Raw genomic sequence first — 72,089 nt, 5'->3', positions numbered from 1 at the left:
CTTTTTACAGATAATAGTAAAAAGAAGAATTACATGTAAAATTGAGGATGGAAATGGGGAATGTGCCAAAGAGACAACAACCCGACCATAGAAAAAACAACAGCAGAAGGTCACCAACAGGTCTTCAATGTAGCGAGAAATTCCCGCACCCGGAGGCGTCCTTCAGCTGGCCCATAAACAAATATATACTAGTTCAGTGATAATGAACGCCATACTAATTTCCAAATTGTACACAAGAAACTAAAATTAAAATAATACAAGACTAACAAAGGCCAGAGGCTCCTGACTTGGGACAGGCGCAAAAATGCGGCGGGGTTAAACATGTTTATGAGATCTCAACCCTCCTCCTTTACCTCTAGCCAATGTAGAAAAGTAAACGATTAACAATACGCACATTAAAATTCAGTCGAAGAGATGTCCGAGTCTGATGTCAGAAGATGTAACCAAAGAAAATAAACAAAATGACAATAATACATAAATAACAACAGACTACTAGCAGTTAACTGACATGCCAGCTCCAGACTTCAATTAAACTGACTGAAAGATTATGATTTCATCATATGAACATCAGGCACAATCCTTCCCGATAGGGGTTTAGTATCATACCATCATAACATATATGAGAAGAACATAACCCGTGTCATGCCAACAACTGGTTTTTGAATAAATGTGTTTAGTTCCGATGCAAAGACCCTATAAGTGAATCAATATTAACGCCAAAATATGCAATCTTTAATGACCTGACAACAATATCCCTTCTTAATAAGTCTATTCAAAGGTTTTGTTAGTTTTTGAGGTGAATACTGACACCTTTGTGCTTTATAAAGAATATTTCCATAAAAAAATGGATGTGAAATACCTGAACGTATAAGAAGTCTGCATGTTGAGCTATATTTACGAATGATGTCCTTTGTCTGCATATCGTTTAAATGCCATAAGAGGTACAGAATCTGACACAAACCATCGTGCAATACGATATTTTCCTACTCTCGACAATTGAAATATTAATATTTAAAACGCTCAGCAATATGGCTTTCTTAGTAGAAAAATGTCTTATATACTTGATAAACAATAAGGCTTTATTGGTAACACACTGTCTAATAAACCTGATAAACAATATGGCTTTATTGGTAACATTATATCTAATATACCTGATAAACAATAAGGCTGTATTGGTAACATTATATCTAATATACCAGATAAACAATCAGGCTTTATTGGTAACACACTATCTAATATACCTGATAAACAAGGCTTTATTGGTAACATTATATCTTATATACCTGATAAACAATAAGGTTTTATTGATAACATTATATCTAATATATCTGATAAACAATATGGCTGTATTTGTAACAAAATATCTTATATACCTGATAAACAATATGGCTTAAGGAACTGTAATGCGTCTGATTTTCTCTGCGTTTCATGTCCAAAAATATCAACCATTCTCTCTAGCTATATTAAAAACCATTGAAAGAAAATCAATTCAACGATTATCGCATTGGTTTATATAAAGTCACTTTTTTGAAGCATATAAGTTAACTATAGATTTTTGGTGGATCTAACTATAAAATCTTTAATTTTATGTGCAGTATTTAGAGAACTGTTGTTTTTCTTTTCATATTTTAACTTTTTAAAATTCATTTTGTCGTCAGACCAACTGCAAGGAATAAACAGATGCTGCTCTACATGTGCCTATTAGGTCAACTGATCAGTTTTCCCTCTCTATTTACTATAGTTTTGAAGATAATTGGAAAACAACAATTGTGAACATGATCAGTTGATACCCCGTACAGAGAGCCAACTGATGATGTCGACTTTTTGACTTATTGTATAGGTCATGTTTTGCTTATAACTTTTTGAATACAAATGTTTGTCTACCTTCAATATTTGTTTTCAAAATGCTCAGCAAAACCAACAAAATGGTATTATTTGGAAAAAGGATTATTTTCATGTTTCCTCTGTAACACATGTCAAGCCAAATCTTGGCCATTACTTGCATTTTTGCTCATTAATTAAATATGTAGAGTTTGCGGCCATGTTTAGTTACGACATATTCATAATCTTGATGTACAGTTCTAAATATGCATATCAAGTGTACGTCTGTAAAGCTGTATATAAACTGTACAGCTGTAAAGCTGTATATACACTGTACATCTGTAAAGCTGTATATACACTGTACATCTGTAAAGCTGTATATACACTGTACATCTGTAAAACTATATAAACTGTGGATAGATATCGTATCACACAATATGTAGTGGTAGAATCTCTATGTATAGCTTATACACAGATTTAAAAATGTGCAGTTAATATAAATTTTTACAGAGTTGCAAATTATATACAGCTTTAAAAATGTACAGTTTATATACAGCTTAACAGGTGTACAGTTTATATACAGCTTTACAGATGTACATTTGATATGCATATTTAGAACTGTACATCAAGATTACTTGTACTAGGGAAGCTGTATAATCTAGATAACCCAAGAATGATTGATTTTGACAGTGTCAGAAAGGAGTTTTGTACAACTAAACGGACTACAGGTAGACTGACGACGGACACAGACGACAAATGATAAAAACAATTCCATGATCAATGCTTTTCAACTTTATTTCGTCTTTCTAACCATTTTGATTCGATCATCACTGATTAATCTTTTGTAGACGTAACGTGCGTCTGGCGCACTAAATTTTAACCCTGGTATCTATGGCGTGTTAATTTGGCCCTTTAAGCCAGGTAAGCTAAAAAATACCCAACTCCAAACAAAATACAAAATAAAACACTACAAAGCAAAAGCAATAACACGAACGATCAATTTACCATTCCACTATTGCCTATCTAGGCGACATGGCGTATGGGTTTAAACCACAATAAAGACCCTGCACAATTCAGCTATCAGGAACAGAGAACAACATTTGAAACCAAATGAAAGAAGGTATGCAAATATGAAAATGATGAAAGACAGTATGCAAATATGAAAATGATGAAAGACAGTATGCAAATATGAAAATGATGAAAGACAGTATGCAAATATGAAAATAATTGAATAAAACAAAACACAATTAAAACTGTTTGTTAATATGGAAATGATCAAACAAAATCAAACAAACCTTGTTTTCATCATTCTTAACATAATGATCAGCCCAGTACAAAAGAAATGCTTCACATGTCTGCCTTTGACCTGCTTTACACAAACTTTTAGTAATGTTATTGGTGATGTGCTTGTAGATGCTTGGGTCTGCCACCAATATATTTGCAAATTTGATCCAACGGGTAGAAATTTCATTGTCCGGTGTCAGCTGCCAAGCTAAATATTTCGCCAACGCTTTTCCTAAACAAATAATAAATGTAAACGATTTATGATCGAATAGATTTGCAAGAAGTCGTCATTATTTACTTTGACTGTTCTCTTTACCAGTAATTAAATAAGATGCTTTGCATGGTTTACGGTTTGTCTATTTCAACTTGTCTTGATCTTATCTTGATACTGAAATGAATTGCTAGTTATTTCCTGTAATTTTCTGTCTCGTGTGTTCTGATATTGATAACTTCTTTTCTAATTGATTGTTTTCTTATTCTTGTCATTTTCTATTGTATTAATCTTATTTTGACTCATTCTATTGAGTACGTATTTATCCTAGAAATTATTCTTTCGTACTAATTTTGTACTGAAACCTATGATTAACTGTTCGTGCGTCTCAATTTTGTTCTGAAACCTGTGATTAGCTGTGTTAGATCATTTTCCCTTTTGTTTTGAACTTTAATGTGTGTCTAAATATGGTAGAATATTTAGCGGTTCAACTGAAGTTCATATTTAGCAACGAATATTATTTATAAAACCGTTAAGAACAAATCAGGCGTCAGACAGGTTAATGCCTCTGCTGGTGGACTATTAGTCCCCGAGGGTATCACCAGCCCAGTAGCCAGTACTTCGGTACTGGCATGAAAATACGGATTTTTTGTGTTATTAAAATTTGCTGTTACAAAATAAAAGAAATTATTATAAATTAAGGAATGCATCTCCCTCATGCAAAGCTCTGAGCTATACTTTATGACCTTTTGGATTTTAGCTCTTAGATGGTGACAAATGGCATAGCAACAGAGATGAATGAATGACATAACTATGATGTATTCTGTATTACGTATATTTCTAAACCAAATCATGATTCGAATTTTCGGCTCAACACCTTTTATTGCTTCTAGGTCCCATAAATTTTGTGAAATTTGTTTTATTAAGCTAAAAATGATTGTATGAAAAAACATTTTCCCCTAATAATATCTAAAAGACATCAATAACATGAAAGTGTGAGTGTTTTTAACAATATTGTATATGATTCAAGCTTAGGACATACGTGATAATTTTGGTAATATTACCTGTAAAGTCAAAGGTGTAACTAAAGTATCCAATTTGTTCATCTGTTGGCTGAAGAAAATAAAAAACAAGAATGTGTCCAAAGTTCACGGATGCCCCACTCGCACTATCCTTTTCGATGTTTCATAGACCGTAAAATTGGGTAATAATCTAATTTGGCATTAGAATTAGAAAGATTATACTATAGCGAACATATGTACTAAGTTTCAATTTGATTGCAGTTCAATTTCATCAAAAACTACCTTGACCAATAAACTTTAACCTGAAACTTCCACTTTCATTTTCTATGTTTAGTAGACTGTGAAATTGGGACCAAAAGTCGAATTTGGCTGTAAAATTAGAAAGATCATATCATAAGCAACAAGTGTACTAAGTTTCAAGTTGATTGGACTTCAGCTTCATAAAACAACTTCCTTGACCAAAAACTTTAACCTGAACGGACACACAGACGACGGACGAACGAGCGAACGGAGCCACAGACCAGAAAACATAATTTCCCTCTACTATCGTAGGTGGGGCATAACAATGACAAAACACACATAGACGATCAACAACATAACCATATATTTTACACATTCAATTGTCCATGAATTTCGTCGTTGTTGTTTATATTCTGCAACCTTCTCAACGTAATACAAACCAATTAGACACTATTTCAACCAATGAAACACGTCTTTATTTATTCTGTGTAGATATTGGGTTTAATTTAACGTACACCTCTCTTATCCTCCGATAAAACACGTCGGAGAAACCTCTTGTTATGCATACATCACTCGTTATTTGAGTCCATAGCCAGCACGACATAATAAATTTAAGTGAATTGTTTTTACTGATATTTACCCTTTAATCAATCTATTTTTTGTTTGTCTCTGTATAATTTGTGTTCCCGAATAATCCGCTATAATACACTAGACAATAAAACCAAAAGCCAGATCTCAAAAGGGCAGAGTTCAGTAAGATATCTATCATTTATGCAAAAATTAGCTCGTGAACAAAAATGGAGGAAAGTCATTGTACTACATATGGAGTCTCGTTGCTACCTGCCTATAATACATATTTTTGCATGTACTTCTAAAATCTGTTGTGTTTATCATAATGTAGTTAAGTTAATGGTATTAAGGTAAGGAGTAAAGATAGTCCTTTGTTAAAAAATGCTAGTCATACCTTCGGCAAATAAATAGCCAATTTGCCTGACCTCTGAATTGATATTTTCTCAGAAATAATTTTGTACTTAAGTTGTCCTCTGTACTGATTGTCACAAGTTTGTCGTTCTGGATGTAGGACACATAGACGACCGCGATATATTGCTGTACCCAACCCAGAGTATAATGGCATTACTAAAGGTCTGTTTTCATAGCCTTCCAAGCAGAAGTTATCTAATGTAAGTTCAATGTTCTCACTATCGGCCAACCCAAATTCCTGAACTTTGGTCGGTCCATTAGTAAAGCCATCTTTCGCTAGTTCGTGTAGTACTGCTTGCAATTTTTCTGATTGTGTACAGTAAATGATAATTTCATCTGAATCATCTTTATGTTGCTTCACAACAAGGTTGACATTTGTTAAACAAATAACTTCATCCAATACTGTAGCAGCTCTGCACATATCGCTTTCAGTCATTTTGGCTGGTACAACTATTCCCACAACACTTTAAATAAAACAATGGGTTATATATTCAAACTTAAACAGTCATTTTATCTTATAATCTGAAAATTTAAATACTGAAATACTTATGGGATATTATGTTCAGTCTCATACAGCATCTACATATCAACTTTAGAAAATTCGGTACTGTTACGAAACTTTGACTGTGGTCAATATGATCTGTTCAGTATAACTACATACTGTTCAGTAGATGTTTATTATCTTCTTATTAAAAAGAAATCTATAAAAAACACGATAAACAGATGTAAAGGTTTGGACATTTCAGTTTTGCCTTTTTTATTTGACAAGAATTTATTTACTAATACAAGTAAACTGAAACGGGAAAAACATATATAGATTGAAAAAAACATGTCGTATTTTATGTAAAAGAGGGACGAAAGATACCAAAGGGACAATCAAACATATGTAAGTGTTTTTTAGTTGAAGGATTCCTGAAGAATGGTTCACAATATTAAATCAGAGGCATTCATGATTAAATCAATGCATTAAAACGAAGTTGAAATAATAGATATGCATTGGTGTCAACCAACATATATTTATCAGTGACAAAAATCGAAGTAAATGATAAAATAGAACTTTTAAGAGAGGTAAAAGATACCAAAGGGACATTCAAACTCGTAAGTAAAAATAAAACTGAAAACGCCGTGCCTAAAAAGAAAAGACAAACAGACAAACAACAGTACATAAAACACAACATAGATAGCAGAAGACTGAGCAACACGAACCCAACCACAAACTAGAGGTGATCTCAGGTGCTCCGGAAGGGTAAGCAGATTATGTTCCTCATGTGGCACCTGTTTAGTTGCCCATGTAAGAACCTGTATGAAGTAATTCTCATAAAATTAATGGAACAATTCGGCAAGAAGATGTGCACAAGTTGGTTCCCATGGGAATGCCGATTGTTTGTTGAAAAACACGTCCTCCATACGTAACAAATATGTTGTCAATCAAGAAATCAAGCATCTTGATAATATCAGTTTCAGATATTGTTTTGTTTGTAAGGACACTATTGTAGATTATGTATCCAAAACGAACGTGCTAAATTACTATATATCCAGTCTTATTTTATCTAAATACAACTCATTCACACCCGACTTGGAAAAAAAACCCCATTTCATTTTTTGAAATTTTGTAACGTTTGGAGTGTTGCATTTGTGCCTTATCCTACCTTCTGTTTTCATACCCATTAATCGTCTAACAAAATAATGCTATTGTTAAATAAACTACTAAAATAATAATGGCAATTTCATAGATTTATTTGTGCTTGCTTATCGGAAATGGTTTTATAAAAAATGTAATTTTAATACCTGTATGATGAATTGCCACCCTCTAATTTAACAGTATGTACATTGTCTATATTACTGGAGTTGCTCGGAGCCACTTTCCATGGTTGTTCTCCTAATTTAGCCATAATTTGTACGGTCTTCACTTCTATCTCAAAATCTAAAATCAAAGAAATATGCACTGAATAATAATATGATTAAAAATTGATCAATGTTTTTGTCTTTTTTGTTTTGTCTTGTTTTGCTTTTAAATACATTTGTGTCTATTGTTTTCTGTTCTCTTGTTATATTTTTGGTGATACCTCCTTTTATGTCGATAATAGCCTTTCATATTTTGGTGATATTTTGAATTTATTTAATTAGTATGGTTTTTTTTAACATTTTTTCCCCTTTCGAAAGAATCACACGCGTTTCTTACCAGGATCAAAATCACTGCTCATTTCCAACTCAGCTATAGCTATATCGTCTTGATTTCTTGTCAGAACCACCTGCTCTCTGACACTACTAAGTCTGTCCACTACCTCTGTTTGGCCAGTTTCGTCGAGTATTTTAATAAATTTATCCATGCTATTGTCTGAACAATGATGAAGTTCTGCAACTAGCATTTGGATTTTCTCGGCGCTGAGAATCTCTTTCTAAAATTAAATAATACATATTTTAGTCTAGATTATAGAAATGAAATCTATGTTTTTTATTAGATCATAAACATTCATTCTTGCATGGAAACATTTCTTCTGAAATGGTGTTGATGAGAATAAAAATGTAAATCTTTGGTATATAGATTTTTTTACCAAGATTCATAAGCAGAGCAGCTTTATGTGTAATAGTATAAGATATTTTAATGCTTAAGTTAAGTTGAAGAAATTACCAAATCAAAGATGCATAGTAAAATCACAAAATTCTGAACTCCGAGACATAATGGACGAAAACTTGAATTATATGTGGTAACAGTATATTGACTTGGCTTCTCATGAAAATACATTACTGGTTATGAATGTTTTACAAAAACCAGATAACATCGGCTTAAAACAATTTGCAGCAATGTTTAAACTCTTCAAAGATACCAAATACGTTTGAGTGTTTTTCTTTCGAGGGTAATGGCAAATAAAGGCAACAGTTGTATATAAAGGCATCCGCAGTATACCGCTGTTTATAAGTCATAAATCGATTAAAGGAAAACAAATCCGGGTTACAAACTTAAACCAAAACCGAGGGAAACATATCCGCTATAAGAGGAAAACAACGAAATAACAGAGAAGTGCAACAAAAAAAAAAACCCAAACAAACAGCAATGCAACATACATAAAAACGAACTTTGTGTTAACATCTACCATATTCCTGACATGGTACAGAAAACTTTAAGAAAAAATTGGTATGTTGAACCTGGTTGTGTGGCTAGCAAAACCTCCGCGCTTTATAGCAATGTTAAATATACCTCTAAATGACAACATTACATGATGGGAATACAGTACAAATACATGCAAGAACACAGAAGAAAGAAACATACATAAATAAATAATATAATAGTACATTTCGACATGTTAACCACAGAATAACAACTCAATTAGGACAGTACACAAAAACAGCTTCATTGAATTACGAACTGTGTGTCTGTAGCACGAATGGATAAACACCACAAAAAGTAACGTCACAGGTAAAATTCTAAAAATTGGATATAAATCAAGATTAGGTTTATAATTATGTTATTTGATGTATTTTACAACAATTACAAGAATATTGATATAGATTTGTATTAGTAATAGTGCAACTGATTGTGTCGGCCTTTCTTCCAAATCAAACTGTGTAAAACAAATAAATCCTGTGCACATAGTTGCTTAAAACTAAAATCATACAAATGAACAAATACCGCTGTTCAAAAGTCATAAATCGATTGAGAGAAAACAAATCCGGGTTACAAACTAAAACAGAGGGAAATACATCAACTATAAGAGGAAAACAACGAAATAACAAAAACACTGAAGTGCAATATTTTTAATATCTATCACAATTTTAGACTGATATTTGTCTATTTATATTATTCTTTTTTTTTGGCAGTGTCATTTTGTTCGACCAATGATTGTCCCCTCGTGTTTCTTATGCCTCTATTTGTTCTGAAGGTATTGGTAAGTAAGTAAGTAGTAAGTAAATAATTTTATTTAGAGTCGGCATATATATACATAATAACAGACAAAACATGAGCTCTGGTCCTACGAGAATATTCAATACCTAGTCAGAAAGTTAAAATGTTGACTTCCGAAGTATTCTGCTCATTGTTTTACGCTCTGTATGATTACAGCCTACAGGAAGTAGCAGTCACAGCAACATGCCATATCAATATGACTTCAAGCAGATCACCCACAAAGGCTGCAAGTTTCAAGAAAGAGCAGCCACTACCATTTCAGAATCTAAAGTACTATGGGTAATCTTATTGGTCGTACAATAAATAACGTTCCGTCATTGGTTTAAATTCAATTCGTAAGAACGTTTTTAACCAATCACAACGCTTCGGTGTACACTTTTGAAAATATTACCTAGAATGCATTATATTCTGAAACGGCCAGTCATTTGTATTATTCTTCTTCGTAAATGGCTTACCTGAATATTCTCCGTGATTGTTGCTGGAAATATTTCAAGCAGCCGGGATTCAATAAGACTTATGTTTAAATTGTTCATTAGCCATTGTTTACATCTTTGTAAGACCTCTTGTTGATCAGATATGTTCTCATCTGAAATATATGACGGTTTTATTACTTACTGCTACAAAAAACATATCCTATATACAACAGGCTTATACATGTTTGCTACTCTCAATATAACTATCTTTTAAAAAAGACTCTTAAAATTGATAATATATATATATCTGAACCAAAAAGACAAAAACAAAATCCTTTGAAAATTTGGTAGGAAAATATTCTCTTTATAATTGTCATACAATTAGAAATCATCTTTTCAGAATCAGAAGGACTATGGGTCATCTCATTGTTCGTATACCAAAATGAAAATATCTTTACGTCATTGGTTGAATTTGTATTGTTCAGAACGTTTTAAACCAATCAAAACGTGTTGGTGTACGCTTTTGATAATATTACCCAGAATGCATTTAGATTTTGAAACGGCGAATTGGTACCGTTTTTTTTCTTTCATGTGGTAAGGCTTACATAATTGATTTCGGTTCAAATATATTTCTAACAGTTCGATTTCTAACACTTGCTCATCGGGAACTACTTACACTTTTTCTGATGACGTTCGTGTCACCTATCATTTGGTATCGAATGGTGTGCTAGAGTTTGGCTTTTTGTCATATTTCATTTTTCCTGCTATTTTATGACCTATAATTTCGGAAACTTATCTTGTTTGTGATATATGTGTTACAATTTAAAAATATACCTACCATCAATTTTAAAATCGAAAAAGTTGATTTCGAATGCTGATTGTGGCGGCTGACTACACTTTATGTTAATAACAGAAGTTGTTTGTGTGATATGTTCTAGGTCCAGATACCTATCGGATGCATCTTTTAAACATGTCTTTGTTAAGATTCTGGCCTAGAAAAAGACTAATTATTTAAACTGCTATATATATATCAATGTAAGAGTGTAAATAAATTACATAATTGCATACCATATGTTTCTGTAATATTTGTTTTAAAAGATAACGGGTCGATCAGATCTAATTCAGAGACCGAAAAGTATCAATTGTAAATTGTTCAAAGATATTTCAATGACTGCTATTTTCACATTTGTTGATAAGTTCAAAGCATTGAGTACATCCAAGTACCTAAAACAGTTTTACATGAGAGGTGTTCATGTAGACCAAATGTTTTTAATATAATTTACTCGATACTTTGCATATCCTTTATATTTTAGGGTAAACAACTAATTTGTTTTCCCATCAAAAATGCATAAAAGTGCGTTTTATTGACGTAACCGCTTTGGGGTCTTGGATTATTAAGATGTAATACCACCAAATCATAGTACGTCACATCCGGTTGCATACGAAAAAGAGTTAAAAAAATATTCCCTCGAATTTGACAGTTGTAGAAAATAAATCCTACATTTCATTGCAGTCAAAAAATTCTTAGTTATTAACATTTATCTTGTGTGTTTCAAAGCACCATAATTTTTTATTTGTTTCTTTTATAGAATATTTAAGAAAGTTGAGGTTACATGGCTATTAAAGTCTGTACACTGGAAAAAAGGGATGAACATTTTATTGGTTAACTTCCAATGATGTTTATTTTCTTTTAAAAATGCAATGCAATGTTATGTGAAATTTTGTCTATAGTACTGGACAGGATAAAACTGTACTCATGTCAAGTATTTCAATATTTGAAACAAAGATATATTCTGCAAAATTTTTCGAAAATGTGCAAATTTAACAAAGACTTATAGGGGAATATTCATGATGGTATTACACCTAACTACTCGGTTTTTTTTTAAATTTAACTAGCAGTTACATCATCACAATAATATCACGATCATAAACACTTCTTGAAAACTAAGGTTTCTCAGCTTAAAATAAAATTCAACGTATCTTAGACGGTTTTTGGTTTCTATTTTTGAACCAAAAGTCTGTGCTAAACATGGTAATACATATCATAGATAAAAAAAAATCGTCTGTGATTTCCCGATCCTAAATAAAATAACATAACATCAACACACTAAAAATAACTTATTTACAGTTGCTTCATTTTTTTCTATATCTCAACGCCTTTTAATATTCGTATCACTTACACAGTCTAGACTTACGTTTACAAATTTATTTATGTCAAAACTTTTCATTTTATTTGTTTACCTTTGTAGAAACGTAAGTTTCATTTGTAAAAGCACCAGCTGGAAATCTAAGCTTTATGTTCTTGTCATTATGGAGTGTAACTGAAGATCCATTTTTGTCGATGTTGAACTCCTCAAATGGCGGCACTGCGACTGCTACACACTGGAGGGTTTGAAGCTGTGGAATTTGTATTTCCGCGCCAAGAAATGAAATTTCCTGCAAAAACGTTTTTCAGGAGACTACCTTTATTGATGGTAACATATTTTAGAATATTGATACATCCATTTCTAAAATCACCGGTATAATAGACCTAAGACATGAATATGTTGAAATATGGAACGTGCGTTAATAGCACAGTAATCCAAAGAAAAAAAAAACACCCAACAAAATACATCTAGTAGTCAACATACACTTACAACAGACAAACTATAGAAAATTAAGTTTCATTGCAATGTTTAAAATAATATGCTATTTACCCTCTCTATTGGGATTGATATATTCTGTACAACATCTTCACGACGCCAAATGCTTCCGTTTGTCAGGTATTTCAACTGAGGAACGAGTTCTGGTTTATGATTCACAACTGGTAAATAAAGATGAAATGGAAACTGAAATTCGAATAACTTTGAGGATTAGATATTAAAAAAACTACCTATTTTTACATGTTTATGGTACATATTCCGTTTACTTGAACTACGCCTGTATTCGGCTATAAAGCTAATGTAATCTAATTGTTAATATTCAAATATTAACTTTGAGAACAAAATAAAGTTCTATCTTCCGAGCACAAAGTAAATTAAAAATACAACTCGTACAATGGTTAATAATATCATTTGAAATACTAAAATACCTGTGTGTGGAGTATTAGGCCATCTTTTGATTCCAGTGTAACGAGAGAGGAAATAATTTGTTCTTCATTAGACTCCAAACATTTAGCCAGGTCCTCGTCTGTATCTGATGCATGTGCGCTTAGCGCATCCTTATTAACTGTATTTGGTTTTGTCAGTAAAACACAGCATACTTTATGGTGTAATCTATTTTTTCTTGGATTCATAAAGCTGTCAAAAGTTTTCATCATTATACAATTAAAGAAATGAAATACGTTTATATAATAATAACATTTTTTCAAAACTAAAATCTCTATAAAAAGTGCATTGTCTACGATTAAGAAAAATTATAAACGTATCATTTTTGTTTGTTTCAAACATCAATAAAGGTACAATATTGAAACACAAATTTGCTATTAACAACAAGTTTATTTCAATTTTGTTAAATAAGGTTATAACCTTCCATTCAAGTCACAATTTGTAAAAGAAGAACTATTATAGATCAAAGTACGGTCTTCTACATGGAGCCTTGGCTAACACAAAACAGTAATCTATAAAGGGCACCAAAAGAAACGAGAAACACTTAGGAAACACATCAACAAACGACAACTACTAACCATCAGGTTTATGTCCATTTAATGTCCATAATGTCCATTTAAAAACAAAAATAGCCTAAATGCGGAATTGGTTTTAATCATTGTCGAGGGCCGTATGGTGACCTATAGTTCTTCAATTTAATTCTATGTCATTTGGTCTTGGGTGGAGAGTTGTCTCATTAGCAATCATTTCCCAACGTCTTATTTTAATATATTGTTTAAAAAATAAGTTTTCGTAAGAAAGCAGAAACTTAAAAAAGTACCTTATAGTTGATTTTGACTTTTTTATTTTTTATTTCAAAGCATTAACTTGACCACAATTAAAATATTTTCATCAATCATCTTAATGTATGAATGGGAAGGTCCTCATTTTCTTGTATTCTCAAATTGTATATACCATTTTTTTAGTTTATTTTTCTTTTATTCTAGATTCTCTCTCTTCTTTTATATTGGTCATTACTTTCTTTTCTTTTATGGTAATCCGTACACCCTTACATTATAAAAATATAAAAGAATAAAAGCTAGCATACACTAAAGGAGAACCCATCCAGTCATCCTCCATCTTATCTTGTTCGTGTGTTAAAGATTCATCAGTAGTGTCGTCCACTGTGTTTGTCTCGGAAACTTGGTCCATGATTATCTCGTGTTTCAACTGAGTTAAGTGTGTGCACGTGCAATCAATTTGCTCTCTGATTCGTAAAAGTAAATTTTCTGTTTTATTGATCAGATGGTTGATATCTATTTCATCATTTATATGGATATCTGTAAGGTAATGTGAGACTAATGTGAAACTGGCAATAAAACATTTTATAAATAAAACAATCACAGGATAATATACAATAAAGAAAAAGTCACGATACAGTTGATAAACGAAAAGTTATGGTTGTTAAAGTTCGTCGTCATTTAACATCAGATCAGAATCGACAAAAAATTTGAATGGAAATTGGGTGAACATTTTTTTAACAGCAGAGAACAACAGGTCATATGTTATGTTTGAGTACATTCCTGGACATACAATCTGTTATGTTTGAGTACATATCCGGACATTCAATCTGTTATGTTTGAGTACATTCCGGGACATACAATCTGTTATGTTTTAGTACATTCCCGGACATACAATTTGTCGATACCTATATTTAAGCATTGCACAAGTTTATGTTTTGCTCTCATTATTAATGGCGTCTTTTCACTAAATCCATTGGATGCTGGATGTGTACTGACTGATATTTTAGACTTAGATTCATGTTGTTTTATTAGTATTTATTGGTTTTGAACTAGCTTTAGTCTTAGTACTATAATGTCTGTACTTTGTTTGTTTTTTTGTGCTTTCCATCGATCTAATGAGTTTTTATTTTATTGTGTTTTGGGCGTTCTGTTCAGGTTTAACACCGCAACATCCTGTAAGAGTCTGTCCCAAATCATGTGTTTGTAATTCAGCGGTATAGTAGTAGTTATACGATCATATTGTATATATCATATTTGTATTTCGTTTTCTGCTTTGTTCATAAATCACGGCATTTCATTTCTCGTATAAATTGTTCTACATTCTTCATTCCGGGGCTTTGTATACCTTATTATGCGGTATGATTTGCCTCATGGTTGAAGGACCTAAGGTGACCTATAGTTGTTATCTTCTACGTCACATGGTATCTGGTGGATAATTGTCTCATTGGCAATCTTCTCTGTATACCATCAACATGGTTGAGCCTACGATTATGATCAATAACTCATAGAAATGTAAAAGAATGAATGAATGTAAGCAATTACCCTGTTTTCCCCACTATTCTGCTGCATATATTAATGGGTCAGAAACAAACAGTGAATGAACAAGTATCTTAGCTCTACAAGTTTATTTAACGTTTTTGATTCGAGCGTCACGGGAGTGTTATTTGTAAGCCTGGTATCTTCAATACGTTATAACAAGCTTACACGTAAAGAAGCGGGGGAAGATACCACAGGAACATTAAAAAGGTCGAAATAAACTGACAATGCATGGCATGTAAGCTATATCAACTCATTATATAAACACAAAGTCGTGACTTACTATTATTGTTATTTGTTCTATCCATGTCCGGTTCTGCTTTCATGTCAAGTACCAGTTCATTTATTGACAACAGTTCATTTTGAAAACGTTCTCCACAGCACATGGTCTTTTTCAAATTCCTTTCTGCTTTCAGTAAGAATTCATTTTTCATTTTGATTCTTTGCTTTTGCAGTGTTTGAATCGTTGGACTCAACTCATTCTCAATCTTCTGCATTTTGATCTTAAAAAAAAAGATGTAATATATCATATAAATGAAAAAGAACATGGTAAGATATCTACGAATTTAAGATACTGAAATCAATAAGTTGGAAAAAAAGACAAAAAAACGTCCTCAAATAATTCACAAAATAGCATAAAGCTTTTTTAAGTCTCAATTGTGTTGTCCTGTCATGTTTTGCTTTATTTTATATTGTTTTTGCCGATAAAAGAGGGACGAAAGATACCAAAGGGACGAAAGATACCAAAGGGACGAAAGATGCCAAAGGGACACTCAAACTCATAAATCTAAAACAAACTGAAAACGCCATGGCTAAAAATGAAAAAGACAAACAAACAACACCACATACGACACAACAGAGAAAACTAAAGAATAAACAACACGAACCCCACCAAAAACTAGGGGTGATCTCAGGTGCTCCGGAAGGGTAAGCAGATCCTGCTCCACATGTGGCACCCGTCGTGTTGCTTATATGATTACAAATCCGGTAAATAAATAGTCTAATTCGGTAGGTCACATTCATGAAAGGGAAGGGGATTGTAGTTTCGACGTAAGGAACATATCCGATATCATTTGTGACACGGTTATTCCATAACGGTCAACCAACTCATGATGGCGTCCGTAAAATTTATGATTTCAACTTCATCATTTGGAGTTCTTGGTTTAATAGCTTCCATGTGAGCAGCAACCCTCTATCAAGAAAATCATGATAGGAAATGCAAGCACGGGAATATCGTATCAATTGGGAGATATATACCCCGTATGCAGGTGCTGCTGGAATGTTGCTACTTAGAAATGGAAAGTTCACAATTGGAAAGCTGACATTATCTCTTTTGTCGTAAAGTTTTGTTTTCAACCGACCCTCATTGTCAATTTCTAGATGTAAGTCAAGATATGAGGCCGACTTAACTGTATCTGTAGTATCCTTTATCTCTAGCTCGATTGGATAGATGCGTTCCACATAGTCACCAAATTTTGAATTATTTAGTGAAAGAACATCCTCTATATAGCGAAAAGTAGAGTTAAAGGATATTGCTAACTTCTTATCTTTCTTCATAAGAAGTTTCTGCATGAAGTCAGCCTCATAATAATAAAGAAACAAGTCGACAAGTAGAGGGGCACAGTTTGTTCCCATTGGAATGCTGACAGTCTGTTGAAAAACATAACAAATATGTTGTCAATCAAGAAATCAAGCATCTTGATAATATCAGTTTCAGAGAATTTTTTGTTCGAATCAGAGTGATCCTTTAGAAAGTAGGATATATCCCTCCCTAGGACAAGATACTTGTATCTACATTGGCCATTTTTTTTACGAAGCAAAGCAATACCCACTCTTTCAATTTGTCTTTTAGTTTGGAAATAAAAGTTATTCCAATGATAGTAAAGAGTTAAGTTACATTGTTGAAACTATGATCGCATTTATGACGTAAAATAAAAGATTCAGATCCAGCCAAGTCTGTTACATATCTTAAACTTCATCTAGAATAAAATTTCGAATGGAAATGGGAATGTGTCCAAGAGACAACAACTAGAGAGCAGAAAACAACAGACGGCCACAAATGGTTCTTCAACACAGCGAGAACATCATGCACCCGGAGGCGAGATTCAGGTGGCCCCTAAACAAAATGTGTACCAGTTCAATAAAAATTGACAATGCGGATTGGTTGATACCAAAATTAACGACGAACGGGAAGATTGGACTACTGTATTTCTATGAAACCACTTTCTAGTTACATCACATATATGGAGTTTATATCTTGATCCCAAGTGATTACTATATTTTTAGAGTATGTATTTCCATGATTGTCATGATTTTGGAGTGATGCCTACTAGGAGTCTCGCGTGGTCGACCTTTTTCCGCGATTTTGACATTAACGGATGAGACTTTTCAACGAATTTCTTATTAATTAGTTCGATTAAAATCAAAACAAATAAAAATGAAAATTTATATTTACTACTGTACATAAGTATTCAAAGGAGTAGGTTCAGTAAAACCCCTTTTTGGTCCCAAAATATAGCAGTTTTACAAAATTGTTCAAATTCAAACCTTTAGTTATTTATTGGACAGTAGAATGCTTCTGCTACATAAATATGGGCTGTTTTTGACAATACAATACAATGCACATATATCCGGTACTAGCACCATTAAGTCATGCTAAATTACTGAAATCCTCATAATTCTAGCATTTTAGTTAAATTTTAGACGCATTCGTGTTCATCCTTAATATTGTAATGTAAGTTGTATTTTATGATAATACATAACATATATAAAGGTTGAGGATGAACACGGATGCGGCCACTTTCATTTTTACCAAAAACCATCTGAAAAGTGACATTTTTCGGCATATTAGGTAGATTGTTCATATTTGAGCTTGAATCGGATCGTTTTTAATGACTAAATCTGTTAAAATCTTTCACATAAACTAATTAATTTAAATAAAATAGACACTTAAGTGTTTGAAAAGTGGTCAAAATCTTTCGTCAGATGAACCTGATATTTGAGGCCAAAATCAGTCCTTACCGGACCTACTCCTTTGTTCATTGCAAAGAAGAAGTTATCTCCTATTAACAGGTAATTCCATAAAATAAGCATATACAAGTTTGCATTCCGATTGCGTTGCATTAATTTTGATCGAAAAAAAAATCAATAATAAAAAAATAAAAAGATTTACATACCTTTAAATATCTGTCACAATTGTACTGATATTTTTCATTTTATTTTGTAAAAATTCATCAACAACACTTTTACATTTTTCACTAAATGTAACGCATTTTCTCTCAGCCTATCCAATATGTTTTTTAAACTTTAAAGAAATTATATATATTTTGCCATTTAACAGAAAAATAATACATTCATTGTGAAAATGTGAATTCATTAAATGTCATAGTGTGACAACGATCAAAGATCTCCACCCATACCAGGGTGAAATTTATCAAAGGGTTTAATCTCGAAAATTATATACAACAATGTGAATATTATGAATACTTGCACGAACATTAAATTACGTGTTAAAATTTATACTGCAAATATTAACAACCTTCCCCTAAAAACGTGGTTAACATGTGTGATTATGTTAGAATTATAAAAACACAAGCACTCGTTAAAAAGCTGTTTTGTGCCAAAATTATTATTTAATGATTATTAATTTCAAACACAGGGACTTTGTTTATCAAGCTAATCTTCGATATGTATGTTATGATATACTTTAATTTGGGAATGTAGAGACTTAGTATAGCTATCGATGGAATCAGTGAATTTGGAAAGTTTATTCGGCAAATAAAATATGTCTTAATTTCAGCAAATTTGAATTGTCATTATTTCCACCATAACTGTACATATATACATACCACGGATTACATCTTACGAAGTGTGTTTGAATTATTTTTGCAGAGAATTTAGCTCATGCTAGGGACCGTCTTGCGAAGTGTGATAATTTTGTGACGTGTCGAAGGTACCACTGTGACTTTGTGATAATAACAACTATATGTTTGCTTTTTGTGTGTTTATTTTACTGGGCATGTACTGATTTTGTGTCATGGCTGGATTCCCCATATCCTTTGTTTTACTATTAAACTGACAAAAGGATACGTTTTAAAAACGTTGTTGCTCCCAATATCATTTTGGAACCAATATGCACAAATTAAATTGTAACATAAAGCGACCCTCCCCCTTAAAAACACCCAAACCATGAAACTTTTTTAACAGGTACGATAATTTTCCAAATGTTTTATCAAGCTTATAATTGTTCATGCAGTCATCCCATAAACAGTTATACCATCTACCACAACTCGATTGTTTTTTAGCAAAAAGCAAAAAAAAACAACAGGGACATTCGCAGATTATTTACAAAATTAAAGTTAGATCTGCAACATTTTGATATGCTTGGCTTAATAACTTTTTTTTTTTTATCTAAGAGTATTTATATGAAATCCTGGTACATTTAATAAGTAATTATGATCCAAAAATATATACGGGTAAATAATCAAATAATAGTTTTAATCATTTGTCCAATCTTCTTCATTTAAAAACCGATTTCAAATTCTAATGTTTGTTAATTTACATTAAAGAATGATCTTTATCTATTTGGCAAATATATTCATCTATAGTACAGAAATAAGATGATAAGGTATAAATGCCGATCGCATAAATATGCACCACAAACATAGCTCACCGTAAGTCCTTTTAAAGCATCGAGCATATTTCATACACGATTACAAGCTAAAAATATTCCTCGCCATGACTAATTGTGAAAATAAGTCAATTGAGCGAGAAAACAAGGAGTCTGATTTATTCCTCTCTTCAGAGTTTATGCGCGAGAAAGTAATCATCAATCAGTTGATGTTTTTCTGTATATAAAGATAGACAACCACACGACCTTCAACAAAGTAAAAACCCATTCCATATAACTGAGTTATTTCATTTAATTCTATTGAATTAATTTTAGAAAAGGTACGATCGTTTCCCCAAAAATGTATCAATTTCATGAGGAAATTTTACAGTTTGGTTTCTTATACATTTTACTGAATCTGTGTACACAGGTAATGTGTGAAGTAAACATATTTCGTGTTCAGTAATAATTTGTTTTTTATTCAATTAATTCATGATTACACTTTTAAAAGGCGAATATTGATGTATTATTATCATCTTAGTAAGGCTTTAATCGTTTCAAATTTAAGTGGTTATGTTACTATTAGGTCATCATCATTTTCTGAATATTGAAATCTCAGAAATGAAAGTAATATGCGAGAATAACTACATCAGATGTATAAAAAAAAAAAAACCGCTGTCCGAAAGTCATAAATAGATTGAGACAAAAATGTTTCATTATAATACGTCATTTTGATTGGCTAACACCAATCTCGAGTCATTCTAAAATTAACATTCATTTCTAAATAAATTGTAACATTCATGATGACACGAGCTTCCACAATAAAGTGCACAGGTAAATGAATGATAAACTTGATTGTTATCGTGATTTCATGATCATAACGAAAAATTGTAATTATTAGTATTGAATGCTTCTTTTAGTAAATTCATAGGGTTGTAAAAGCGTTGACCATGCACACATTTCTAGAAAGAAGCGCGGAAGTGTAATACAGAATGTACTTCGTTCAACGCTTTTACACTCCAATGAATTTACAAAAAGAAGCAATCAAATCTAATATGTGTCATGTAAGGATACTTGCTGATTTGTTTTACTTTCGTTCTTTATTTTTCACTTATAAAGGTTCAGAACTTTAATTTGGAAGGTATTACTTTATTTTGGGGATTCTAATTTATTTCAATCGTATTGTGATATCAGTCCTGTAGTATAATACATAAATTATTTTTCAACATACTCTTAATGCAAGGACCACATTTTTAATGTTTGAGTAACCGATAAATATTACTTTAAACTGCTTTATTGAACGTATTCTGTTAAAAAAACTACCATTTTACTTTAGCATTGGTTTATAATAGTAGATGAATTGAACTTATAAAACGTCAATACCACACAATTGTGTTAGTATTAGCATGAATCACTTTGAATGCATGAAAATAAACAGAAATATTTTTTAAAATATCACAAGAAAATTAAAAGAAAAGGGGGAAAGTTCCAGACGCATTTGAACTACAACATAGATTTTTTAAAGTATGATTTAAATTTTAATTTCGCGCATGTGTTTCTCTCTTATGTATAAGGACGTATCACTGTCGTATATGCACGGAAACATTTCTCGTAGAAATGGTTTTATTCTCTTTAATTTGACAAGGAAGTAAGTTTGAATTATTCAAAATGTTTCCAAGATTTTCAATTAAGATATAAAATAAATACACCGGAAAATTTTACTAACGTCAATTTCACATACATCTGACATGCAATTCGCGTTCAATTTCACCTCAGATGACTTAAACATAAAACACACGTGAAAATGTTCATGTTACTGTCACGTGAATTAAGATTCGCATGATTCTCATGTGAATTTTACCAAGAGACAAATTGGTACTTTACATAATTTAATTTCAATTTGAAAAAAAGTTAATGTTAGTTGAATTACTTTATTTATATAACTCATGTAAATTTTACGTGAAATACACAAAATGCGATTTTCAAGTGACATTCACGTAAAACTCTTATGAACTGATTTCACGTGAGTTTCAATTATAAACACGTTGGGATTCACATGCATTTAAATTCAAGTGAAATTGATATGAGCAAAATTTTCCTGTGTATGATATGGTGACACAAAATTAGCATAGACATTTTCATGTTTCAATGATTAACGGTCAAGGGTTGTAGGCTATTATTTTGAAAAGGACAATTATTTCCTTTTTTGTGTAGCATTGTTTTTTAAGCTGTTTTTTTATTTTTTTATTTTTTTTTTTATTAAAAACCCATCTATAAAATAATGATGATCTATGTGATAAAATGGATAGATATAAATCAATTATTATATAATTATATGTTTTCTCAAATTTTGTGGATACATACATATGCAGTCTCGTCTAATGTAAATGCATGAGATTTTTGTTTTGTATATTTGTAATAAGTTCAAGGAATATAGCGGGTTCGAAAAGATAATCATTCCATTTGGAGAATCTGTATGTTGTAACGAAAACAGATTTTTAAGAACTCTTATCTATATTCAGGTATTTGTGTAAAGAGTATAACACAGACACTGCTATGGATGGAGGAGAGCAGAAGGAACCACACTTAGCTGAAACCAAAAAACCTGGTCGTGAGTATTGTCATTTGGAACGATACGAATTTCTCTTGAAATAGTTATTTACAAGACTATAGCTCTGATAAAACCCCCTCCCCCAAAAAAACAAATAATTAGATAAAAATAAATAAATAATAAAATAAATAAGAATGTTTTCTTGTTACCATGGTTACATAAAAATGGCCTAGTTCAATGAAACAAATTGAATGTGTATATGTATTAATGTATGGAAAATTAAATAAATATGGAAGACCTATATAGATTTTTTAAGTATAATAATTTTCTTCGAATTTGATAAATCGTACTTAAATCTAAGAAAAAAGTATTTCAACTAAATCGTATCACAACGTCATATTTGAAGTCGATCGTCCAATAAAGTCATATACACCGATTAACTTCGGGTCAATTATTGATAAAAACATACCAAAATGGATCATAGAATTTTTACAAATCATTTAAATTTCCCTTTTTATACAGAACACAGTAAAAAAGAAACACGATCCAGACATCAATTATATGACACCCAAGTTGTATTTCAATGGAATACTGAAACCTTTTCAGAAAGAGGAGACGATAATGCATTAGGTAGTATTTCTGCTATATGTAAATACCAGGAAAAGGAACCAATGATCATAGAATATGTCTAGAGTTTTATGAATGTTAACTGAAGCTATTCGATTTGATCATGAACTACAAAGAATAAAGCATTTTGCCGCTTATTCATATATTCAGCACGATTTTCTATGCTTTGAATAACATCAAACATACATTAACCAATATGCAAAAGTATTTCCTTTATCTCCTGAATTGCTTAACATTTTGTCAAAATTATGGCTAGACAATAACTGTACCGTTTTGATGTGCTGACATCAAAATCCTTCGGTTTGTGTTGGATAGTATAATCATAAGCAATTAAAAAGACATTTTGTCCACAAAACACAGAAAAAAAATAGAATAAATCAAAATGTCAAACGCATTTTGAATATTCAGCGCGGCATTTAATGAAAAAAAAGCATCAAACTTTTACATACACATAAGTTAAACTGCAATAGACCGTTTCTCAATATTAACAATACCAAAGGCTGTATGGTTTAATTCAAATCGATCTTTTTAAGTTTGTGTTGAATAATTGACTCATTAGCAATCATATATCTTTTTTCATACAGAACATGATACAAAAGAAACAAGATCCAAATGTAAAACACATGATGACCCGGAAGAAGACATATACCAACGTGAAGCTAATATCTTGCACAAAAGAGAAGACGAACATCAATCAGGTACTATTCCAGCTCAATATTCACATGAAGACACACCAATAATCATACCTTCTATTTAACGCTCTTTTAGCTAACATGTTCCTTTCATGTAAGTGAGAAAGGACGAAAAGTGCACACAGTTGACATGAGGATTGTTTAACCATATAAATAAAAAAAATCTTAGTTTTACAGTAAAGTTGGAACTAAACTATAAGATGTTTATCACGAAACACGCAGGTTTCCTTACCACACTTTCATGTATTCAGTTAGGCATTTTGTGTAATAAAAAGGTAATTTTTATCAGTTAGTTTCTTTCATTTGTTGTCCGCGTAGACCGTTTATAAATTTAAATAATGAATACTGTTTTCTATTGTTTATAAGGTTGTATGATATATCAGTGTAAACATCCATGTCATTTAATTTTAAGATAACCAATTATAGTGTGTGATAACATTGTGTGAGGGAATTCGACGTTTGATGTACCACTGTTCACTCCAGTGCAATTTATGACAATACCACTGCATCAATCAGAATTATTTTTTTTGCAGTGTTTTAAGAAATGATTTTGCTTTGTTGTCGCGTATTATTTGTGAAACATTCAATGTTTTAAAAAGGCGAATTTTTTTTATAAAGTCAATGATTATGTTGACTTTTGAAGGCCAAACTTTCTACAGCCTTAAATACGCTAATGAAAGATCCAAAAACTATACCAATACATAACGACATGATTATGAAATTATAACAAATCTATTGGTTAACAAATTTTTACTCGTTATTGCAAAATAATGAACTTAATATATCTGACATTTTCTCCCTACCCAGTTTACCCCTATACATTTTTATGATGTGGACTGGTCATTGTTATTGAATCGTAGGCAATTTGATTGGATTAAGTTGTTATTAGTTTACCTTCAAACTTGTTTATGCTTTTCATACATGACTATTGATTAATTAGAACGTGCATGAATGTGACCGGTAACTAAAATGACCTTCAAACTGGACACTGGACGAGTCAATATTATGTTTTATCAATGAAAGTTAAGGTATGAAAGGTAAGAATTGCCACTTAATCGATTTTCACAAAATTTTCGGAATATACAGTTGGAAAGGTTATTTTTTAAAAGCCTATTGTGAAGAGTAAAGAGAAAGTTTACAAATAATACGTTTTGTTCCATTAAACAAGTCATTTTCGTAAGAGAAATACCGAAATATATTTTACGCACGACTACGGCATGTAAAATTATTATTTATCATAATAAAAAAAAAGCATTTTTCAGTCTCATTGGAATATGTTGATTACAATTAATCCCAAACTTAAGAAGTAAGTAACTAAAGTCAAAATATGTCCGATCTGCCTATTTCTGCACATCAAAAGTCAATACGATCGTTTTAAAGTCAATTTCGTCTACCTCACAAAATCTTGTTAGGCACTATAGCAATAATTACATATCTTTTATTTGTATCATACAGCAGTCAGTAAAGATTAAATAAAATCCAAAATTACACATGACGATGAAGATATATATTTTTGGTTACACCTGTCTTTAAAAAAGACATTATTGTTTAATAAACTGAATGTGACTTTTTTTCCTGTGTAATACTGGGTATTTCAAACATTTTTGTCAAGTTTTGTCATAATCAGTTCAATAGTTTTAGATAAATCTAGTATAATGAAAGACGAAATCTACAGCGGTTCGAGCAAAATTTCTTCGTCCAAATCAAGCCGCATCAAGATAGAATATAGTGTGAACCAATAAATTATCAAATATTTATCTGATCTGCCTACAAATAGTAAAATATGATACACAAGATGATTTTAGGAAGATAAATACCACTAATAGACCTCTTCGTCTTCTTTATAAGTTTTCTTTTGGTCAATTTATACCTCTCATTCCCTAAAAATTTCACTTTTCAGACAAATAAAAATAATGCGGAAATTTTCACTCATTTATAATAGAAATATTATAATAAATGAGTACTTGAAGTATCCAAGAAAAATGAACAATCCATTTAAAAGTTTACTGTCTCGAAGGAGGTTTCAATAATAATTCCTCACGTAAAAATTAAATTTACGCTGCGTTCCAGAGAGGGACATAAAAGTCTTCTCTTTTAGAGAAGAATTTGTTGTTACAGCATTAAAAATAATTTGATTTACTTATAACTATATATTCATTAAAGTATTTCCTAGGAAAATGTTCTATCATAGCAGAATATAAGAAATAAGGAGAAAAAGCTCACCAAAACACTAAGTAAGGCTTGTTCTGTCAACTGAATAATCATGGTACAGTCTTATTTTAAGGAAATTTTCTCATAAAATTTGTTTTGGAGACTCAATCCACTCAAAATGTCTCATTTTCAGTAATATTTCACTTAAATATCAAAAACCTTTTAACACATGAGATTACTCACAAGGTCAAAGGTGAATGTACAGCTTCCCATATTAGTTTGACTGTCCCTTTGGTATCTTTCGTCCCTCTTTTAATTGTAATACCACCATTGATTTCCCCTATTAGTCTTTGTTAAATTTGCACTTTTCCAAAAAAATGTGCAGAATTTATCTTTGTTTCAAATAAAGAAATACTTGGCATGAGTAAAGTTTTATCCGGTCCAGAACTATAGAAAATAATTCACATAACATTTCATTGCATATAAGAAAATAACCATCACTAGAAGTTAACCAATCAAATTTCTCCCCTTATCTAACCTGTGTACAAGATTTAGGAACCATGTAACCTCAAGTTTCCAAAATAATCTGTAGAAACCCAAAATAAAAAATCAATGGTGCTTTGATATACCAAAGACATATGTTTATGACACTGAAATATTTTACTGCAATAAAATGTAGGATTAATTACCTAATTAACTTTCAAATTCAAGGGAATATTTTTTTTCGAACTATTTTCGTATACAACCGGATGTGACGTACCGTGATTTGGTGGTATTACACCTAAAACGGTTATTGAAAACAAAGTTCATAGATTTGAATAAAGGATCGCTTGCAATTTCAATAAAATTATCTGACTCTGGAAAGAAGTTGATAGTGAAGTTGATACATTATAGTTCGTTTCTGTGTGTGTTACGTTTCGGTGTTGTGTCTCAGTTGTGTCGTAGTTCTCTTATATTTGATACGTTTCCCTCAGTTTTAGTTTGTAACCCGGATTTGTTTTTTTCTCTATCACTGAATGAATTTTGAACAGCGGTATACTACTGTTGCCTTTATAGTTAACTTAGATATTTAATCTTGAATCACAACATTGGTATTTTCCGCTATTACAGTTAAACAATTGATTAAACGCAAATGTTAGGTAAGAAAAACGATTCCTATTCAACACAGATCCAATCCAATACAAAAAGTGGCTATTACTTTATCAATTATAAAGTGTTGTTTCTTTTTTTATGCCAACATACTTTGTATGTAGCTTGGCTATTTAAATAGGGTCCTAAGAGTGTATGAATATACGGTGTCACTTAACATTGATATGAGTTTAAATCCAATCCAATACAAAAAGTACAACTTAGTTTCATATCTTGTGATAAACTACGGGTTTGTCTAAATGTAAAAAGCCAAGCTTTATGGCTTATATGTATGTCACTTTGTTGTCTTTCTAAAGCGCATAGTAGACAATTACCTATTAGAATACTATATTATTAACAGAATACAGTAAAAAGGATACAAGATCTAAAAATCAAAAACATGACGCTATGGAAGAAGTTTTATACCAATGGGATGCTGACTCTGATGAAGGTAAATCCATTAAAGCGCTTCATTTGGCTATTACTTTATCAATTATAAAGTGTTGTTTCTTTTTTTATGCCAACATACTTTGTATGTAGCTTGGCTATTTAAATAGGGTCCTAAGAGTGTATGAATATACGGTGTCACTTAACATTGATATGAGTTTAAATATGTAGCTATATCTTAAAAAAATAAGACAATATTTGTGTACAAAAGTTCAAAATTTTCAAAATACGAAGGATTTTTTACCCCAGTAAGTGATAAACTTAGCTGTAAAAAAGAAGTAAGTAGAACCTGATATTCTGAGCATTTTGCTTTTGTACGATTTTCTCTATCGTATTTCTTTTCAAGATTAGGGACACAAACTTTAGGTGTTTGACCTCTTAATCTTTTTTTAACACTGGTCATTTGGGCCAGGTGACATAAAAAATATGTCTTACGGACGTATATTTTCATATTGCTATTATTGGTTTGATTATGCAAAGTTAAAAGATTCCAGGTAAAAACATGACTGCCTTCCTAAGTTGGAGAGATGATAATGAGAAGATAAGTAAAAGATAAATTTGAAACTCGGTCCTAACACTGTTGGATTCCGAAACCGTGATTGTTTTTTTAATCTTTAATCATGCATTTCACCTTTCTTTGCAGACATAGATATTAGCGGCCAGTGGAAATATCCATTGCGACATGACGTTGTATATGGCTCGATTAGACCGTTGCCAAGGGGTTTGATAAAAGAGGCATCTGAGAACATATCTGTCGTACCAGTTGTGTATACTCCGCCACCGCCTCCTCCACCTCCTAATCCACCGATATAAACAACATTTTTCCTAAAATAACAAACAATGATTTTTTTTCAAATACATTCAATCTTTAAATATTTGGTTTACATCGTCGCTGATGAAACGTTTAATCGCAGTAATTGTTTTTATAAAGTAGTCATAGATATTTCAGAATCTCATATATGTTATGATGGTATGATACTAAACCCCTTACGGGAAGGATTGTGCCTGATATTCATATGATGAAGACATAATCTTTCAATCAGTTTAATTGAAGTCTGGAGCTGGCATGTCAGTTAACAACTAGTAGTCTGTTGTTATTTATGTATTATTGTCATTTTGTTTTTTTTCTTTGATTACATTTTCTGACATCAGACTCAAACTGCTTTTGAACTGAATTTTAATGTGCGCATTGTTATGAGTTTACTTTTCTACATTGGCTAGAGGTATAGGGGGAGGGTTGAGATCTCATAAACATGTTTAACCCCGCCGCATTTTTGTGCCGGTCCCTAGTCAGGAACCTCTGGCCTTTGTTGTTCTTGTGTGATTTTTAATTTTGGTTTCTTATGTTCAATTTGGAGTTTAGTATGGCGTTCACTATCACTGAACTGGTATGTATTTGGTAAGGGGCCAGCTGAAGGACGCCGCCGGGTGCGGGAATTTCACGCTGCATTGATGACCTGTTGGTGACCTTCTGCTGCAGTCTGATTCTATGGTCGGGTTGTTGTCTCTTTGACACATTACCCATTTCCATTCTCAATTTTATTTGTTCTTTTGTGTATATTACAAAAAAGGAAGAGCATGCACAAAATTACGAGTTGGTTGACCGTTATGGAATAACCGTTTCACAGATGATATCGGATATGTTCCGTATGTCGTTACTACAATACCCTTCCCCTTTTCACGAATGTGACCTACCGAATTAGACTTTTTACCGGATTTGTAATAACATAAGCAACACGACGGGTTCCACATGTGGAGCAGGATCTGCTTACCCTTCCGGAGCACCTGAGATCACCCCAAGTTTTTGGTGGGTTTCATGTTGCTAGGTCTTTAGTTTTCTATGTTGTGTCTTCTGTACTATTATTTGTCTGTTTGTCTTTTTATTTCTAGCCATGGCGTTGTCAGTTTATTTTTTATCCATGAGTTTGACTCTCCTTCTGTTATATTTCGTCCCTCTTTTGAATGCTTATAGAAAATACAAAATATTGGGTACGAGTTGGTTAAACTGTGAGTTGGTAGAAGGACGAATTGACATTGATCAACAGCTGAACTTGAGTATTAACTTTTGTTTGCCATGAAATTATATCCACTGGACACTATTTCACAGTAAAATATGTCCACGGACTTAATGTCATTTGAAATATTGACTGAACGATATTTACCTATAAAATTCTGCCCACAGTTGTGAATAAAAGTTTCCTTCAAAGAAAGGATAATATTTTATGAGCCCTTTCAATACCTACTAAATGTATAAGTAGCTTCAGTTATTTATCTAAATTGAAGTTTAAAAATAAGAATATAGCATTAATAGGTTTGTCTCTATCAAAACATGGCAAATAAACTGGAGTAGGGAATGACTATCATCGTGTGTAATTAGACATAAATTAAACAATAAAACATGAACTAATAACCACATAAACAGCATTATCATTTAGTAATTCTAAATATGGACAAATTATGTTGGTAATAATACATGTAATTCATTTCAATTTACAAAATCATGTAATATTAGGGAGTACTCATAAATATACAATATATGTATGTTGTCAGAAAATATAAAATTTATCTGTATGAGCTTTTCTACTGTTTCGTAGCGAATAAAATAAATTCAATATTTTACGACAATGTTCATATATTGTGTTATTCTGAAATTACTCATAAGTAACACTTGAAAATTTAGTAATTAAATCTCTTATTTCTCAAAAATTAGACATAGCTGAAACGCGGACCACGAATAGGACCCCACAATGAACTGGTTTGGAAATAACAATACCCATATTACCGCTTGCTCAACATGGAAGTTTGGTAACAGAAGACTTTATTTGTAAGTACAAATAAAGCAAATATTTATTGGTGTAACTGTTATTTGTACAAAAGTTGGCTAATTGCAGGATAAATAATGTCCTTCCTTCATTTAGCATTTCTTGTACTTTTTATAAGGGCTGTGACAGTTGAGGATGGTTTATACTTTTTATCGACATCTTTATAGCTAAGATGATTGAAATTCAACACTTTTTATTTTGTGTTTTTGTCAAATTATAATTACATTAGATGTATGTTTCATCGCGCGTCTGGCGTACTAAGTTATAATTCTGGTACCTTTGATAACTATCATTATAATACGTTATTCTGATTGGCTACATTGCAATCTCGCGTTACTCCCTACTCAACTTCATTACACAATAAAATTATCATTCATGTTGATTCGATGTCTCACAATAAAGTGCACAGGTAAATGAAATAAAAACTTGATAAAAATCGTGTTTTCATTTTCCTAGCTAAATTAAAAGTATTGAATATTGATTCACTTATAGGGTCTTTGCATCGGAACTAAACACATTTATTCAAAAACCAGTTGTTGGCATGACACGGGTTATGTTCCTCTCATATATGTTATGATAGTATGATACTAAACCCCTAACGGGAAGGATTGTGCCTGATGTTCATATGATGAAATCATAATCTTTCAGTCAGTTTAATTGAAATCTGGAACTTGCATGTCAGTTAACTGCTAGTAGTCTGTTGTTATTTATGTATTATTGTCATTTTGTTTATTTTCTTTGGTTACATCTTCTGACATCAGACTCGGACTTCTCTTCAACTGAATTTTAATGTGCGTATTGTTATGCGTTTACTTTTCTACATTGGCTAGAGGTATAGGGGGAGGGTTGAGATATCACAAACATGTTTAACCCCGCCGCATTTTTGCGCCTGTCCCAAGTCAGGAGCCTCTGGCCTTTGTTAGTCTTGTCTTATTTTAATTTTAGTTTCATGTGTACAATTCGGAAATTAGTATGGCGTTCATTATCACTGAACTAGTATATATTTGTTTAGGCGCCAGCTTAAGGACGCCTCCGGGTGCGGGAATTTCTCGCTACATTGAAGACCTGTTGGCGACCTTCTGCTGTTGTTTTTTTCTATGGTCGGGTTGTTGTCTCTTTGGCACATTCCCCATTTCCATTCTCAATTTTATTGTAATGCTTCTTTTTGTAACTTCCTAGGGTTGTAAAAGAGTTGACAGTGCGCACATTTTTAGAATGAAGCGCTTCCGCGTAAACTTGCAGTGAGGTGAGAATTGTTTTGCGTCGTTTTAAAGGCATAACTGTTTCTTTGCGATGAAGAACACATGTTACCATTTAAATCGTACATTTTGATTCCGAACATTTTTGGAAAGGGGGAGGGGAAATGTTTTTAAATGTCATCTTTTAGTCAGTCTAAAAGAAATACAAACAATATAGGGTATTTAGCCATGACACAAAATCAGTACATGCAAAGCAAATAAACACACAAAAATTAAGGAACAGCGCTTTTATGATGTTCCTTATCGCCAAGAAAAATATTTATCTATTAGACAAATATACGCATCTTAACTTAAATAAAAAGATGTGGTATGAGTGCCAATAGCATAAATATCCGACATACACCAACAAACATAGCTCACCGTAAGGAATTAAATATTGAGCACAGTTCATACATCATAGCAAGCTAAACGAATGCCTCGACAAGACAATTGTAAAACAAGTTAAACAAGAAAACATGCGGTCTAATTTATTTGTCTGTAGCACAATCCTTCCTGCAACGATTTTGTAAAATGATCGCAAAGAAGTATTTCTGTAAGTATAGCCATTAATCAGTGTGTTATTCCTGCATTTTCATAAATTTTAAATAAAATGACAATTACTAAGAATACTATACACACGATCACTATGCAGATGATAATTCTACCATTTGACCTTTTCAATAAGAATGATATAAGAATTATCATCATAAAAAATGATTATTAAATGTGGTATGATTACTAAGATTGATTAATTTCGATCAGATTTCAAACGAAGTGAATGGAAGCAATTATAGGTCACCGTAGATCATCAACAGGAAGAAAACCCCGTATCGTATGACTTTCATGTCCTATTAATTATTCAAAAAGTAGCACAATATTGAATTATGAGTGTTGTCAATTATAGAGGAAAACATGACAGTTTTTCCTAGAAGGTATCACTTTCATGAGAACATTTAAATTAACAGTTATTTGTTACTACATTTTACTGAATCTTCGTTCACAGGTAAGGAAAGGAGTAAAAATTATTAAAGTATTTCGTAATCTGTAATACTTGTTTTGCTATTATATTAAATTATGATACCATTTAAAAATATAGTTTTGATGTATTTATTTTAACCCCGCATCATTTTTGCGCCTGTCCCAAGTCAGGAGCCTCTGGCCTTTGTTAGTCTTGTATAATTTAAATTTTAGTTTCTTGTGTACAATTTGGAGTTTAGTATGGCGTTCATTATCACTGAACTAGTATATATTTGTTTAGGGGCCAGCTGAAGGACGCCTCTCGCTACATTGAAGACCTGTTGGTGACCTTCTGCTGTTGTCTTTTCTATGGTCGGGTTGTTGTCTCTTTGACACATTCCCCATTTCCATTCTCAATTGTATATATCATAATCTTAGTAAAAGAGGGGCGAAAGATACCAGATGGACATTCAAAGTCTTAGATTGAAAATAAACTGACAACGATATGGTAAGGCTACAGTCGATTTAAATTGTATTTGGCTATGTTACGATCATGCCGTCGTCATCATCATCAGAATATTGAAACCTTATATATACGATGTAAAACTGTAAGGAATAAAATGTGGCATACATGCAGAATAACCACTAAATGCGACTAGGAATAAGTGCTGAAAACAGATGATGCAACTGCTTGCATATAACGTTATAAAGATACACACTTTAGAACGGTTAAAAGTTACGCCAATTTTTACATTTCATTAAGGTGCAGTGGTAATAAACATTGTGATAAATTTCATAACATCTTGTTCAGTCAAACTACAGTTATACCGGCGTCACGCATCAGCGTATAGCTCCGACGTACGCCGGGCGTGGTAAAAAAAAAGGTTCGCTGCCAATACGCTAGTAATTTTGGATGCATTTAACCTGTAAATCATATCTGTATCGTGTGCATAACGCGCTTTAAGATGAGAAGCGTACCTAAGCGTTTATCCGGCGTTCAAGTAACGTAGGTTGGCGTATGCCTGGCGTTTGTCTAACGTAGATGGAATGCACGTTGCGAAGGAAAAAGGCTCTTGAACGTATTTGAGAAGCTTCCCGGTCGTATCTGGGACGATAATCCGTGCTTTCGGCTTGTTTGGACGTTTAATTATGGGGTGTTTGTTACGAGCATATCCGCATACGTTTTAGGTAAAGTCGAACGATCTTGAAGCGTATAAAACGTGCCCTAAACGTGTCTCAAACTTATCTGTAGCGTTTCCAACGTGCTTGTAGCGTATGTATTGCGTGCGTGTAGCGTACAGGTATACGCTTAACAAACGCTTGAGCTGGACGAAAATTTTAAAGCTGCATAAAAAATTCCTGGAGTTATAGCGTTCACCAAGTGTATATCTTTGCATTTCGACGTACTTCAAATTTATGCAACGCGCGTATAACGATTGCCTCTGGCGTGTAACTAACGTATACCGACTTTGTAAATTTTCTTTGTACTTCTGGTGCACGCCGGTCTATACGACAATGTGTAACACCGGTAAAATTTAGAGAACGGACACTCGATTCGGGACGGAACGTAGGTACGGTCGTACAGATGGACATGCTTAAATTTACAATACCAGAAGTAGTCTAACAACAAAGAGAATGGAAATGGGGAATTCAAAGAGACAACAACCCGACCAAAGAGCAGATACACAGTAACAGCCGAAGGTAACCTATGAGTTTGCAATACAGCAAGAAAATCCTGCACCCGGAGTTGGGCCTTATCTCGTCCCTTAACAACAATGGGTAATAGTTCAGTGAAAAATCCCATAAAAACATGTTCCAGACATGGCGAAAGCACGGATAATCGTTCAAGGTACGACTGGGACTCGTCTCACATACGTTTAAGGGACCTTTTTACTTCGTAGCGAACATTCCATCTACGTTAGACAAACGCATGACATACGCCAACAAACGTTACTTGAACGACCGATAAACGGGTATGTACGCTTCTCGTACGCCATAAACAGCTTAAAAGCTCGTTGTGCAGACGATACTGATATGATTGACAAGTTGATTGCGTCTAAAATTACTAACGTATTCGAAGTGTACATGTTTTTTACCACGCCAGGCGTATGTCGGTGCTATACGCTGGTGTGTGACGCCTGTATAACAGTTTATATCGCGTCTATTACGTTGGGGGCATGAAAACAGACAATTGAATATTCTGAATTGAATTTGAGCAAACTTGAAAAACTGTCAAAAAAAAAAACAATTTACACCCTTGCATCGTTACTATATCCACTCATGTGGCACTTTTTTAGTTAACATCATTGCAAAAAAAAAATTGAAATACTACAAGAACGAGGGCTCACATTAATATAAAATGACTACAATAAAACATACGAAAAATCTTGAACAACCGAAACTTCCAACACTTAAAAAATCTGACTGACAAGAACCATGGCATTTAAAATCCTAGAAAATTGTGAGAAAATCAAGACTTGAGTTCTTGAAAAAAAAAATTTAATTGTTTTAAAAGATAATTCGTAATATATAAAGTCACAGCTGATTTACCACGACACCGACCAAGAATTACAAGGTTTGGCAAATCAAGCTCTGCATAGCTAATTTTTACTATGTTAGTTTGTACATATCATATCCGACTCGAAATAACATTTACTTCCATACTAACTTCTATATATGGTTCAGAATTCTGATGTGAGAGGTATTACAAATCATATTGTTATATTACTTCAATAAGTATATAATAATATTACTTTAATAAGGTATATTATAATATTCCTTCTGTTGTATAATATAGAACCCCATGCTTTTTAATTTTCGAATTGCTTTTTTTAACGTGTTCGTGTTAAGAAAAACGACATGTTACAATAGTTTCTGGAGGTCTATGCCAGCAATGTTACAAGTTACAACAAGTGGGATAAGGGATAAACTGGACGAATGCATATCTGTGTGAGGCATAACTCTAAGCAAAACGAATTTTAATTTTGCGTGTGTGTCATTCTCTTATAAAGATGTATCATTGTTGCATATAATATACACGGAAACATTAAATGTGGTTGTATTCTCGTTTATTTAATGAAGAAATGGACTTTTAATTATTAGAAATCTTTCCACAGTTTTCAGTTTCGATGTAATATACATGATAACACAAAATTAGCATTAATATAATCATATATCAATAAATACCGGCCAAGGGTAATACTATGACTCAAATTACACTATTTCATTACAAAAGATTCCTTTTATACGAAGAATGATATTTAAATTTGTGAACAAAATATCCTTACAAACTGTAATGCTATGACAATATATATGGACCAAAAACAGTTTCATTTGGTATGTATACAGACGCAGCCTCGTCTATTTTTAATACTGGATTTAAGTGAACTTTGAGATTTTAGAACTCTACAGACGTTGTTCGGTTTTAATTGATATCTTTTATAAGTTATACGGATGTTAAGTTGATTCAATATCCAGTATTGAACCAATTTGACATCCGTTTAAATTATATTTTATCAACCCAAACACCAACATACAACGCTTTTTGTACATCATTAAACGCGGGCGCCTTTTGGAGCAAGCGGTATATAGTGAGTAGAATTTCAGTCCGACTGCCCTGAACCTTTTGACAGAATATTGTGAAACTTGAGCAATTCCTTAAACATCTACTGGTCTTTTGCACCTTATTCAGTTTGATATGTTGTATCTTGTGTACTAATATTTATCTGTTTGTGTTTTTCTTTCTTAGCCATGGCGTTATCCGTTTATTTTCGATCTATGAGTTTGACTGTCCCTCTGGTATCTTTCGCCCCATTTTTATTTGTATTTTTTTTATCAGTGCCAAAGTTTGGTTTTATTTTTGCCTTGCCGGTACTTAAGCATACTTGTATACCCGATTCTCTAAATCAATTTTGCACCTGCCTTGTGTACTGATCCGAATTGGTATTTTCCTAAATCAAATAAATTGGTGAAACAATTAACTGTTTTCCGATGATTTTGTAGTAAAAAAACTAGAACAGGTTATGTTAAATCGAACTAGTCAATTCACAGAACGAGTCCACACACATCTCGAAATAAGAGAAAAACGTTCAACAAAATTTATAAATTCATCTTTTCTTCTATTCGTTTACCCAGTTCTAAAATAAGAAAATATTGAGAAAATATAGCATAACACCATGAAATAAGACTGTTACATTTATGACTTACAATAGGTGCTTTTGTGAAAATGAAATAAGTAATGTTAACGTTGTACCGAAAGTGTCGTGTTTACCTTCCGCATGTATGTTAGCATTTCAAGGAATCGTTTGTAAACAAAGAAATATGAACGAAAAAAACAAACAAAAAAAGCATATCAAAGGTATGACAGAAATACGGGAAATATTGAATATTGAATCTTTAATTTTATAGTTAACATAAGAGAATAACTCTTCTTTTGTAGACTATGTATACAAACAAAGTCTCTAGTGTTCTGAGTAGTGTTTTTGTAGATATTTTGTTAGTGTTCTTGTCAATTTTCCATTTGTAATTTGTATCGTTTAGTTTAATTGAATTTGGTTGATTTTGATTCCCATTTTAAAAGCTATAGGCTAAAAAAGAGACTCTGAACCCGAAACAAAATATTTTTTTTTAAATTAGAGTTGGATAGTAGACTATTTGGTAAAAGAAATAAGACACTTTCTAGAATTGTTACCAACGTCGATTCTCTTTTTTAGTGTAGAGACCGAAAACTGCCGTGGACAAAAAAGAGAAGAAAGATGCAATCTCAAATAAAACACAAAAACCTACACGTGAGTTTTGTTATTACAGGACTGAATTATTTTTTTTCTAAAAAATGGTATTTAATTGAAGTGTTTTTGACATACGTACGTTGATCCCACATCTTTTATTTGTATTAAATGGCCTGGAGAGTTGTATCATTGACATTTATTCCACTTCTTTTCATATATATATGTAGGACTCTAAAGTGTGATGGGGACGCTAAAGTACGATGGTCACGCTAAATTGCAATGTATACGCTAAAATGCGATGCCTCCATACGCTAAAGTCCGATGGTCCGCGAAAGTATATAGACGTTAAAAGTATAATTGGATTATGACGTTAATTAACATTCGTTTATACAAACTAAAAATGAACGCTCCGGAACATGAATTACAAACATTGATTCACAACTTTAAAAAAAACAGGGTATTCAATGACTTAATTATCTAAAACCTAACCGTGATTTGTCGTCTGAAGCAAATGTGTTTGTTTTATACAAGAAAGAGGACTTGTATCATGTAGTCAACCATGTAACTATTTAGATACAAAATAGTATTAATTTTGCGTAAATATCCTGCATCTTGCTTTTATTGGAAGCGAACGATTGCATTTAAAACATTGTTTGTGTTACAATTTACTTTGCGGTACCCGATAAAATATTGTCGCTTTTATTGAAATGAAAAGTTGGTTAAAAAGGTGCATTTTTTCAAGCGTAAATTATAAATTGCGGACTAAAACATCAGTCTGTTCATCGTAGGAAATTTTAACATGTATTCCTACTCGCTACGAAAAAGAGTAGAGATTGGCGAACACCGCCGTTTCTCGAACGTAAAATAAAGTTTAAAATATTGCATATTTTGGCTTTAATATTGATTCACTTATAGGGTCTTTGCATCGGAATTAAACACATTTATTCTAAAACCAGTTGTTGGCATGATACGGGTTATGTTCTTCTCCTATATTTTATGATGGTTTAATATTAAACCCCTAACGTGAGGGATTGTGCTTGATATTCATATGATGAAGACATAATCTTTCATTTAGTTTAATTGAGGTCTGGAGCTGGCATGTCATTAACTGCTAGTAGTCCTTTATTTATTTATGAATTATTGTCATTTTGTTTAGTTTTTTTGTTACCTGTTCTGACATCGGTCTCGGACTTCTCATGCACAGAGTTTTACGGGGCATAATGTTTTGTGTTGTTTTGCTAGAGGTATAGGGGAGGGTTGAGATATCAAAAAGTATGTTTAACCCTGTCGCCTCTGGCCTTTGTTTGTTTTGTAAAATTTTTAATATTAGTTTCTTTTATATAATTTGGAGTTTATGTGACGTCCATTATCACTGAACCCGAACACATATTTATTTAGGGTCCAGCTGAAGGACGCCTCCGGGTGCGGGCTTTTCTCGCTGCATTGGAGACCCATTGTTGGCCTTAGGTTGTTGTCCTATCTATGGTCGGGTTGTACGGTCTTTGACACAGTTTCCATATCCATTCTCAATTTTATTGATACTGAACTGTTGTAACATTCAATCAGAGCATTGATATATTCCACCAGCATAGTTAACGGGACTCTTTTTCAATATTACTATAAGGTAGAGGTGTTTCTCTATGTAATGAAGTCGCCGGTGTTAAAGTCTGAAATGTGAACACGTTTTTCATATTCATCTTGTTTGGTTTTTAATGAATAATAGACTAATAAGCTATCAAAACATATGTATCATAAATCATTTTTTTTATACAGAACACAACAAAAATGAAACAAGATCCGAACGTCAAACAGATAACACTCCAGAAGACGCTGTGCACTATTGGGAAGCGGGGACCTTTAATGAACTCATGGAGAAAGAAGACGGAAACCCTTTTAGTAATATGTCTGCTATACAGACCTAGGAAGACACATGAACTTTAAATCGTTCTCTAAAGTTAGTGTTCGCCTGAATCTAAAGTTTTTATCTCCATATTTGTCTATATTCATTGCATCCTTAAACGCAAGTTTTGATTGGATGACGTCTGTCGTCAATTCTACAGTTGACGGTCGGAGTAATCTTAGCAATGCTTTATAACCGAAGTCGAAATCTCAGAAGATATTTCAAATGTTCATTGTGTACACGTTATTATCTTTGTATTCGAAATAGAAAACCAATAATGTTCAAAGAGATGCAATCGTGAATTTAAGAATAGGACCACAATTGTTCGTTATTAATCAGACATGTTTTAAAAATTTAATTTATACACAAGGCTTTCTTTTCCTCTACGTACAGAAAATCAGACGTCAAGTAACAAAATTTTCAAGTTAGCAATCTTCTTAGTAAATTTTCTAAAATCAGGATTCTAATTCTAAGTAACCCTTTATCAATAGGTTTCAGTTTATCTGTATTTAAAATAATTGTACTTTTTTTCTACTCCCGTTTCTGCTTGAAAAGGTAAGATTAGTTTTAACGCCCTTTTCGATGTGTTTGACCTTTTGAATTTGCCATCTGAAAAGGGACTTTCAGTATTGAAATTTTCTTGTATTATGGTATTTTTTTTAAATTTTACTTGATGTATTTTTTCCCTTTATTTTGATTCGATATACTTTTTTGGGTTCTTTATTGATATTGTTAATATTTTATCTGTAGTTTACCATTTTTTTATTAATTAGTATAATTTATCAAAACATCTGAGATTCGTTATCAAATAATGCTTGTGAACAGGTCTGTTTTCTTTTTTATTTATTATTCTGTATAACTTTTAAAAACATGGATCGTGTTAAAAAAATCCCTTGTTGCAAACTGAAAATTCAATAAAAGTTTCAAAAATTATAAAAGTAATCGGTTTTTGATTCACATTGATACTTCATGTTTAAATGTTTTAAAATTCTGCACATTGGTTTAAATATTCATAATTCAGTCTTAGTTTTTTTTATTGATTTCATCATCCCTCATGACATACAGCATATTTCAATTTAAATATATCTTGGTTATATTTCAGATAGTTCTATTGACAACGAAATTGATAACAATGACTACGACTTTGAAAGTTAGCGTATTAGTAAGTATAAAGCACGTATAGATGTACAAACATTCAAACGCCAGTGATCAATTAGACTGATTTGGATAAATATATGTCTTTTTTTGGCACTGCATAATATCCTGAGATAATTCTCAGTTATTTGCGCTGTTTGGTTGCTGTATCGTTGATATATAATGATAACAAATGTTATCGTGCACCACTCCATGAAACAAATTATGAATACAAATAAAAAAGGCTGGTATCTCTGTTCATTTTTTTTATTATTGAAGAAACATTCAAAATTATGTTTCACCTTAACAACAACGATAACTGTTGTTGTAGTGGTTATCATTAATATGGAGAAAAAACATAGAAAATTTGCTGTGAGAAAATGAGACAACAACACAAAACCCAAAGGAAATATGCAACTATCACAAGTCAGGAGCCAGCCTCTGGCCTTTGTTAGTCTTGTATGATTTTTAATTTCAGTTTATTGTGTATAATTCGGAGTTTAGTATGACGTCCATTATAACTTTACTAGTGTACATATATTTTAAGGGGCCAGCTGAAGGACGCCTACGGGTTCGGAAGTTTTTCGCTACAATGAAGACCCATTGGTGGCCTTCGGCTGTTGTCTGCTCTATGGTCGGGTTAACGTTGTTGTCGCTTTGACACATTCCCCATTTTCTTTCTCAATTTTATGGAAACCTTCAAAGTCTTCAACAGTAGAAATGTTTCAATGCAGTATATTAAGCTTTAGAACTGTTGGAGTCTAATAAGGTGAGAATAAATAAAACCAAAATTATCAAGATAGCACCAAGTGTCCTTTTATTCTACCATTACCAAGAATCGTTCAAACTCAAATTTCTAAAAACCAAAGGTGTATAAAAACACAACTACGTGAGGAGCTATCTGAAAATATGTTACCTGCTGATATGAACTCAGTTCGGCCTACTTTCCGTGGCTATACGGGAAGAGATGGTTTCTGAATTCAACATCACCATGAAACTGAGAGCGCTCAGATACAAACATATGGAAGTCAAGGATGCATAATGCAACATGTCAGGAACACCCGATCTTTTTCTCATTTTATATGTGTTCTTTCCCGTCACGCATAAATGAAACTTCACGGTTCATTTTATTTGTATTGTCATGCAAAGGGAATAATTTATGTAAAAGCAAATTGAGAGGGATACAAAACTAAACAGAGAACTCATTAGAAAATAAATAGTTATCGATTTAGTTCTAAACGGACATTGGTTGAACAAAGTTGAATATTCAACGAGTTCAACTTATACATAAACAATTTATGTGGTAAAAACATAAAAAAAAAATTCTTTCTTGCAAAGTGAACCCAGTTGTGTTGGCTGGATATACATATATTCTGTACAATTATAATTGTTAAACCTAATACATTATTTATCCATTGCAGACAACTACCGAGATCCATTTGCTAACCAAACTACTGCCAGTTTTATTCTACGTCAAATAAAATTTTGGGAAGGAAGCGTCCAGTAATACTTCCGCTGTACCAGTAGGACCTACTCCACCACCACAACCACCACCCCCTCCCAATCCGCCAACTTAATCAGAACTTTGTCATTTTGAGCTTTGTCATGTCGACAAAATATGCATTTTGTGATATAAGTAAATTGAAGTAAACAAAATTAGTTTATCCTGTTGCTTCTGTATTTCTTTGTAAAACAATTAAGCAATAAAGCTACTTATCGTATTAGTCAAACATTGAAAAAAACACGTTTAATAATTTCTTGCGTCCGAAGCGCTTTTCTGGATTTACCTTCATCAGGAACGCTCAAAGCCAAACATTTGAAATCCGAAGATTTATAAGTACCGAAACCGTTGGAGAGCTATATATCAAATATACTCAAAATAAAAAGCCAAATTCGTCTGTATTTTGTAAATATTTAGTAAATTGTTCTGTACATGTATTTCTATATATGTGTTTCATTCATAGCATTCAATATTTGCACTTGCTGATATAATTTGTATTCATATTAAGGAGAACTATAACAGAATACAACCGAAGCTCTGTAAAAACAACTTGATACAGCTATAAACGACTTAACACTAGGATCTATGACAAACGCAATTGTTAACTTTATACCATGTGACGTGGATGGAGAGTTCTAATTGGCACTCATACAAAATATTCTTATTTATACAATTTTCGTTTCCCTATTATCAACTACTTTAATAGTACACTTTAATACTATTAACATATCTCAATTTATACATTACGTGCGCATATGGTAACATTATAGGAATTTATTAACATGAGTGTGATCATAACGCTAAACTTGCTACAGCATATGGTATGGGGAATAACTACTGAATCAACACTACGCGATCACTATTAATAATTTGTTGACTGATACGATATGTCTTTTTCTCAACCTATAAGAGCATGATTTCGCGATATCGTATATTAACGAGGCCAGGAAAGGCGTCTCTCTTGTAATTGTTTTTTTTAGCTATATGTATATATAGTGTCTTATTTCGTATCGTCCCATTTAAAGAAGTGTGAAATTGCATAGCGGGTGGAGCATTAAGAGCAGGAGACACCTACCCTATCGACGCACCCGATCCCTCTCCATTTGGAGGTCAAAAGATATCATCCGGTCTTTTCACTTTATGTGTATATTCAAAATGTATTTACGATATATTAACATCGGTTGACTGCTGTTTCGTCCTGTTTCAACAAATTAGCAAACAAATATTTGCTTGAAAAAAGAGTTTTGTTCTTTAATGTTAAGATGACGACTCTACTTATTAAAATATAATTCATAGTTTTACAATCTAATATTTACAATTTAAACCAGTACAATTCCACAAGATTTATCTATGAACAGCAACACTTATCAGTTCCATCAGTCTTAGAAAAAAGTAAAATCACAAAAATACTGAACTCATAGGAAAATCAAATCGGAAAGTCCCTAATCATGGCAAAATTCAAATGACAAAACACATAAAAACGAATGGATAACAACTGTCATATTCCTGACTTGGTACAGGCATTTTCAAATGTAGAAAATGGTGAAAGGACAATTGTTACGGTTCGTATTTAGATAACGGTAACAGCAGTACTACGCTTTCAATAGTCATAAATCGATTAAGCGAACACAAATGTGGATCACAAACCAAAACCGAGAGAAACACATCAACTTTAAGAGGGAGACAACTGAACATCAGAATCAGTTAACTGCAACAAAACCATGCGTAAGCATACATAGAAACGGACTATTTGATTAAAACTACCATTTTCCTGACTTGGTACAGGACATCTTAAGAAAACAACAGTTTTGAGTCCGTTTCTATGTATGTTGGCGTTTGTTTTTTTGTAAAATGTACATACAGAATACAAAGGAAAGAACGGATAAATCCGAGAGATATCAGCTCAACGGACACTCGCAAAACACTAAAGCAGATGAAAAAAAAAAATATACGAATTTATGGTAATTATTCAAAAACATACAGTAAAAAAGTCAATATTGCAATATGGTTACCATGGTTTTATTTGATACACAGTGTAATGTAATGCTTTAAAATGTATTTATAGAATTAAAATACTCAATCGGATTTTTCAAATTACTATCCTTAAAATATCGTGATAATATTAGTATCTGTCTTTGTATTGTTTTTTGAATCAATATATACAAATGTGAAATCCCAATCCACTATAAATAAATATGTTTAAACTAAATGTGAAATAACTCTCAGTCTGTAACCATTAAATAGAAAAATGACCTAAAACCAATCGAAAATATTAAACATGGCAATTACAAAGAATGTTTATATTTCCGTTATTACACTTGTATAAATATACAAAATGTTGTTACTATTTTACTTTGAAAAGATCGTGTAACTCCATGCTACTTTAAAAGGACATACATAAATTACAAAATGTATTTAAACAAAGCTTGCTAAAAAATATATTCGAAAAATCGTATCAAATTTTGTTCATGGATTAAATGTGTTCTTTGCAAATCACGACCCAAACATTTTTCGTTCATTATTTTGAGCATTAATAAGGCCGTTAGTTTTCTCGTTTGAATTGATATACATTTGTCATTTCGTGGCCTTTTATAGCTGACTATGCGGTATGGGCTTTACACATTGACCACATTGCTGAGGCCGCATGGTGACCTATAGTTGTCAAATGGGGACTTGATCATTGTCAAAGGCCGTAAGGTGACATATAGTTTTTAATTTCTGTGTCATTTGGCCTCTTTGGCAAACATACAACATGTTCTTTTTTATATACAAATTTATTTTTCAAACTTTTATGCCGTTTTGTTATTCCAACAAGAAACATAATATGCAAATATACATTTCAAGTCACACCATGAAGCAATTTGTATTTCAAAACTGCGAATAAACGTTATATTGATGTGTACGGGATGATTCTCTTCAGAATGTCAACTGTAACTACCAGGATGCCGATCTTGCTCAGTTTCTATTTTCTGGTCGTTTTGTTATTTGTCGATGGTGCTGAAAAAGATGATATCAAAGGTAAGGAGTTACGTAGTATTTGATTATTCGAGAGAAAATAACAGGAATTTAGTACAAAATCAATGATTCAACAATAATAATTCTAGGTTTGTATAAAAACTCACTTTTTATCTAACTTTTGATTACCGATTTCTTGATTTTTTGATGTTTTGATACATTTTTTTTACTTATGTGATGATTACATATAATACATAAAAACATTTATTCTATTTTTGATACAATTTTTTTTCGAATATAACCTGATGAGTTTTTGGTGGGGTTCGTGTTGTTTATTCTTTAGTTTTCTATGTTGTGTCGTGTGTATTATTGTTTTTCTGTTTGTCTATTTTTATTTTTAGCCATGGCGTTGTCAGTTTGTTTTAGATTTATGAGTTTGACTGTCCCTTTGGTATCTTTCGTCCCTCTTTTATTGGCATGACACGGGTTATGTTCTTCTCATATATTTTATGATAGTATGATACTAAACCCCTAACGGGAGGGATTGTGCCTGATATTCATATGATGAAGACATAATCTTTCAATCAGTTTAATTGAGGTCTGGAGCTGGCATGTCAGTTAACTGCTAGTAGTCTGTTGTTATTTATGTATTATTGTCATTTTATTTATATTCTTTTGTTACATCTTTTGACATCGGACTCGGACTTCTCTTGAACTGAATTTTAATGTGCGTATTGTTATGCGTTTACTTTTCTACATTGGCTAGAGGTATAGGGGGAGGGTTGAGATCTCATAAACATGTTTAACCCCGCCGCAATTTTGCGCCTGTCCCAAGTCAGAAGACTCTGGCCTTTGTTAGTCTTGACACATTCCCCATTTCCTTTCTCATTTTATCTCTTTTCGCCGATGGTTATATGAACGGATTTGTAATTATTGCATTAATCACACGACTGGAGTGACATGTCGACTAACGGAGTACCCATGTTGTGTTTTGGTGTATTCGTATTGCTGTGTCTTTATGTTTCTTTTCAGTGTTTTATTGATTTGTTTTAATGTCCCTTGTTCATTTTTCGCCGATTTTTTCCAGACGCAAATGCCAATCGTAGAGAAGTATACGACGAAAAAATTGATAGTTGGAGATTTGTAGAAGATTTGAAAAATCATAAGCGAGAATCTTCAGACGTTGACACGACAGTTGATGATTTAATGCATTCATTACAAGGTAATTCATTAATTCGTTTTTTTCTTCAAATTTCTAATAATTAGGATTATACATTTTGTTAGGCATTTTATCTTCTTATCGTAATTGTGCCTATCGAAAACTGAATAGTAGGTTTTGTCCTTTATGTTTTTCTTTTTATTTGATCGATTTTTATTAGTTTAGACGCTCTCGATTTAGATTGTATTCACGACAGTTTAAAATCACCTTAACTTTTATTGTGTTAGTCTATCCATATGTGTGTCTAATATTCCTGTGGACCTACTGAACAGAGTAAGTTTAAAAGTTTCTTTCAACAGTAATTATTCCATATACATATGAATATTTAATTATCTAATTGAATGTTGGTTCCTTGAATTTCAAGGGCAACTGTTACATAGAAATAAGAAGATGTGGTATGAGTGCCAATGAGACAACTCTCCATCCAAGTCACAATGTATAAAAAGTAAACATTTACAGGTCAAAGTACGGCCTTCAACACTGAGCCTTGGCTTACACAGAAAAGCAAGCAATAAATGGCCCCAAAACATGCATTTCTATGACGAGACAAAAAAAAACTGTAGCTAGGTCTTGTAATAGAGGCTGCCCAGGAAGAAGGTTTGGTATATTATTGGATAAGGACAGAAAGTTAACCTTGCAATAGGTCATTTATAAAGAGTCGTTTCAAGGGTTCTTAATGTACAAAGAACTTAGTACTCTCATTTCACGAAGAATCGGATTTAACTTATCTATTCTGACTGGACGCGACTGCGAACTTGTACATCCCTCACAGCCGAGCGGACACCCACATCGGTGAGGATTTTACTGTCAATAGGATTACGTCCGATGAATCAGATATATAATCCCCAGTCAACCCTAAGGAATGAAAATTTATTTTATTTTAGACTTAATTTGAATAAAATAAGTCCAAATTGCAGCATAATTTTTTAGATCCAACGCGTACTAGTAACATTAGTTGTGTGTTACAATAAATAAGCAAATCATTTGAAATGCATGGAATGTATATCCTCATGAATAGCTGATTCCTTGTTTTGGTTAGGCTATTATTGTATTATTGAAGTCAATTTCACGTATGAGGGCTCTTCAACATTTGTATTTAGCTTTCAATTTCCAGCTGCAATTACCTTGCCCAGTACTAAGTGATAAATCTTGTTGAAATGCATGTCTGTTACTGCAGGTGGAATGATAGCTCTAAACTCAGTCATTTTATGAAAGAATGCTAATTCAGATATTAATTGTTTTAATGCATTTTCATAAAGCAGATAGGTAGTCATCCTCGTGTATAGCTTTGGTTCTCAATTTAGATTGTACTTTTGATCTTTTCGGTTAAATCAGTCCTTACATGTGAATTATAGTTAGGATTTTCAAATATTGTGACTTCGAGCCTTAGTGCATATAATCTATTCGTGGCAGTGCACATCGACTGAAACACAAGTCTTACTGGTTAAATATTTTGGTATAAATCCTGTGTATCCACATTTCTGAGACTAGTGCGGTTTTACCAATACTCCCAGATGACGTTCAAATTCCATGAAGGTGATATGTACAAAATTTAGTCCTGGTATCTATGAAATGTTTATTTACAACCACTGGGTCGATGCCACTGCTGGTGGAGATTTATTTCCCCGATGGTATCTCCAGCCCAGTAGTCAGCACTTTTTGTGCTGACATGAATTATCATTGATATGGTTATATTTATAAAGTAACTGTTTATAAATTTTGAATTTTTGAAAAACTAATGCTTTTTTTTTTTACCTCAGGGATAGATTACCTTAACTGTATTTGGCAAAACTTTTAGGATTTTGGTCCTTAATGCTCTACAACTTCGTACTTTATTCGGCCTTTTCAACTTTTTTTATTCGAGCGTCACTTATGAGTCTTTTCTAGACAAAACGCGAGTCTGGTGTATATACAAAATTTAGTCCTGGTATCTATATATATGCGCAAACGGTTTCACTGAAATGTCTATTGTTTACTTTTGAATTTTCCTCGGAGTTCAGTATTTTTGTGATTTACTTTTTGTTTCCTTTCCTAATCTTTATTTTGTTTATTGATATATATGTGCATGTGACATCATATTTAAATAAGAGTATAGTTTTACTATTCATAATTTTTTTAGGAATATGCTTTTTCGAAAAACCTAAGCAATCAGCGAAGCAATTGTTAAAAGACACCCAATCCATACTGAAAAGTGAGTATACTAAATAGCCTCTTCACATTGTTTAAAACTAAAAAGAACAGATTAATGATTTTGCATCACGGATTGCAATTAGCTCTGTAAAGTATGTAATAATGTTTTTTTTTTAAATCGCGTTAAATGAAATGTTATTGTAATTGAAATAGATTGACTATAAACAAATATCGAAAAAAAACTGTGTGAAACCTATTTGAAAGCAAGAATTACGTTGTTCTATTAAGATACAAAATTTCCGACATTCAATGCTAGACTTGATATACAATATGGTAAAGTCCGTTTAATTTATAATTTCTTGTATTGTAGATATTGATGTGTACAGAGATATAGTTAAACTTAACATACAACTAAGAAATAAGTTGAAATGGATAGTTGAAGGCAAGTATTTCTTGAAATATATCATTATAATATTGATAATTACGTAACGTTAATCGAAAAATCTCGACATAATTGAGAACACAAATAAGAATTCAAGGAAAGGGAATACGTGATAATTTGATAATATATTTCAGGTAGCAAAGGTACGATAGAAGTTTCGAGAGTAATAAAAATGGTGAAAAATGATGTTCAGGGTAAGTTAATTTATTTTTTATAAATATTGCCCCATTCATTGACAGAATATTGTTATTAAACATGACGTTTTGTCATGTTGTGTCCCCTTCCAAATAGTATGATCTGTTTCTGGTATCCGTTTTCAAACTAAAATATTGAATTTGAAAGGTTGTGACAATCTAACGATTGTCTGCAATAATTTTTGAGTATTTCCTTTAACTTGACCGCTTGATTAAATCAAAAACACATTTGAAATGGATAAATTATCATTAATGTCAATGTTTCGTATAATATATAGGAGAAGAACAATAAACGTTACATTTATAAATGATTAATTTTGGTCTTGCGATTGATATGAATATTTCTAATGATATAAGAAAAAAAAAACCATTGCATCGATACATATTTATCAGCCATCCCGTTATTTATATTACTTCGCAAGGTGTTTAACGTCCCTTCGTTATCTTGAAAGGAAAACAAATTTAATTTTAGTAAATGCATATCGGATTATAAATCATGTAGACACATAGGTATTCAAAGAAAAATCGAAAAAGGCTTTCGTCGAAAATTGTGTACCTTTCTTGCGCATTTTATTTCATTATAAAAAAAAGAGTTAATTTTTCGTATTTGCGTTTTCCATGCTACAATGTATGCAACATTTTTGCAACAAAACATAATCTGATGGCTCAAAGCCATTTCCTAATGAATTTTACAGTTTGTTCTAATGTTGTTTTGTTAAATCATTAATTGTCAGTGATTAGGGAAGGTTTGAGCGCTCATGCACATGTTAAACCCCGCTACATATTTTTGTCGTTTACTAATATCGTTTGTCATAAATTAAGCTGTTGGTTATTCGTTTGAATTATTTCACATTTTGTCATGTCAAATCCTTATAAAGTTGACTAAACGGTTTGGATTTCGCTATTGTTCAAGAGTGTTCGGTGAACTGTCATTACTTTTATATCTCATTTTCTGTATATAACCACATTTCCTTTTCTTATAAAGTCATCTAACTTTTCATTTATATCTTTCAAAGTTAGTTTTGAAATTCATAACTAGTATAAAGAATTTGACATGTTGAAAGAGTAATTTTGTTTCTCAACTTCATTTACATTTTAAATCGTATTTGTTGTGAGCGCTTCATTTTGTAAATCATAAACGTTTTAGGCTGCGTATAAACCAGTGTCCCAATCTTTTTCCAATAAGTTGATTACTTGGCTATTGGTTCTGTCTTGTGTTATAAACTGGGACTCCTCCTTTAAGCACTAAGCACTGTTATCATTATATAACAAGTCTTTATACATTTGCTATATTCTGTCCAGTAAAAGTTCACCTGTTTATATTTTTATTTGTGTCATCTTGGTGGTGCTATACATGATAGTTTTTATATTCATTGTTGAGAAACATCTCAGACGTGTCTTTTGTGGTAAGGTTATGTTTCTTGTGTTTGTATGCTCTCTGTTTGTTCTTGATTTAGTTAGGGAAGCGGGAGTTGAAGAAATAGCTTAAGACTTGAATAAATATTTCACGATTAATAATTATAGGTATTTGTAAGCCTTTAGAGACACCTCGCGACTGTGCTGAGTTGAAAAAGAAACACAAGAAAAGCGGTGTGTACACTATATACCCATACAGTGCTACAGCTATGAAAGTCTATTGTAACATGGATGACTACAATGGAGGTTGGACGGTAGGTCTAACATTATGAATAGGAAGTATTTACTTTCCGGGAACTAGATTGCTCTTTTGTGTTCATTTTTTGTACCCCTACATAGGTCAATATATCTGAATACTGTGATTGGACAAGACAGTATCTACTAAAAATATATTGCAAGTTTACGGATGAATCAGGTGCAGAAAGATATAAATAATCATATATATCGGACAAAAAAGAACTTTTGCGAATTTCGTGATAAGAGACAATAAAGCACTAGTTGCCTTACAATGCAATACAAATGCAAAGACAGCCGAAATAGAAGACGGTAATAATGCAAATTCATATTTATTTCTCAAAATTATGATGAAAACTTCTGTGGATGTCGGTTCTGGGTCAGTGTTAGAAAGTGGTGAAATTCATAAAAGGTTATCATTATCTCTTTGTCTTCTATGGCCATGGAAATAAGACAGTTCTACCTAAGTTGAGTTCGGTCAAATGTTTAATTATTAGGGTCATTATGCACACTAAAGCTTTAAAACACCTTTTCCATATGTAATCGAAATGAATACAGACAATAAAGGCTTTTCACGGATTTTAGAAATTGTCCTTATAATATTTTCTATAATGAAAAGTGTTTTTATGAAATATAATGAAAACCAGATCAGAAACAGGATGATTAATTTGTAGTACACGATCTGACGTTGTAAATTAATTGAAACAGTCCCTACTTTAAAATGCACATGTCATCATTATTGTATACGCTCATATCATACCTACGACTCTACAGGGAATTTCATTCATTTCAATTCATTGTCTTAGTATTAACATGCATTGATGCATCTTTCTTTCGATTTTTTGAAAGGTATTACAAAGAAGACAGGATAAAACTGATTTTTACAGAACATGGGCAGAGTATAAAAAAGGTTTTGGGAATGTCGAAAAAAGCTTTTGGCTATGTAATTGTGTATTTAAATGCATTCAACTTTTGATTGTTTTGTCGTATTTGGGTTTTCATTTGCTGCAGATAAAATACACATACATTATTCAATTTTCTGTTAAATGTTAAAAGCTCTCAAAATATTTAACATCTTGTTTAAAGTTTCCATAATTATGCAAATTAAGATATCTTTAACAAGTTACTCTTTAATTTATTCTAAACAAATAATAGGAATAATAATCCATTAAAATGGTTTAACGTATAATTTATTCACTTTGACAGGAAATGACAACATACATGTGTTGACCACAAGTGGGAGGTATGAGTTACGAATAGATTTAAGTGACTGGACAGGGAACAAATGGTACGCCATCTACAAGACATTCTCGGTAGGGAATGAAGCTTCAAAGTATAAACTGAATGTCGGAGGATACAGTGGAAATGCAAGTAGGTTTATTAATATTTAACTAAAAATGAAAGATCTTAATATCAAATTCATCTCAAAAATACTGAACTCCGAGGAAAATTCAATTGGTAAGTCCCTAACTCATGGCAAAATCAAATGACAAAACACATAAAAAAGGATTGAAAAAAATATAGGTCACCCATGAGTAAAAAAAAGAATTTCAATTTTAATGCCCCTAAAATGGCATTTTTGAACCAAAAGGAGATAATTTGGAGCTTATTCAATGATACATATATACATAAGTATTACCAATGTTATTTCAACTGATCGGGCGGAGCTTACGTTTTAATTTGCACAAGGACAGTCTATTTGAAGATGTACGTGATAAGGATGATTGCCGTTATAATTATCACTGATTTCTAATCACCTATCAGTGTCATCAAAGGAATTTACAAAATAATTACTGGACACTCCATTGATGAGTTTATCCTAAAACACTTATCTATAGATGGACTGGTTTATTATGAGCGGACCGGTTAAACTCCGCCCAGTCAAGTGAAATAAATCAAGTAATACATACATTTTAAAATTCATCTCGGGCCAAAACGAATTGATTTGTTTAAATGATTTTTGTACCATATGAAAAAGTAACAACTCATAAAGTAATAAATAAAGTTTGTAATGAAAGAAAAATGTTAATTTTTTTTCAGACATTTTTATACCCTCCTTAAGAGTTATACCGAACTACTGTCAATTTAAAACGAAATATTACGATGTTTTTATGGAAAAAAAATCCATGATTTTTATCGATTTGTCAAGGATAGTTACAATAAACTTACAGACATTTTATGAACTTTTGCGGATTGTTTCTATTTTTTAATTACAATAAAGTGACCGATGTCGAGGGTTTGAAAGGATATTTTAGGTCTAATTGTTTAAAGAAGGATTAAATGCAGTTTAAAAGAACAAAGAAAAAAACAAGATTTATCTAATTAGACCAAATTAAAACATAAAATATCATTTCAAGTAGATAATGTATTTTATGGTTATTGTCATTGTATTTATGTAATTACAGAGGATGGTTTGGGGCGGCATAACGGAATGAACTTTTCTACCAAAGATCAAGATAATGATAAAGATTCAAAAAGTGACTGTGCAGAGTTAGCTAAAGGAGGGTGGTGGTATACAAGCTGTCATTATTCTAACTTGAATGGGGTATACAAGACAGGAAAAACAAATCACTGGGATGTTGTCAGTTGGAATCTGATAAAGGGTAGCAGCTATTCTATGAAGTTTGCTCGTATGATGATCAGAAGGTTTTAAAATCATCTTTGAGTGCTGCAAAATATATGGGAACTAATTCAGACATATAGATATCGTGAATTTTGTTTTAAAAATTGTTTCAGAAGTTTCAAAACTGACCTAGTTATGTAAAAAAAATTACTTTTCAAAATTAAAATATATGAACATTCTTAGAGTTTTAATATAACTATGCTCAGAGAATTTAAAATGAATTAATGACACATCTTACATGGAGTTAAAAAAAAATTAAAAACACAAATAAGAAAATATTGTACGATTTCAACTGAGACAGCCTTCTGACAATGGCACAAAAATTGGCAACTATAGGTCATCGTACGTCCTTCAACAACAAAAAGGAACCCATACTGCATATCAAGTTGTAAAAGGATTTGACATGACAAGGGCGAAATATTTAAAAAGAGAAATATAACGGCCTGATTAATGTACAGAAAATAAACGAATTTTTTTTTCTAAAATACCCGAAAATTTTATTACAAATTAGATTAAAATTAGAGCAAAATAACGTAATTACAGAGGATTGTTTGGTGCAGCATAACGAAGTTCGTGTTGTTTATTAGTTTAGTTTTCTATGTTGTGTCATGTGTACTATTGTTTTTGTCAGTTTGTCCTTTTCATTTTTAGCCATGACGTTGTCAGTTTATTTTCGATTTATGAGTATGACTGTTCCTCGGGTATCTTTCGTCCCTCTTTTAAAGGACATGATATTGAAATTTAGAAAAAATCAATCTTGTTTTTTTTATCTTCCGTTCACGTTAAATCCAATGAAGTTTGCAAACCATATAAAAATGAAAAAATAGTGAAAAACCCATGACAAATACCTCTACTATGAGGTACAAAAAAACTGTAATAAATATCAACGGTTTGAATAATCAGAATAACTATAAAAATAAGAAGAAAGTAAATGCTATAGTTTATACTATTCAATATATAAGAAGGGTGGCACTCTCGAGAAGTTGTTGGTGGCTTTTCCATAAAACACTAATCCGCCAAAACATAAAAAAAATCCTAATAAAAAACCAAACTGAGGTCTGAACCCAAATGTTTTCTTTACATTCTGCATCTGTTTTCGTATTATAATTTATGTTTGTAATAGTGCTTGAGTCTTTAATATAATGATGCATTAGAACAGTAACTTGCCTAGTCAGTTTAGCTGATATCACACGTTTCACTTTCATTTTGTTTAGAATTAGGATTAAAAGTTTACCTTATAACACTTTACTGTATATTCCATAAATTAGATATTGCATTTGGTATACATCTAAAGCTTTTGGTGTTTTTCGTATCCACAAAATATTCTTCTTAAAACTTGTCTTGTGGAATGACGTCGATTTATCCTGTAACAAGTTAGCTTTCTTAATATTTGACATCGACCGTACTAGCAGACATTGTACTTCTAACCACTACAGTTGCAATCTCTTTGATGTATACTCTGCTTCACGAAAACGTTTTGGAAGCATATATTAATAGCTTTGTTCATACATTCTTCCTTCAAAGTGTCATAAAAAAGGTTCCCTGATGATAGCTTGAGTATTCTCTATTTTGATTTGAACGAAGGAAATGAAAAAGTAAAATAACAAAAATACCGCGGACAGTCCTTAAAAAAAGAACACCCATGATTTATGGGTCAACATGTCAAAGGTCAAGGTCAATGCTTCATAACTAAGACAAATTTGGTAAATAGTTTTAAGATGGCATCTTGAGTTTCTTTGCTTTAATGTAATGGAACTTATACAGATAGATCATATATAAAGAGAGATGAATCCGTTTGATTATAGGGTCGGATGCCACTGTTAGTTTAAATAGCACACACAAAAGATAATGAAAAAATGGTTTCTTGGTTGTAACTTGACGTTCCATTGCTTGATTGGAATGTTACGTATATACATGTCGAAAGACTATAAAGGTCATTAAGAATATAACGAAAACCCCAAAGAAAGTGGATCTTAAACCTGGATTTTACGGCCAGATAAAAGCAGTGCAAATTTTAACATTCTTATACTCAAGTCAGCTTTTAGAGCGTACCAGTAACAATTTCTCTATTCCTAAAATAAATGTATAAAACGATAATTTTCAATTCATTGAAATGGTATTTTCATAAATCTGAGTAAACTTTTGCAAGTGTTGTCGGTACAATTCCCTTTTGATAATTGAATGACAAATACTTGTTCTATGGCATGCAAAGAAATGAAAAAGTCATCATGTATTGTCAGGTGATTGGTATTGGTCATCGGGGTTTACTATGAGCCCTGTATTTAACATTATTATTAATTATAACATTAACACTTAAATACTGTCATAAATGAAAGCATATTTCTAAACATAAAAAAGACCCAAAAGAAACACCTTGTATTACTTACTGGCATACTAGTGTTAAAAATTGTCATTCCGGGGTTATGACAACAAAACACCGCCAACACTTTGTCGTCCTTTATTTGTCAATGATCTAATGATCGGGTTTCAAGAGGAATTTTTTTTGCAATTCAGCTTCCTCTGCCAATTCTACTAATCTTTTTTTTTCCACTGAGTATTATTCCTATTTTTTTCAGAACCATTTCAACAACAGGGATATGTTTAGTTTTGAAATGTGAGTCCATTTGCTGGGGTCATCGTTAACGTAAACAAATAGTATTGTTGCTCAAACGACATTCAACTTTGTAATACATAAAGAGTTCTTGGCGTTTGCTAATCTGAAACTTACGTAAACGATTAATTCAACTCTAGAATTATTTGTATGTTCGCTTTAAATGAGTATGATATACTTGCAACTGGACAATAAGCAATTTTAGTCAAAAGTTAAGTCATAGTTACAGATTAAATTTGCAATTATGATAATCATTAAAAACCGGCATTAAACTAACTAATGGTAATAAATGACCATTTCATCAACTGTGTCTCCCATCATAGATTTGCCGTTTACGCGCTATCGATTTCATTTAGGACATACATGTATAGCACTAAAAGACGTGAGACTTTCTGGCGTTAACAGTGGACCCGTTTTGGCGAATAACAATTATCGGACACGTTTTGGGAATATGGAATATTACAGACACGTTTGGGGATAATAGACACGGTTGGGGAAATCGGACACGTTTGAGGGGAGGGACACGTTTGGGAGTGTTATATATATATTTTTTTGGACATTGTATGGGAGAATAAAAAAATACCAAAAGAAAAATCAAACTGACAATGCCATTACAGCAAATACAATACTATCAAAAGACTAACAATAATATACAAAACAAGATATTAAAAACATACTGAGCAACACGAACCCCATTAAACCTTGAGGGATCTCAGGTGCTTCGGTAAGGTATGCAGACCATGCTCCACATCAGTCACCCGTCATGTTGTAGTAACTTTATTATAAATATATAACTATATATCGGCGAAACGTCTTCATAGTCATGACATATGACTGAAAACATTTAAATATCTCTCATTATGTGTGGTGTTTGGTTGCTGTCTCCTTGACGTGTTTCACATTTTCATACACGAATTAAGGTAGATTCACTGTATACCATCTTGTATTATACAAGTGGAAGATATTAGCAAGCAAAATCGAGGGAATTGTGCAAATGATGATACAAGCATGAAAATTAGCACGAAGCATCATTATTATATACTTTTTAAGAAAAAACTGCTGGCCATGAACATTTTTTTTTTCAAGATGGCCACGGTCTTTCAAAAATGGCTGATTTTTCGAGTTCAAAAATACTTATTTTTCTACAAAACTTGTTCCTTGACCTTCTTTTAGTGAAAAATATTATATGGTTTGGTGGCGACATTCCCTGCATTTGACGTATTTAATAGAAATAGATATTAGACTCTTGCGCATGCGCGAAAATGTGACAAAACTCACACATAAATATTTCAACTATTTACTATTTACTATTTACTTGGTGCTTTTGCATTTTTAATGATATTATGAATTGGTTTGATAAAATTATTTAAGGTCATGAAACAAATGCGTTTATCTATTTTGCGCATGCGCAAACTATTTATAGACATACAGAGCGATTTACACCCACTACCAGGACACACTGATGTAAATCATAGATCATGTAACAGAGGAGGATTTGAATTTCGTAAACAGATCTTGGTCGTCATTTCATTCCTCTAAAAAAGATACTCTTCTATTCAAGTAACTGTAACTTCTATGATGCCACTGTTTGAAAACACGCTCATTCAGTTGCATTGATCAATCATACGATGGATAGGTGAAAAAAGTGGTTAAACTGTCAAAATCCGGGCCAATCAACAATTATAGCTGCAGATCAACCACTCTTGGTATTGGGTAAGTAAGTTCAGTATGCATGACCAGATTTGTACGGAGAAGATAAGTTCATCGTTATGTTTGGTGGAATGTACATTAAAATGGCTTGTAAAATTCATGGAAATGTATTGCCTGAAAGTGGATGGACTAGTGCCTCACTGAAAACGACATTGCAACACCCAGAACGTCATATTATTTTCATATATATATTCAAATGAACCTAGGTCTAGACAGATATAACTGCGTGTGTTTTGCTTGAACCATTGATGTATAAACGCAGAAAATATATCTCATAATTCTGTGTCGTTCGATTATTTGATAGACTGGTGCAAGGAAAGAGGGTCATCTCGACCACATTTAAATATCTGTTGTTCAATTATGAATTAAGAACTTTTGTTTACTAGGCGGTACGCCCATTTTATGAGTCAGATATTGTAACTCACAAACAGTCCATATCAAGCATGATACCGTATTTTTTTTTGTCCAGATCATGAAAATTATGTTCGCCGGTTACGGATCCATCTCCAAGATATGGCTTTCCTTCACGAGCATCACCAACAAGGTGCCCATGGTAATTTCACTGTACGAAATAGCAGCAAGTTTTTTTTCTTATATCACAATTAATCAGGCACAAACACAGAATAATGCAATTGTGAAGGGCGATGTTGGTGCCACCGAAGATCCCAGTGAGACGGTGGATGGATGGATGGATGTCAGTAGATTGATAGATGAATTTGAACGAAATAGTGGTTTTAGTCATTCTCAAACAGATAGACATCATGAATACTCTACGAAAGCACAAAAGGATTTTTTTTAAAAGAGTCAAAGGCTTTCTAAAGTGATGACCGAGACTGGAAATCCATCTTCTGATTTTACTTTTTTCTAGAACAGTCGTAAGATTTGTACAACATTGATTTTTATAAGGAAATTATTGACTCGGAGGCAGGTGAGATATGTTTATAAACTCCAAGGTATTGGGTCCGAACGATCTTTTAAAGTAAATGCAAAACGAAGGAATATCTGCTTTCTAAAACCAGATAAAAAAGAACAATTTCCTATTATAGCCTTTAAACTGGAAATGGCTATGTCAAAAATCCAAAGCTGAAAAACATGAAAAGTGATTGCGATCTCTTTTCTAGACTTTTCATTTCCTGTCAAAGTAGACAGTTTGACTTGGAAGACTTTTTTATCCATGAAAACAAAATTTCTTCTCTGTTTTTGTCTAAGGATGTCATTTTCGTGTTGTTCGTGTTGTTCGTGTTGTTTATTCTTTAGTTTTCTATGTTGTGTCATGTGTTCTATTGTTTGTCTCTTTGTCCTTTCATTTTTTAGCTATGAGGTTGTCAGTTTATTTTCGATTAATGAGTTTGACTGTCCCTCTGGTATCTTTCATCCCTCCTTTTAAACAGTGTTATTAAATCGCAGCAAATGGATATACTTGAAACATTGTGCGATTTGCCATCAACTGATCGTAATCCTGACGCATTTACCGTTTTGGGGGCAGCAATGGTCAATTCAAAGCCACCACGTGCAAAACTATTTGATGATTATGCAATCGATGTCATACTGCCTCACATAAAACATTGCACTGATAAGTATTGAAGAGTAGACATTGTATTTAATTTAAAGGCTAGAACGAGAAAAAGGCAAGGTGCTGGTGCTAGACGGAAAGTTGTTGGTTCTGATAGAACTTCAAGGATTTGGAGTCGTTTTCTTTGTGAAGATGACACCAAAACGGAATTATTCAAGTTTGTTGCCGACAGAATTGCTTCTTTAGAGACTTATAAAAATGTTAATATTACTCAAGGTGAACTATTCTTTGCAATTTCAATATGGATACTTGATCATACTTCCCAGTTATCCTTTTATAACTAAGAACAAGCAGATACACGTATGTTTGTCCATGATAAGCTTGCTGCTGAAAATGTTTAATGAAAGTAATTTTAAGAAGTAATGCTACAGATGTAGTAGTATTAGGATTGCAGCTCTCGCAGTATTAGGTATGGACAAAGTGTGGATAGGTTTTTGAGGGAATACAGACTTTCGATAGCTTCATGTATATGACATATCAAATGTGCTTGGTCCTCGTGCAGCTGCTATTATTTCCTTCTATGCATTCTGTGATTGTGACACTGTGTCAGCATTTGGTGGGAAAGTGAATAGGTCAGCTTGGCAGACATTGGAATTATTTCCAGATGTAATGGATGTTGTTGCTCGCTTTAGTTTTGAATAAAAAGATACCGGGACATCATAGAAGCATTTGCTTGCATCATGTACGGCAACATCAACATTTGCTGTTAACAAGGCACGATTTGAATCTTTTGTCAGGACGCAGCGCCCTTATGATCCTATCCCCGCTACAAGAGGTTCTTTTCCGGAGCACATCGAAAGAGAAGCATATAAAGGTGGGCTCAACCGGGTGTCTGCATTCGACAGGTACACATACCAAGTCATGAACACTGGGTTTGGATGAAAGAAAAACAAACACTGACAGTTGGAAACCAAAATGGACTTCTTTGGCTGCATTTGCACCCTCGTATCAGAAACTTTTGAAAAGTGGATGCAAAAAATGCAGCGTTGTTGATAACTGTAAACGATTCCGTTCTGGCCTACCTTGTACGCGTTTGTGTGTTGGCATTTGTCAGATAATTATCCGGAATGCAAACTGCCTTTTCTAACCAAATAAGATATTTGAACTTAACAAAGTAAGTGACATCTCTTTTAAATTAGAAGAAAATGAAAAAAATGAAAAAAATATTGAAATTTTAAACGTTTTTGTCGCCACTTTGGAACCGGAAGTTACTTTTTCGTCGTGTATGTATTGTGTCATCGTACTTTAGGAACAGTAATCTACGTTTTATAAAAACTTGCACTGGATTATACCTACAACACAGCTTTCAAGGGACTCACGAAATGTAGCTATTTTCAACGTTTTTGCCACCATTTTGGAACCGGAAGTAACTTTTTCGTGTTATATATATTGTTGTATCGTACTGTAGGAACTGTTATTTTCGTTTTATCAAACTTTACTTTGGAATATACCTATACAGCAGCTTTCAAAGGATTTACGAAATGTAGCGAATTGGATATGATGTCATTTTTAAAATGAGCGGTGGCCATCTTGAAAAAAATGAACATTTTTGATGGCCAGCAGCTGATTTTTTTTAATTATCGTTTAGTCAACCTTTATACCAAATTTCATGCTTGTATCACGATTTGCACAATTATCTCCACAATATCTCCCACTATACTATAGCAGTACACATTTGTCCTGATTTATTGCCTAAATCTGAAAATTTTGAGATATATTTGCAAGTTATGTAAAAAACTGTTTTGTTATATAAGAAATATATTCAAAATTATATATGAGTTGAGCAAAAGATCTGGCAGTCAAGGATGTACGACTTGTTGATATGTATTTTATTCCTGTCGTTACTCCGTGGGTGAACGTACAAGACAAATGCTAATAAATGTAACTTTGACGTCAAATACGTCCGAAAACACACTCTTGTAAACAAAAACAAATAATAAAAAAAACCTACTCTCTTGTATCTTGCTGAAGACCGTAAGTGTGCTTTGAATTACTTTGTTTTTTAATTGATATCTTTGAATATCCATCTCATTAACATTTAGACCACATTTTGTTATTTGAAGCGACATCTTAACTCACTGAGATAAAAGAAAAAGGAAAAACACTAATGAGATATAAACATAGAAAAAGAACAATTATTTTCATTCAGAGTACCGGGTGTGTTGACTAGATACACATACATATTAAGTACCATATTGATTGGTAAGCCGTATACAAGACAAATAATATCGCATTTCAGACAACTGTCGAGGAATTAAACCTCCTTAAGTTGAAGGTTGTATCATAAATCTATGCAGTTTTAAAAGTAAATTAATGGAAAAAATAGGTTTATGTTATTTGTATATTTCTTTGTGAATCTATGACACACTTAAGCTTCTTATGTCTACCTTATAATATTTGTAAATTATTATGTGAATGCATTTGTATGTTTTTAACTCATCGCATTAAATATTTGCCACTTACTTACATGATTTATATTTATATTTTGAGAAATTACATCTTAATACAACTGAAGAGTTTTTTGTTGATTAAACTTAATACAATTTCTGTTTCCCTATTATCAAATACTATTGTAATAGTACACTATTCCCTTTATTTTCCTATTCCGTCACCGCACTACTATGTACACATCTCAACTTATACGATACGTGAGTGAATGATTACATTGTAAGGAACTTTATTAAGCTAAACTTGCTACAGTATTGGTTATGAGGAAGAACAACTGATATCAATACTACACAAGTTTTGCGGTCACTATTAAGAAGTTGTCCACCGATACGATATGTTTTTTTGTCTCTACTTTCGGGAGCATGGTTATGAGGAATTGTATATTTATTAAGATAGTCGTCTGTTCTGTAAATTTATTTGTAGTATTTTATCAAACTATCGACGCATCAGGTTCTTCTCTCTTTGGAGGTCATTAGATATCCTCAGGTATTTTCACTTCATGTGTATATTCAAAATGTATGCACGATATCGTAACATCGGTAAACTACTTCTTCTTCCTGTTTCAACAAATCAGCATAGATTTTCTTTAAATCTTATATATATACCCGTTGTTATCCATTCGTTTATTGTGTGTGAGCCTTTTAATATGCCATTTAATAACAGATTTTCAACTTTCCACAGAGATCGGTATTTCTATATTTTTTCTTTTCATTGTACAATATAATTCTAATTTTTATCTTAGATTTCTTTTTTTCAATATAATTATTACCAATGCAATGCATTTTGAATGAAATCGTTACCAATTAGACAACAATCAAACAGAAACCAAAGGTTAATGATTTTAAAAAGTAAATATCTTACACAAACGGCATTCGACAATCAGCATATGATAAAACATAAAGACTTATGGCCAGATTTTTACCAAAATGCCAAAAAAGAAGAAGAAAAAAAAGAAAAGAAACCCAACCAAACAAAAAACAATTCTTCTGGCTTGGGAAAGGTACCAGGCTTATAACTTGATACGCCAGACATATTTTGTTGTCTACATAAGACTCATCAGATACGCTCAGATCATAATATCATTTTTTGTATCCTATTAAAAAAAACAACGTTCAGCTGATTATCGGATCTATAAGCAACTTTCCGCTTATCTTTTTCTTTCTTGCATCTTTCGTAGCCTAAGGTTGAAGGCTCACAGTTGATTGGCACGATTTATCGGTGTCTAAACATAATAGCGGCATGTTATCGCGAACTTAAATCTTTAGATACCAGAAACATCGTCTGATATATAATTGATCCGATTGTGTCCTTTCTCAGATTATAACATTACTATGCAATAGGGAAGGCAAGAACGAAACAAATGATTTTTTAAAATCTTTACTGAATGCAAGAACGAAACAAATGATTTTTCAGAATAGAAATGACTAAGCTAAACATTGTGAAGGAAACATACGAACACAATAAAACAAAGATTACATTACCGAGGAAGAACAAGAACAAACGTAATCGAATTTCAGAATCTTGAGATCTTTAATACACGAAATAACGAAGTAGTTACCAAAGGTACCAGACATATAATTTTATGCGCGTTTCGTCTACATCAGAGTCATCAGTGACACTCAAATAAAACTAGTTTGAAAGCCAAAACAAGGATAAAGTTGAAGAGCATTGAGGACCCAAAATTTAAAAAAATGTGCCAAATAAGGCTAAGATATTTTATGCTTGCGATAAGAAAATCCTTAGTTTTACGAATAATTCATACTTTTGAAAACAGTAAATTTATAAAAATGAATAACATCATTGTTCAGAATCAAGAGCTGGAAACACGAGAATGATGCAAATCAACGTTTTCATATGGAAGGGAAACACATGAACAAAACACATAATAGTTAAGTATCATTAGAGAATAACAAAATTAGCAAATCAAACTTTATAATTCTGAAGTAACATATATAAATAACAAGTAATTTTTCGAAATTCAGATTTGATACAAGAACAAAACAAATCTTAAAATTGAGAATGAAAATGGGGAATGCATAGGAAATGGTGATTGAATAGTTTACATAGTAAAATTGTAACCGTTCATGTTGTTTCTACATTCGCATCGATATCTCTGCTAATGCACTGTTAGTCTCCGTGATTATATTGACCAATTAGCCATTTGTTTGGCATTGGATTGAGAATACAGATTTTGTTTCAATAAGATTTGCTGGTATGAAGTTTTTTTGAAACTTCTTAAAATAAAGGAATATATCTCCCTCATGCAAAGAAATTTTATGGTCTCATATTACAGTTTTACCTAATACATATGGTCTCTAAACCCGTCTAATCATCATGCGCGCAAACTTCATAGAATAAGTTTTATATTGTATCAAACTCCAACTGACAACATCCCAGTAGTGAGATTTTCCTTTCTTGTATATACCATTTAGATTGGAATGATGACAGTCACGGTACCACCATCCTCCTTTAGCATGTACTGCACAGTGTTTGGACGACTTATCATTGTCGCGGTCTTTCGTTGTAATAACATTAACGGTACCAATTTTTCTGCACCAGATGCAAATTTCGACAATACATGTCTCTTCAGTGATGCTCGTGGCCAAAATATGTAAAATCCAAAGCTTATATAAAAGATGAAGAGCTATAATCCAAAAGTTCGAAAAAGTTCATTCCATTATGATACGCCAAACCATCTTCTGTGATTAAATAGATTCAATTATAATTAAAATATATTCAATTCTAGTACTACATCTACTTTATCTGTCGGTTCATAAAGGTTCGTTTTTAACATTAGGTTCAAATAAGCCTACCACTTACTTTCTGATTTGAAATCCTGTTGATATATTCAAGACAACAACAAAAAATGGAAGTTTTTAACATCCATACGATGTTTCGTTGACCAAACTAGCTAAGGACATTTTTACCACATGGTAGATTGTGTTTTGTCATAATGTCGTCTAATCTTTTAATTACCAAACGTGACTTATTCCCGATTGTGACTGTTTTGCCGAGTGTGAACTCGCATTACTATAAGACGTGGTACGGTACTTATCCATCCCAAATTCATGTATTTAGTTTAAATGTTTAATGTTATATTTGTAATTCTCATCGGATTTTGTCAAATGTGTTGACGTCTTTTCTATTATATTTATGTGTTATGGTAAAGAAAATTAATCACCGCCTTCATTTATCAGATTTGATTTCGTTCAAAGTAATCAGTACGATATTTTACGTTTGAAGTTAGATTCATAACAAACCTGACATAGTTTTATAATATAGTTAATTGCTACCTCAGCTTTATATTAATAGGAATTAAAATGTGCTTTGTTATTAAATGCAATATCAGTATTTAGTTCAAATATATAATCTTAAATTAATCCTAATTCTATCTTATTCATTCTTATGTGACGTCATTTTTCATTTTTTGATGCTCTGTTTTACTAATTCAAATGACGTCATTTTTTCGTCATTTTTCAGTTTCAAATAGGACGTCACTTGGCGTAGAGGTTTAAACGTATTCGGATGTGTCTACTTTTGTGTTTCAAATGTCTGGTTATGTAAATGTATTTCAGTTGTTTCCTGTAATTAGTTAATACTTAGCTTTATCATGTACATCTTTTGAATATTCATTTTATTAAATTTACTGTTTGCAAAAGTATAAATTACTCTAAATTATAGGGATTTTCTGGTAACTTAACAGAAAACCCTTGCCGTTTTTGGCACAACCTTTTTGATCTTTTGGTCCTCGATGCTGTTCAACTTTGTACTCGTTTCGGCTTTCAAACTTTTGTATCTGTGCGTCACACATAGGTCTTGTGTGGACAAAATACACTTCTGGCGTATTAAAATTTTGAACTTGTTGCCTTTTGTTGGCTGTTGTTCGTGTGATTCTTTGTCAATTGTGTTCTCCAATTTATTTATATTGTAGTCCTGTGTTGTCATTTTGATGTTATATTTCACATGGCCATAAAAGTGCGAGGTTTGGCATGCCACAAAACCAGGTTCAACCCACCATTTTTTCCTTTAAAAATGCCCTGTACCAAGTCAGGAATATGGTCATTGTTATATTATAGTTCGTTTCTGTGTGTATTACATTATAACGTTGTATCGTTTGTTTTCTCTTATTTTTGAGTGTAAATTCACATTGCGATAAGACGTGTCACGGTACTTGTCTATCCCAAATTCATGTATTTGGTTTTGATGTTTTATTTGTTATTCTCGTGGGATTTTGTCTATATGTGTTACATTTTAGTGTTATGTCGTTGTTCTCCTCTTATATTTAATGCGTTTCCCTCGGTTTTAGTTTGTTATCCCGATTTTGTTTTTTGTCCATGGATTTATGAGTTTTGAACAGCGGTATACTACTGTTGCCTTTATTTAACGACCTTGGTTGGCTATACAGCCCTTGCACGGTCGGTATATTCAAGAAATAATTCACAGAAGCCTTTAATATTACTTTACTTATGGCTTGGGCTTGTCCCACAAAATGTGTAGCTTACATTTCCTTAATAACTGATAAAAATGTTTTTAATTCTCCATCCCAGACTTTGTAACTTTAAATTTACTGATGTTGCAATCTACCTTAAAATCCACAGTTGACATTTTGTAATTAAGGGGTCGCCATGCTGACTTGATGAAATCAGTACATGTGCTAACAATGCAATAAAATAGAAAAAAACCAAGAAGCCCTAAAAACCTTGTTTTACCTAATTATCTTAATTCAGAGTTTTTGCGGAACGGCAAAACTTTCAGCTTTCATGTAAGGGGAAGGCTTGGGGTCGTGCTTACTTGTTTAACCCCGCTACATTATGTATGTATGAGCCTGTCCTAAGTCAGGAGTTTGTAATTCAGTGGTTGTCGTTTGTGGGTGTGTTACATATTTGTTTTTCGTTCTTTTTTTGTTCATAAGAGTTATCAAAGGTACCAGGATTATAATTCAATACGCCAGACGCGCGTTTCGTCTAAATATGACTCATCAGTAACGATCAGATCAAAATATATATTAAGCCAAACAAGTACATAGTTGAAGAGCATTGAGGACCCAAAATTCCAAACAAAGTTGTGCCAAATATGGCAAAGGTTATCTATGGGATAAGAAAATCCTTAGTTTTTCGAACAAATTCAAAGTTTTGTAAACAAGAAATTTATAAAAATGACCACATAGTTAAAATTCATGTCAACACCGATGTACTGACTACTGGGCTGGTGAAACCCTCAGGGAATAAACGTCCACCAGTTGTGGCATCGACCCAGTGGTGTGAATAGTTATCAAAGGTACCAGGATTATCATTTAATACGCCAGACTCGCGTTTCGTCTACATAAGACTCATCAGGGACGCTATGATAAAAAAAAATTTATAAAGCCAAACAAGTACATAATTGAGCATTGAAAACCAAACTTCCAAAAAATTGTGCCATAAATGAGGCCGTTGGTTTTCTCGTTTTACATTGTTTTACATTTGTTATTTCAGAGCCTTTAATAGCTGACTATGATGTATGGGATTTGTTGAATATGCTGTACGGTGACCTATAGTTGTTAATTTTTGTGTCATTTTGTCTCTAGATGAGAGTTGTCTCATTGGCAACCATACCACATCTTTTTTTGTTATATTAAGTCTATCATTGATTTACTAATTATAACGATTTGTAAACCTTTTGAATAAATATCATTACAACTTTGTAATAATAATGTGAATAGAAATATTTTAGCTTTAACCAATCATTGTTAAGTCGACTAAATTTGCACTTTATATGAAAAATTGGGCATAACTTTTCTAAAACAAGTTCAAATCATCTTAATCCTCAAATTCATTTAAATACTTTAATACTATTAAATATCAGGTGCTTCTATTTAATGTACCTAATATAATGCAAACTATCAGATTAATCAAATATTGTGTAATTTCTACGTAAATAAACTTACTGGCATCCCCACTGTAACCTCCAACCGTCAAAATATACTTGGATGCTTCATTTCCAACTGTATATTTCTTGTAGATAGCATACCATTTGTTACCCGTCCAGTCACCTCAATCTATCCTTAACTCATACTTTCCACTTGAAGTCAAAAATATGTATATTATCATTCTCTGGTTTATAATAAAGGAAGGATTATATGATTAAAATTTTTGTATGTTAAACAGTTTAAAATATTTATCAATTTTTCATGCCCCATCTACGATAGTAGAGGGGCATTATGTTTCTTGTCTGTGCGTCCGTTCGTCCGTCCGTCCGTCAGTTCGTTCGACCGTGCATCCGTTCGTCCTGCTTGAGGTTAAAGTTTTTTTGTCAAGGTAGTTTTTGATGAAGTTGAAGTCCAATCAACTTGAAACTTAGTACACATGTCTCCTATGATGTGATCTTTCTGATTTTAATGCCAAATTTAAGTTTTGACCCAAATTTAATGGTCCACTGAACAAAGAAAAAAGATGGTGCAAAGCTCAGGTTAAAGTTTTGGTTAAAGTTTTTGGTCAAGGTAGTTTTTGATGATGTTGAAGTCCAATCAACAAGAAACTTAGTACACATGTTTCCTATGATATGATTGTTCTAATTCAAATGCCAAATTAAAGTGTTGATCCCAATTTCACGATCCACTGAACATGTTAAATGATAGTGCGAGTGGAACATCCGTGTACTATTGACACATTCATGTTTTATCTATTTAGATTCATAATCAGGAAATACATTTTATTCGTTTGATATGTTTGGGCGTTTATTTTCGCTATTTACTTAGGGACTTTCCGTTTAGAATTTTTCTCGGAGTACGGTATTTATGTTATTTGACTTTTTTGCCTTTAAAGAGGGACGAAAGATACCAAAGGGACAGTCAAACTCATAGATTGAAAATATGATAGCATTTGATTTTAACTGTTTTTATGGACTTCATCTTAAGAATTTGCCATGGATTTCTGTAATTTTTGTTATAATATTTTTCTTTCAACATATTGAATATTGATGATAGTGTTAAACATATACCAACAAATGTTTTCTCTATAATAATTTCTATGTCATTAGCAGCGAATGCGAGATGAATCATAATTGCAACAATTACCTAGCCAAAAACTGTTTTCGACATTTCCAAATCCTTTTTTTGTACTCTGCCCATGTTCTGTAAAAATATGTGTTATCCTGTCGTCTTTGTTATACCTTTTTAAAATAAAGAACAAATAAGCTAAATGCATATTCTGATTCTTTACTATAAATAACAAAAGACAATTTTCCGCCTGTTTCAAATGGGAATAGATCTATATGATAGTATATCAAAAGGACCAATGTGTTAAACAGAAACTGTTACGCTCCTTAATACGTCAGTAAGGTCATTTTGATGTCTTTTTTTGTTGCGAAATGGTAGAATACAAGAACAGAGTTTTATTGAAATAAGGACATATGTTGGCTGCCTTCAATGTCTTCATTACATGTTTATGACGTAATACTTTTTTCTTTCTTCTTCAATTTTCCGTCTATTGGAATATAATTTAATTTTGGATGTAACGCGTCTTCTGATTGGCTGACGTTGTTTTGTTTATCAGCTCATAAACATAATTTTGCCATGTGACCGTGACGTTTGTTCATAGTTTACGCCGGTATGAAAGGGACTTTAGAATTAAATTATAAATAAATGACTGTAATATGTTTTCTGTCTATTCAAAATAACATGACAAATTTGGTGCAGACTTATAAATAACACGCTACGCGGATTATTCAGTGTACACCATACTTTTTATGTTATTTCTTCATAGACAGAACAAATATTACAGTCATTCCTTAAATATTCAATACTGAAAGGTATTTGTTCATAATGCATTGCCTACCGTCCAACCTCCATCATATTCATCCATGTTACAATAGACTGTCATAGCTGTAGAATTGTCTGGGTATATAGTGTACATACCGCTATTCTTGTGAACCTTCTTCAGTTCAGTACAGTCGCGGGATTTATATAAATCCAAAGGTTTGTGTAATGGCCTGACCATTAAGTATAACCACGATTGGGCTCAAGCAATAAGAATATCAGGTGCTGACAATTTATTCTTAAACCAATCTAACAAAAGGTAAAAAGCTGAAAAACAAATAAAATACAATTTTACAATGTGTTCAATTAATGTTATTATAACGAAATGTCAAAGGTAATTGATAGCAGAGTCTGTTAAATGCGAGAAAATGTTGTACTTCAAGAACGGTTAAATTTCAAGTATTTCACAGAGAAAAGGTTCAAATATGTAGAGAGCAATTTGAAGGGTTCAAATACAATGTTGTAGAATTAACTCACTCTGTTGTTAGCCACGAATTGTGTCCAAGATGATGCCTCAACGAAATGTTCCTCGTGATCGTAATGACCTTGCAATTTTCCTGTAACGGATACGTATGAGAGAGGGAAAGGTAGCGCCGGTACGATGTTTTAACGTTAAAGATGAATAATCCTCCTAGACTGGAACACATAAATAGATTAAGAATATAATCAAACGAACTATATAAATTACGGAACGGTGTAACAGAATAGTTTGCATAGACCTAACTTTAATACTAGAAGTCAAATATCGATTATTGTCATAAGTCTTAGCAAAAAAAAAAAAAATGTCATGCTTCACAAAGAGTAAACGTCTATGGTCAAATCGTGTAAATGTAAGAACACGTTGTATAAAGAAATGATACAGTCTGTACTTGTTTTAAAAAGCCGTGAAAATTGATACAAAATCAAAAACTACTACCACCGATAGAAGATAAGTTTTCAAAGAAAATGTGTCAATAAAAATATGCATGTGTGTTTATTTGATACATAATTATTATTTGTAATTCTTAATACTTTATACTTAATTCATGTTTATGTTTCTTTATTTCATCTAAGGAATTTGCCATGGCGTTGTCAGTTTGTTTTCGATCTGTGAGTTTGACTGTCCCTCTGGAATCTTTCGTCTTTCTTTTAAAGTCGTACGACACAGATATCTCAGGTTAAGAAATTAGTATTCTGTGCACGGTGCATGTTGATGATAGATCCTTTTCTTAAATCATAAACAGTATTCATATTTATACTTCTTCAATTTGTTTTTTAATTCTGGTTTTCATCTAACTTTTGACGCATTCAAAACTAATTTTGCAAACATGTATCAGCTTGATATAACCCTTTAAGTGCGATAAATTCAAAAGTTTGATGGAAAGGATAGAGAATGTGATATTCTTAGTCAAAATAGATTTGCTTACCCTGAACATCCTTTTTCAACATCCTTATTACACTCGATTCTTCTTTCGGGCCTTTACTCGCTGAAATATTTTATAAACTGATCAATATAAAAAAGATGTGACATGATTACCAATGAGACAACTCTCCACAACAGACAAAATGACAAAGAAATTAAATATAGGTCACTGTACGGCCTTCAACAATAAGCAAAGATTCCTATTTATTGGTAATTTTATTGAATTCTCTTTTATTTATTGATTATTACTAGATTATTGAATTCACGATAATTTCATATATCGTTAAATAAATATATTTCAATTAATACTTGCCTTCCACTATCAATTTCAACTTATTTCTCAACTGTGTGTTAAGCTTTGCTATATCACTGTATACGTCAATATCTACAATAAAAGTTTGTTTCAATTTAAAGAAGTTTAGTAGATTTATGTCTTGGGACTAGCTCTAAAGAAAAAAAAAGTAAAATCACAAACATACTAAACGGAAAGTTCCCAATCAAATGGCAAAATCAAAAGCTCAAAAACATCAAACAAATGGACAAAATTCCTTTCTTGATACAGACATTTTCTCATGTAGAAAATAGTGGATTGAACCTAGTTTGATAGCTAGCTAAACCTCTTACTTGTATAACATTCGCATCAAACTCCATTATATTGTCAAGGATGTGTGAACATAACAAAAAACCGACATTAGGTAAAAATATCAAAAATAGGGGTATAAATAAGCGCAACAGTAGTATACGGCTGATCAAAATTCATAAATCGATAAGGAAAAAAAAATCCGGGTTACAAACTTAAAATGAGGGAAACGCATCAAATATTACAGAACTACGACACAACAGAAACACAACGTTAATATGTAATACACACAGAAACGAACTATAATGTAACAATGGCCATTTTCCTGACTTGGTACAGGGTATTTTAAGAAAAAAATGCTGGGTTGAACCTGATTTTGTGGCATGCCAAACCTCCCGCTTTAATGGCAATGTTAATTATAACATTAAAATGACAACATTACATGACAGGACTACAATACAAATAAATGGGAGAAAATATAGGACAGAGAAACAAACGAATAATAGCCAACAAAAGGTACTAGGTTAAAAAAAAAATACGCCAGACGTGCGTTAAATCCACACAAGACTAACCAGTGACGCTCAGATAAAAAAAGTTTGAAAGCCAAAACAAGTACAAAGTTGAAGAGCACTGAGGACCAAACGTTCAAAAAATTTGTGACCAATACCACCAGGGTTATCCACCTGGGACAAGAACATATTTATTATTTAGAATAATTCATACGTTTGCAAACAGTAAATTTTATAAAATGACTATATAATAGATATACATGATTAAATTGAAGTGGTGACTAGCTACAGAATAAAAACACAGCCCAAATCCAGTGCAACGCACAAAGTGACGTCACATTTGAATTTCTAAAACGAGTTCCTAAAATTAAGAAAGAATTTGGATGGAATTCAAGATTAGATTTGTATGACTTATCTAACATTTGTTATCAGTGAAAATTACAATACTAATTAATATAAAATTGTAGTAGTAATTAAATATTAA

At 32.3% G+C, this 72,089-nt stretch overlaps 2 protein-coding genes and 1 long non-coding RNA gene across 3 annotated transcripts in view; 2 read left to right on the top strand and 1 right to left on the bottom strand.

The window, feature by feature from the left end:
* Positions 1 to 18,608, bottom strand: part of LOC143080943 (uncharacterized) — a 21,243-nt gene extending 2,635 nt beyond the window's left edge. The window contains exons 1-14 of the mRNA XM_076257136.1: positions 18,457 to 18,608; positions 15,564 to 15,783; positions 14,050 to 14,281; positions 12,947 to 13,154; positions 12,573 to 12,704; positions 12,118 to 12,312; positions 10,715 to 10,868; positions 9,919 to 10,049; positions 7,742 to 7,958; positions 7,348 to 7,483; positions 5,543 to 6,023; positions 4,381 to 4,429; positions 3,117 to 3,337; positions 1,374 to 1,458 (exon numbers count right to left, since the gene is read on the bottom strand). Coding sequence (XP_076113251.1) covers positions 1,374 to 1,458; positions 3,117 to 3,337; positions 4,381 to 4,429; positions 5,543 to 6,023; positions 7,348 to 7,483; positions 7,742 to 7,958; positions 9,919 to 10,049; positions 10,715 to 10,868; positions 12,118 to 12,312; positions 12,573 to 12,704; positions 12,947 to 13,154; positions 14,050 to 14,281; positions 15,564 to 15,777 — 2,455 coding nt within the window. The 5' untranslated portion in view covers positions 15,778 to 15,783; positions 18,457 to 18,608. The remainder of the gene's footprint in view (positions 1 to 1,373; positions 1,459 to 3,116; positions 3,338 to 4,380; positions 4,430 to 5,542; positions 6,024 to 7,347; positions 7,484 to 7,741; positions 7,959 to 9,918; positions 10,050 to 10,714; positions 10,869 to 12,117; positions 12,313 to 12,572; positions 12,705 to 12,946; positions 13,155 to 14,049; positions 14,282 to 15,563; positions 15,784 to 18,456) is intronic.
* A 26,048-nt stretch (positions 18,609 to 44,656) lies between these two features.
* Positions 44,657 to 51,515, top strand: LOC143081094 (uncharacterized). The gene is made up of 8 exons (XM_076257329.1): positions 44,657 to 44,782; positions 45,807 to 45,941; positions 48,058 to 48,129; positions 48,439 to 48,510; positions 48,645 to 48,704; positions 50,229 to 50,374; positions 51,204 to 51,305; positions 51,510 to 51,515. Exons 1-8 carry the CDS (start codon positions 44,671 to 44,673, stop codon positions 51,513 to 51,515), a joined length of 705 nt encoding a protein of 234 aa, XP_076113444.1. The 5' UTR covers positions 44,657 to 44,670.
* A 49-nt stretch (positions 51,516 to 51,564) lies between these two features.
* LOC143078463 (uncharacterized) lies at positions 51,565 to 53,156 on the top strand. Its single transcript, XR_012979234.1, has 2 exons — positions 51,565 to 51,725; positions 52,760 to 53,156. It is a non-coding gene; the product is annotated as an uncharacterized LOC143078463 (long non-coding RNA).
* Positions 53,157 to 72,089: the final 18,933 nt, after the last annotated feature.

The sequence above is a fragment of the Mytilus galloprovincialis genome, chromosome 6 (genome assembly GCF_965363235.1).
Source record: "Mytilus galloprovincialis chromosome 6, xbMytGall1.hap1.1, whole genome shotgun sequence".
Lineage (NCBI taxonomy): Eukaryota > Metazoa > Mollusca > Bivalvia > Mytilida > Mytilidae > Mytilus > Mytilus galloprovincialis.
The sequence above is the reverse complement of the archived record's forward strand: the minus strand, read 5'-3'. Positions and strand labels throughout refer to the sequence as shown.

Coding starts and splice junctions, on each gene's coding strand:
- LOC143081094 (XM_076257329.1), top strand. CDS start 44,671: ATGATTCTCTTCAGAATGTCAACTGTAACTACCAGGATGCCGATCTTG. Junction 45,942..48,057: donor TTTAATGCATTCATTACAAG/GTAATTCATTAA, acceptor TAATTTTTTTAG/GAATATGCTTTTTCGAAAAA. Junction 50,375..51,203: donor ACTACAATGGAGGTTGGACG/GTAGGTCTAACA, acceptor ATTTTTTGAAAG/GTATTACAAAGAAGACAGGA.